This window comes from Salvelinus sp. IW2-2015, linkage group LG32 (genome assembly GCF_002910315.2).
Source record: "Salvelinus sp. IW2-2015 linkage group LG32, ASM291031v2, whole genome shotgun sequence".
NCBI lineage: Eukaryota > Metazoa > Chordata > Actinopteri > Salmoniformes > Salmonidae > Salvelinus > Salvelinus sp. IW2-2015.
Window position 1 is genome coordinate 10543672 of NC_036871.1, and position 71828 is coordinate 10615499.

Sequence of the window (71828 nt, forward strand, 5' to 3'; positions counted from 1 at the left end):
TCTATCAACCTAGGTAGAGCAGCCTTCAGTTAAGGCGAACCGTTCAATCTAGAATCCTTGGTGCCRATGCGGCAGTTTAGAACACTGATGAGGGATGAATTCCCTGAGGTTTTGCTTTGATTGTGGTGTTTTATTTGTGTTGTTGAGATGTGGTGTGTCTGTATCTGCTCTGTCCTGTAGTTCATTTTTTGCTGTTTTATATTGTAAGTTGTTTGTCTCAATTGGTTCCCCTGAATATACACTGAACAAAATTTTTAAAAACACATGTAAAGTGTTAGTCCCATGAGCTGAAATAAAAAAATCCCAGAAATGTTCCATTTGCACAAATAGCTTCTCTTAAATGTTGGGCACAAATTTGTTTACATCCCGGTTAGTGAGCATTTCTCCTTTGCCAAGATAATCCATCTACCTGACATGTGTGGCATATCAAGAAGCTGATTAAACAGCATGATCCTTACACAGGTGCACCTTGTGCTGGGGACAAGAAAAGACCAGGAGTATTTCTGTCTGTAATAATGCCCTTTTGTGGGGGACAAACTCATTGTGATTAGCTGGGCCTGGCTGCTAAGTGGGTGGGCCTATGCCCTCCAAGGCTCACCCATGGCTGCACCAGTGCCCAGTCATGTGAAATCAATAGATCTGGGCCTAATAAATGTATTTAAATTCACTGATTTCCTTATATGAACTGTARCTCAGTAAAATCTGAAATTGTTGCATTTATATTTTTGTTCAGTACACATCTATTTTTAAATCAGCCTATATGGCTTTCCTATCTTGTTTGATGTGAACCACTTTCTTTGTTACATCATTATGTTCATCATGATGTGTTGACACAAAGTGAGTCAATCTATCCTTTGTCATTCAGCTGTCTGATTGTCAATTTAAGTGCACTGACAAGTMTGAACCCCTTTCTGGCTACTGAATGATAGAAACAGTATAGTGACAGTGGCTTTCTGTTTAACATTCTTATGATAATCCATACATCCTAATGTGTTTGCACAGAAAAAGCTGTCTTTATCATACAGCTGTGCATGGCAATGTGCAAGGGTTTGCCAGAAACCTCTTTCTTTACTGTATTCTAAGGGTACTGATGGAAACCAGCTTCATTGTTACATCATGTGCTCCCCTCCCAGTCCTCCTCTAGACATAAAGAGTGGGGGAGAAACCAGAGAGCAGATCTCCCCCCTCTGCTCGGCCAGCCAATCAGATCAGCCAGCTGGCTGGAGTTGAAGGGCTCTGAAAGTATAAAACCGAAGTGCTCTGCACAGAGAAGTAGGATCTTGAGATCTAGTAACCAACTGGAAAGGGAAGGGTGCACACTTTGCGTGCCTCTGCAAACCACCGGARGATAAAACCAACCAAAGAAATTGAGTCAACAAAGGAAAGCAAGCGACAATGAAGACAACACTAATAACTGTGACTCTGTGCCTGGTCATTCTGATGGCCACCGGCAACCCCTTTGACAGGAGAGGAGGCTCGGCCACTGGCGGKAAGGAGAAAAGGGTGCAATATGCGGCGTGGGACGATGTGAACGTGATCGCCCACGGCCTGCTCCAGCTGGGTCAGGGGCTCAAGGAGCATGTGGACAAGACCAAGGGCCAGATGAGGGATATCACTGCCAAGCTGAAGGCCTTCAACGGTACCATGGCCGACCTGGGCAAGGAGGGTCAGAGGCTGCAGGCGGAGGGCGATGCACTGAATGCCCGGGCCCGGGGGCTGGAGGACAGGGAAGTCCAGGTGCTCAACGTGACGGCCGAGCTGAGGGAGAGGACAGAGGAGATGCAGCAGGAGAGGAAGAGGGTGGATGAGCGGATGAACAAGCTGGAGGAGAAGGTGGACGGCATGCTACAGGGAGAGGGGCTGCCCGACATGAATGCAGGCAACTACAGCGATGCCCGCATCATTCAGGTAAGGAGGGAATCCATGACTATTTGGTGATACTTTGTTTTTCTGTTTGAAAAAGCTATAATACAAATTGTGCATTTGATAGGAAAGAAACGCAAATGACCTGAGAGAAAGTTATTACTGACAAGACACAGACTAAGCTGATTTGCTGCACSTCTCCCACTTTTGTAAGCTTACTTCTCTGCAGTTGCCATTGTATCCAATCACTTCTGATTGCTTCAATTGTATGAAGGCATTACCAATTTTTTTTACAGTAAACAGCCTGGCCTATTCATTCACTGTGCTACCATGACAAAACAACACAGCAAATATATGAATTGATTAACATCAAGTCATGCTTAATACAGTAGGTTACTAGTACTATACATCAGTCCTGCATAATAATTTGACAAATTGCCTATTCGCTACCACTACCCATCTTCAGAAAAACAAGTGGAGGGGGCCGTGTGATGCACTTTGATGGACAAGAACAGTTGGTCTGGGGTTATTTCCATTGACCCAAAGATATTCAGATTACAGTAAAGAAAGATTTCCAGCAAACCCTTGAGTCACTGGGACTGTATAGAAGGCACGCCAGCGGGTGTTACTATTGTGCTGAAGAGCTTGGACTACGTGCAGAGAACGCAAAATCTTGCCAGACAAAGGAGCTGCACGCCTAATTTTTAAACCGTGATATTTGGAACATGGTCCAATTTAGGAAAATGTCACGCTTGATTTTATAAATGGTTTACAGCTGCAATAGCACCTGAACTCGAAAGAATTTCTTGTTCTGACCATTTTTGTGGGATGGAAAACCCCGCGTTATGTAACCAAATCACCCGGTTGGAAAATACAAATGCCAGCGTTGATTTTGGACATGTGCTCGGAAGGATATGAGTTCTGTTTTCTGGATATAGTCTAGTAGTTCAATGTCGGCTTTGTGGTGGGCTATATAAGTAACCTTATAAGTAACCTAGGCTACTTAAAATTAAGTCACAGGAGAAAGACTTACAGGGTACCTTTTCTTTTTTCTTTCAGTGGATGCTGGAAGCTCAGAATAAACGTATTGATGACCTGGTCAACAGAATCCGACTCCAGCAAGATAAACTTGACAAGCAGAACGTGCGCATCAGAACCCTGCAAAACCAGGTATGGAACACTAAATTTGAACATTATCATGATTTATGCTATTGTTTTGTATTAATTATTTAAAGCTTTGTTTTCTTGCTCACTCAGATTCAGCTGACAAAAGAGAGACCAGCATTCAGGCGTAAACCAGAGGAGGCCGTTCACAATGGTAGCATTGAGCAGCGCGACTCACCCATCGGTAAGTAAAACCAAGCTTCGTGTTGACTCAATTTACTTTTAAGACACCCAGACAAAGACTGACCTCCCGTTCCATGCCATCTGCTTAGGGACAGTAAGATGCTTAAACCGTCAACTTTAACTGGAGTTGTCCCTACATTACGTGAAGTATAGGCCTATTAACTTTAATCATCAGATTATTGTATGCGCGMATTTTACGCCAAAAACTCACGATAAATTATGCACAGGTGATTGCGATTCCATCAGACAAGTAATCAATCTGATGAATCCCAGTCGGAGCGTGTTTTTTCACAAGTTTCCAGTTGTCTTGAACGCACTGAAGACAGAATTCGGAGATGTCTGATTTCCCAGTTGTTTTGAACGCGACATTAGGGACTTTTTTCCCAGTAAATTCAACCAAATAATGTGATGTGATAACGTTGAAACAATGTGGGAAACTGATTGGATTTGCAAAAAGTCATCAACATAAGGACATTTTGTATTTTTGTCACCCAACTTTTAACCTAAATCCAATGGCATTGTGACATTATTTGGTTGAATTCATGTTAGTTGACAACTCAAATTAACTGACATCTGTGCCCATTGGGTGTTTTCATTGGGTTCACAAAAAATGGCATGTATTCACAGTATAAAGAAAAATATCACATCAGGAAGTGTACATTACATTAGGCTACACCCTGTCTTACTCAATACTGCAGTACAGTAATTGTGAAGGTGATCATGATCTCCTCTACCTACAGTACACCTACGTCAGGCATCTGTTCCCATCTGAATTGTACTACAGTGGCCTACTCATCATGTGGGCTTTCATCAGGGCGGTATAGAGTTGGATCATGGTTTCTGGCAATGGAACAAGGATTAGGGCTAAGAGGGGTGGTCCTCAGAGGGGTGGTCACACTAAAAATTCAGCATGAAGGGATATGAATGAATCAATATGACTATACAGGACATTAGATTAGTTATATATCCCTCTGAATGTGATCTACGCAAACCATGTTACTTTATGGGTGTTGGTCAGATATGTGATTGACCGACTCAAGAGTTGATTGAAAAAGAAAGTACCAATGTTATACCATTTAAACATAATGCCTGTTAAAACAAGTAATGTATCGCTCTCTCAATCACAAGCAACATCATTCGTGGTTATATAAAAATATTTCCCACTGTCTGATAGCCACTAAAGGAAGTAGTTGAAAAGTGATCCTGGAGATGCAGTCGCTCAGCAGAACACAATGAGTCCACTCACAGCAAGTTCGGACAGCAGGATTTTAGGAATGTTATAAAAGAAACAAGTCCTCTGGCTGGACTTCAATTGCGGGAGAGTTCAGCAGTCTCGGACAGTGTTATCTCAGGGTCACAATAGACCCCGATCACCGAGGGATTACAAATCTGACGGAGCTCGGGGAGGGGAAGTGGGGAATTTCCAAATCTAGTATGCTATGTTCTTCAGATTAGGTTCTCTGGGCCAGAGCCAGAAAAAAGTCCTAAAAGAAAATGGAGGTGGTCTAACTTCGTCTGGTGAACTTTGCACACACATCCTTTGTTGTTTTTATGACACTGACTGCCTTGCTCCATCCTTCCAGCTCTCCACTTTGTACTCCTTCCCATAAAACAAATAATCGCACATCCCTCAGGAATGTCCAACCGTTCCCCCAGATCTGTCAGAGAAGACAGCTGTCCACCTTCTCCCCTCCATCGCTCCTCCAGCTCCCCATCCTCGTAGACCCCCGCCTCTTCAGGCGTAGATGAATGGAAGTGTGCCAAAGTTGAGGAGAACCCCCTGACCGCAAGTCAAATCACAACTACCCATCGCTAATCAATAGAGCTCATGTCTCGCCTAGAAGGGTCATTCCAGAAGAGTGATGTGTTGCGGTCCCGTGGTCGGCGCTCATGTTTGTACTTGAAAACAAATATCAACCAAGTCAAACCAATATTGATTGATTGGTCCCAATTAAATCTTGAATCATAGTTTAGGCGATTGGTGCAGACAAAGAGCATCATAGCTGATAAACATATGCAGTATCTCTCAAGTCAGTATCATATAAACGTGAACTATTTTCTGGAAAACACTAAGGTTGTGCTGTGCACCAACTCATGCCTTATCAGGCACATTACATCCAATGGGCCCCCCAGGCCTTTTGTTGACTGTCTCTATCCCATATAGCGACAGCATGCTCCTAGCACTCTCTGAGCATTTCCTTTGCATGCAGTGGCAATGCATTTCTATGTCACTGACTGGCTGCTGTGCATGTGAGGGAGGTGTGACAAACAGGAGCGGAGGGGGAGACTGAGGACAGAAGGGGGTAGAGGAATGCGAGTTGCCAGGCAGCTGAGGTGGAAGTTTGCTTGGGAACTGGGAGAAAGGTCATGTTTACTACTAAGCAAGGAGCTTTCTTCCCCCCCCCCCCCCCTCCAGGCAGTTCGGACTAGGGCACAACACATTAACGCTTTCTGTGTTAGGGTATCCAACTATTGATAAACCCACTTCACGATAAGGCCCCTTCTTATTCGCAAGCATTCATAGACCCAGAGAGCTACAATGGAGAAGTCAATGATCGGGATCCCAGCAGTGGAGGCTGGTGGGAGGACCTGTAGGAGTAGGGGCTCATTGTAATGGTTGAAATGGAGTAAATGAAACCGTATGGAAACTACATGTTTGATTTTGTTTTGCCTACACGTGTAGGCCGTCATTGTAAATAAGAATGTGTTCCTAACTGACTTGCCTAGTTGCCTACCAAAATAAAAAATGTTTGACTCCGTTCCTTTAACTCCATTTCAGCCAATAACAATGCGCCCGTCCTCTTTAAGCTCCTCCACTGGATCCCAGATAGGGAAACCAGATGGGTCCTGATTCCTGAAACTCTGACCTAGTTATTAAGTGAAAGGTAGACATGTTCTCCAATAATGTCCCTACAAGTGTCAAGTCTCTCAGTAGAAAACAGTGCCCAGAGTTTTTATTTTCTAGTTGAATTAATCATAAAGAATGTATTTTTATGTTTATTTCTATTTGTTCCAGTGTAGAGGAAAGGCCAGAGCACTGTTAGGACACAGACATTGACTACGTGCACTGATACTGACTATTTGAGATACGGTGTGGACAAACTGTTTGTGAACCATGTTGTATTTTTGTCTTTGTTCTTTCAGAGATGGCCTCCGATTGCCATGAGCTGTTCCTGAAAGGTGAGACGGCCAGCGGCGTGTACACCATTCAGCCATTAAACTACCAATCCTTTGAAGTCTGCTGCGAAATGACAGCYGGTAAGTGGAGTTAGCCAGGGTTATACCCTTGTGTTCTATTTACAGGGCTTAACTAGCAATTGTTAACTAGTCCAACAACCAATCTTTATCTTCAGGCAAAAGGATAGCTCAGAAGCCACTATAGGGACAAGTCACCGTATAAGGTTTCCCTATAGCTTAGTTTTTAAACACATTGTATGACTACATGTATGACAATTGGCTGTAGTAAATTGCTCATGGTCAAGACTAATCCAACTACTCTTCCTCTTTCCTCTCTACAGAAGGTGGCTGGACTGTGATCCAGAGGCGCCAGAATGGCTCAGTTGACTTTGACCAGCTATGGCTGGCCTACCAGAGCGGSTTTGGCAGTCTGAGTGGTAAATAAATCCTCTTATCATCTCCCTCACTAAATTCCACTGGCGCTAGCTAGCGAGGTCACGCCGASGTTCGGACAGTACCACCTGTAGCCACAGCATAGAACAGTACAGCGCAGCGCTCTTGACCCGAAAACCTCCCAGTTCAGTTTGATTAACAAGTATTGATACTAACACTAATACAGGATTGTAGATGTCAAGATCGAGGGATCAGGTKGATCTTGATATGGCAGGTTTGGCACAAACAACCATCTAATCTGCAGCTTTAATGACACTGGTGGCTTTAGGTGCCCGAAGTGACCAAATCACATGTTCTATTCCTTTTTAAATTCCATTAAGTGATTACCGGCCTCGTTACGATCAGATCTTTTAAATTAACGAAGACACTGAGATAGCTGGACACATGTATGCAGACTTTGCACACGCTGCCACAGCCACTGATTAGGTCTGAACCCTTTTTTTWAAATCTCTCTCTCACTAGGTGAGTTCTGGCTTGGTCTTGAGAAGATGCACGCCGTGGCCAAAGACACGGACTACACCCTCAAGGTCAAGTTTTCCGACTGGATGGACGATTCTGAGACGGTCCAGTACCCCATCCGTCTGGGCGGGGAGGAGAGCCACTACGCGCTCCACATCCAGGAGACCTCCATCGGCAACCTAGAGAGCTCCCTGGCCACCGAAGCCTCCGGCCTGCCCTTCTCCACCCGCGACCAAGACAATGACCAGAAGAACGACACCAACTGCGCCAAACACCTCTCTGGTACGTCGCCTCTTTATCCAAGTTCAAAGTAACCTTTTGTCCGAATTTGATCTTGAGGTCTTAAGATGTATCTCTCAATAACTCAAATTGGGAATGTAGCACCAATGCCAATCTAACCAGATGTTTKCTCTCTTTCTCCAGGTGGCTGGTGGTTCAGCAACTGCGGACGCTCCAACCTGAACGGCCGCTACTTCATGAGCCCTCCTCCCAAGCAGAGGCATCAGAGGAAGCAGGGGGTCTTCTGGAAGACCTGGCGTGGCCGATACTATCCCCTGAAGACCACCGTCATGATGATCGCACCCATCGCCATCGAGAACAAGTCGTAGAGGAGAGACACAGCAGTCTTCYGACTTTTCTCTTCTTAAATTGAAACACCGTCAGAGGTGGTTGGCCGACGAGTTAGGTTAGCTACCTGCTCATCCCAGGCCTCACCCACTGAGACTTCCAACGGAGCCAAGGCCATCATAAAAGCCAAACGAACTCATAGTTGAATGGGCTCCATGTTTCCAAAGCTTTGTTTTTCGAAAGTCTTCAAGTCTCTCGGCCAGAGACACAACCGACCAATGCAGAAATGTCTGTTTTAAGAAGTGAAGAAGTACACGTGCATCAGCCTTAGTAGAAATTAATGGAACAGAATGAGGCGAGTTCCAACATGTGTTCTCTGTTCCAAGAAACTACGCATTTTCTACATGTGGAGACCCATCTGACAGATGTTTTTAAATGCAAGAGCTCTCCCAGATGTTGAGCAGTGACATCTAGCTAGAATACAGTATTGTCAGTATGAACACTGCCCTCCACTACAGTTGTACAAGTGGGGCAACTGTGGAGTTTGTTAATCCGATTGTATGGACCAAATGGTGACTGAAACAATTYGTTGTTTTCCACATGAACGTAATGGCATTAGCTATTCAAAGGCATTATGTAAATGAAATAATCAATGTAAACTAGAATTACAGTATGTAATGAGACAAAGTGTGTAAAGTATTTTTCAACAATGGTGGTTTCTTTGTCTACATTTCCCTGTTTCTCTATGGAGCAAACACAATTCCAGCCTTTTGTACAAAGTAACTTTATTTTATTTTATTTTTTCCTGCAGTTTTATTTTGAATCAAAGTAAGCTCCTGCTCCACTGTTGCGTTCTCGTGGAGATGTTTTATTCCTCAGTCATATTGACTGCATTTAAAATGACCAGAGTCATTTCTTTCTGTATGATGAATGAATATTGACTGTCTCTTCAGAACCTTTACTGCAACCTGTTGTAACATTCTCTAGTGTTCTTGTCGATGACTTTTAGTTTTTTCCCTTTTATTTAAAAGCTTTAAAGAATCTTTATATATTTCTGGTATTGTCTGTTTGTAATTTATATAGTCTATTTTATGTTTTTCAGTTGTAAAAAAAAAAAAAAAAAATGTTTAAAGAGAAAAGAAACTGATTTTTGGCTTCAACCAGCCAATAAAAATGATTTAAAGAATAATACTTTGTCTGATCTTTGATCAAACACACTGATGCAGCTGTAAATACAAAACCAGAAGTGAGCCAATGGTCAGAATGAAGTAACATGTCAGAGAACTCAAAAACATTCAAATGAACATCTGTAGCCAACACAGAAACAGTCAAATGAATATGGTAGCCAACTTGACAACTAGTCAAATGAACATTGTAGCCCAGGGGTTTTCAAACTTTTCTTGCTCAGGGACCTCAACATATGTTAGCAAAAAAAAAAAAGTAACGTCTTGGCTTATCATCAGGTGAATGATAATGGCAAGTAGAAGTAAAACATTTTGAAATGAATAGACACTTTTCTAGTAAAATTTTTTAAATGAAAACTATCTTGGCATGGGAGAGATTTTACTGTTGTAAAGCACATTTTCTGCAATTCTACACATTTCCACTGAGCTGAGAGAAAATGTTGCAGTTCTAAAGCCGATTTCCTGCAATTTATGCATTTTGCCATGGCTAACGCTGTGCGCCTGTGCTCAAACATATCAAAATCAATGGGCATATGCCCTAAATGCTCGATTCTCCCTTTTAATTTATTGTTCTCAAAGTATATATTTTTTTAAATATGTATAGTTCAATATCTTTTCTGCATGCTTTCTGTCTGGTTTTGGTCGTTTAAGTTGACACTGAAATAGTTTTTCCATCCTGAAAATTACCACAGACTGCCCACCTAAGACTTTTCTATAAAGAAAAAAACCCAGTAATCAGCTCCAATGATTGCAAGTTCCTCCATATTAAGGGATTTCGAGATGTTGGCAATGGCGCCCTTTAAATGGGCTCCCGAGTGGTGCAGTGGTAGAGGTGTCACTACAGACCCTGGTTTGATCCCAGGCTGTGTCACAACTGGCCGTGATCGGGAGTCCCATAGGGCGCCGCACAATTGGCCCATCGTCGTTAGGGGAGGGTTTGGCCGGGGTAGGCTGTCAATAAGAATGTGTTCTTATCTGACTTGCCTAGTTAAATAAAGGTTAAATAAATAAAAAATCTAGTCGGATGAACAGGAACAGCTAGCGTGCTAAACTGTTCCTTTAGACTTCCAATTGTGCCAATGCTAGTTAAACAACCTCTAACTTCCTTCCTAAATGGCATCCACAATGGTATTCTGCTGTAGCTAGCGAAATTCATAAAAATGATCATTTTTTCACATAAATTCCCCAAAATATTTCCCCCAAAGAAATAAGTAAGATCGCGGACCTGCTGCAGTACCTCCGCAGACTAGGGTAGCCAACTCGAAAACAGTCAAATGAACATAGTCTTAAACTTCCATCCAACACAGATGGTAGGTCAGCATGAGATACTTGATTGGAAAATGGATAAGCAGACTAGCTAACTAATCCATCCCATTCACACACAGAGGGTTAATCAGATCCTGGCATACTGCCTGGCTAGCAGGTGATAGAGGAATGTCCTGGCTGTGCTTAAGCTTGCCTTGCACTGCGCCCCACAGCCAAGAGACAGGCCCTAACTCTACTAGCTGCGTCCCCCATCTCTACTAGCAATGGTTCCCAATGTGAAGATTCCCCACAAACAAACTACAGAGATAAACGTGTCATAGTGCTGAACAGGGACGGGCTGCTGTGTCAAGGTATGTTTGCTTTTACAAAGTAAGGCTGAGTAAGGGTTCCTCCAATTAGCGGTATTGACTGAAATTGAGCTGATACAGAGCTGAGTTCAAACGTGCTTATCAAATCAATGTGGTATTTTTTTGCCTCAATTTCTATTATTTATTTGCATGTTACCGGGCTTGATAATATTGCATTTTATCACGACTGCAGTCCTGAAGCCATTCCATCATCGTAAAAGTAGTGAGAGCACACGCCCTGGCTCTTGGCTTGCAATTCACATTTTTCCACCACAGTGAGGAAACATAATATTTCCCCAATTTACCTTACATTGCAGCCACTCATAAAATCTGGATGGAATACCTGAGGGAAAGCAAACAACTTTCCCTAGGCAGGCTAGGGTTGAGACAGAGACACGTTTTAACAATATCAGTGCATAGTGTCTTAGAAGCACCATGCACGTGGACCTCTTGTATTCCCCAGAATTAACAGCTAAGTCATCTTAAAACAAGCTAGGTCCAGTGGCTTCCTTCCGTCAACTTCAATGTCTCACACCTCTGATAAATCTGGTCAGGTGTCAGGCTTACTGCTAATGTGCTTTCTAACACCTTCAGAGAGAGAGTGAGTGACAGGAAGGGACATCCAATGCCCAATGTCCCGCTGTTTGTGATTGACCTCTATCAAATTCTAGCTCAGTGGAGTTTTCCTTACTCAATCTTGTTCTGAGGGCAGTTCTGCCTCGAGGGCAGAACAAATGGCATTCTGCCTGGGTGCCGATGTGATTCTAGCCAATTGGTCATTTTCTTGCTGTGACAATCAGGCTATTATTCTGACTTTCAAGGGTCAAAATTCACTTTCCGGTAGGGATCATGCATACATGGAAAATAAACTATTGAGATGCATTTTTCATAGAGGATGGCAAATCAAATATGTTGTCGTTTTCATCAATAATAATAGCCAACGGGTAAACCGTTACTTTGATTATCCATTTGCAATAAATAAATAAATAAATTCGACTTCACTCATAAAGGGTGAGGTCCTATTTCTAGCTGCATTTGAACGTCTCACCCTCTGAAACGGGTTCTCAAAATGGCTACCAAAGCTTCGTGCGGTGGTCCACATGGACAGCAGTCTACTCAGTAACATCAAGGCATCTGCAGCGTCAATCACTTTCAAGCACTCTTGCTCCCAGCAAGCTCATCTATAAAACACAAGCGTAGATCCCTGGTGGCCATGGCAACTGTCCCCCTCCCAAAGGGAAGGTGGATGCATGAGTACTCAATGATTACAAAGGTGCTTACTGTTCCAAAGGGAGAAGAGATGTCTTTCCCGCTCTGCAACAAACTAGGAGGGTCAAAGAGGAAAATACCTGTTCACATGGAAAGATGAATAGCCCAGAGATGGAGTGTAGTTTCACTGTGTTTAAGATATCTATCACATTGTAGTTGACCATGACACTCAGCTTGTTATCATGTACAATATGAGACATTGAAGCATGTTTATATATCTATCTATCCATCCATCCATCTATCTTTGTTCATGTTCKTCTGTGATAAATGAAATAACAACAAAGAGCGGAGATTTCATTATACATTTATTCATCRTCATGTATAAATTTTATTCAGGTGGTAAAAAGCTGTTTAAGACTCGGCTGCTCACACTTGCATCGTTATTGCAGTAAAAAAAGAAAATAACAGCATGATCAGAAGTCAGAAGTACTTTGGCAAATATTGTATCTTCAGAAGGCAAGCCGACACCTTGAGCAATGAGGCGAGATTAGAGAAAGGGCGCAAAAATGACTTTATATCAATGAGTGACTTCGTTTGACACTCATTATAAAATAAGAATCCATACAAATATTTTATTTGAACAATACACACTTAAAATAGTTAATGAATGCAAGTAGAGGCAGGGTTTCTTCCTCTAGCCATTACACACCACCTCCAAGGCTTAAACTCACAGTAAGTATTATAGCTATATTCTGTCTGTCTGTCTGTCTGTATAGATTCCATTTCATGTTTGAGGAACCCCACTCCTACTACGGACTTGAGTGAATAAAATGTAGGAAAAAGAAAAACATTTGGCAAAACAATCATGGTTCCAGAGAAGAGGAAAACAAGGGAGAGTGATTGCGGCCCAGCCTCCAGATAATGTTGTCCTCCTTTCATTCCACGGTGAAACTTGATAACACTGCCTTGGATCACCTTAGGTAACCTAACCATACCCCCCACCCTAATGTAGGGGCGAGAGAAAGGAAGAATGGGAGAGAGAGAGAGAGAGCAAGCAACAGAGAAATAGAGAGGGAGAGAACAAGCAACAGAGAAATAGAGAGAGAGAGAGCAAGCAACAGAGAAATAGAGAGGGAGAGAGGCGGAGGTATAATTGAGTGAGATCTCCAGTTCACGGTAAATGTGGGGTGGATGGGTGTGGCTGCAGAGTGCGAGGTCTCTATGCCAAGGTTGAGGGGTTATCGGGGGGGGGACGTTCACCCCGGTTTCAGAGGTATTGTTGTAGAAAGTGCAGCAGCATGATCTCATAGTGTTCTCCTGACTCTGGGCAGCGAATACTGTGTCGCTCGTTGGGGTAGACCTGCAAAACAACAGAGGAAAATCAACCACCAATTCCTGCTTCAGTACATACTGCTTCAGCACATACTGTACAGCACATGTGACTCCAGCTACATACAATCTGCAATGTTCTGAAAACGCAATATTCCCTGAAACCCATTCATACCAAGAAGCTGTATAGTAATAAAGAGGCCCAACTTTCTGGTCTGCTGGCTTTCATTTTTAAGTGACAGTTTAGTCATAAATTAAGACGTTGGCTTCATGCTATATAGGCGCATACCAGTATATGCTTCTGGGCCCCACTTTGACAGCACATGGAAGAGACTGTAGCAGTATTTTCTCTAATTGTGCAACAATGTTAGGGAGGAAATAATATGGGTAGCGTAGAGATAGTTGATGCAGAGTGTACAGTAGTTACCCAACTGTTGCATTCCAACATCGAGGCCCTACACTGTTTTAAGCAAAGCTGTCTAATTAGACAGCTGCACTGTGTTATTGCACTGTCATTACGTCAACCCAAGTGATTAAGATTATATCCAGCAGAAGCTGCTATGTCTATGGCCCACAGTGACTATACGTTATCCATAACCTGCCTTTAACGCTGATTCTAGAAAAAACGCATCAATAAATTGTAGAAAAAGTTCAATACTAGCCTGTAGCTGATATGGCTTCCCAGCACGGATTATTTGTGACACCAGGAAGTTGGTGTGGAAAAAGTGCACATTCTCGTCGAGGAATCCGTGTAAAATCAGCAAGCGGTTTGGCCTGGGAGGACAAGGAGAGGGTTTCAAAGGGATGGAAATGGACATAAAAATAGGTTAAATTATCATGTTGCCCCCTTTAAAAAAAAAAGTATACTATACAATAGTAAGTATATCCTGGGTTTAAAAAATGTATACAGATGTATAAAGGGTGTGCAACTTTCACTGGGGACGAGGGGGACATGTCCCCCCACCACATTCTGAAATTGCATTTTTGTCCCCGGCAGTTTTATCATTGGAATGTGATTTWAAAAAACAATGAGGCAATGGTGTGCTTTAGGACCATGCGGACGCCTCCGAGCAGTCGGAGAGGCTGTTTGGAGTGTTTATCCGACTGGATAAAAAAATAAATGTGTCCCCCACTTCTAAAACCAAAGTTGCGCCCCTGTAGAAATGTCTATGGTGAAACTCAATAACATCCCATTTGTCCTTGAAATTTGAGCCAAGACATTTTTTGCTCAAAACCCATGCCCGTTTTTAACCAACAACGATTAACAAAATGGAAAGTAAAACAGAATTGTGCGATAAATGTTACAATGCCGACATCTGACCGAGGGCCTACCATTATACCCAGACTACAAAAGTGTTATCTACAGTATATATATAGATAGATAAGTAGGCTATTCTTATTTCTTGGATTCGTTCAATTGTAGAGTGCAGTAAACCGGGACTGACTCGCTGGGCAGCTTGTCCACGTGCAGAGCCACGGAGCCCTCCTCGTAGCCCTGCGGATTGTTCTCAGGAGTATCCATGTAGCGCTCCGTGTAGCCCGTGTCGTACGCCATCCACACGGTCACCGGGGCACCCGCTATGGCCACCTGAAAGGAACAACAACATTGCCATTTTTTCCTAATTTATTTTACTTGTTTATTTATTTTCAGTAGGGTCATCACAAAAAATCCCCTAATACAGGTGCCAAGCTTGTAGTGTCATACCCAAGAAGACTTGAGGCTGTAATCGCTGCCAAAGGTGCTTCAACAAAGTACAGAGTAAAGGGTCTGAATACTTATGTAAATGTMATATTTCAGTTTCTTTCCTTTTATACATTTGCAAACAAATTTTAAAACCCGTTTTTTTATGTGTCATTATATGGGGTATTGTGTAGATTGATGAAGGGGAAAATATTATTTCATCCATTTTAGAATGGGGCTGTAACGTAACAACATGTGGAAAAAGTCAAGGGTTTTCTTTGTCATTAAAGGGTAGTGTGTAGATTGATGAAGGGGATTGTTTTTTTAGTTTTTTTTTTAGAATAGCCTGTCCTGCTATTTCTCCCTCCACAGCCTCCATTGGGAAAGACACAATTAAGACATTGACACATTGAAACAACAAAATGTCACACTTCAGTTTGCGCTAATTTCCAGCATTAGCGGTTAACGCAACACGACAGGTCGAGCAGCGTTTGAGAAGACGGGATGCCTGTGGGAATTTGTTCAGGTGGCATGCAGTGAGTAGTCGCATGTCTAAACTTCTCTTCATTGCCGTTTCATGGTTCAATGAAGCCCGATTTCTGTCAAGCAGTAATGTACATATTGACAAGAGCCTGAATAGGCCCCCTTTTACCCCTGAAGTGGTGGTGAGAGAGATATACTCTTGTTGATCTTCGCCACCGTGATGTGTAGAGCAGTACCACTAAGGACAGGCACCGTGAGCTAAGACTACTGTGAGAACTGCAGTGTGGAATGACGTGTAACCCACAGCGACACCATGAGGACAAACGGGAAAACTACATCTATCCAGAATACCACACTTAAATCAAACCTATCCCATCTATGGTTCAATCTATCCATAATCAATCCAGCCCACTCGGATTTTAAGGAGAAGGAAATAGTAGAGGGAAGGTAATGCAACTCTGTGGAATGAACCTCGGCCCAGTTGAGATCTAGAGATTCTAGTATTCTGTTGTCTCAGGAGTGGTGCCTTTTACTGTGGCGCGTCTCACCTTGAAGATGTTGGGCCTCTGGATGAGGCCCATGAGGGAGAGGAAGCCGCCGTAGGACCAGCCGTGGATGGCCACGCGACTCAGGTCCACAAAGTTGAACCTCTCCGACACGTACTGCAGCCCCTCCACCTGGTCCTCGATCTCCACCTGGCCCTGGTAACACACACACAGAGATACAGAGAGAGAGATACAAAGAGAGAGATACAGAGAGAGAGAGAGAGACAGAGAGAGAAGGGCGTTAGTCACACCGATACATCCACATGCCCAGATGACTTGGGTAGAATGAACATGGTTCTAAAATTCCCAAAAAACAATTCATAGTCTGGATGAAAGATGTGTGAGAGATATGAAGTGCACATCCCAAATAGTCACACCGGCGCTGCCCAATGAATAAATAGTATGAAGTATTATTAATAAATAAAGTAAGCCAGCACAAGGTACATGCTGCACACATGTGCTTTAATGAACATGCACAGCCGGAACAGCCTTGGTTGGCAAGGTGCAAATTTGCCATTGCTGTGTCTAAAGTTGAACACGGGCGCCTTCACGCTTAACTACAAAAAGACGGAACCATTTGTATTAAAACCATTTATAAACAAAAAGCAAGATATGGGTTGGAAGGGAAATAGTTGCTTTCGAAAACCAATCCTACCATTTTGTTTTTCAGAGCCCCTTCAAACTCCAGGCCCCTCTGACAGGAGCCCCTCCCGTCGATGACCACCACAGCGTATCCCAGGGAGGCCAGGGTGTTGAGACGCAGGTATTTCATCCCCTTGAAGGAGTTATTCACCAATTGGACCTGTGGATACAAACAGATACCATTTTTACGCCACTGAGACAAACCTAGCAGAGCCGAGCCGCACTAAGGCCGGCCTGATTCCGCATCCATCGTAGATGCTGGAACCATGCTGGAAAAGATCACTCGAAAATAAAATATATCTTAGCAAGCGCAGTGAGGTTTGGGTCAGCCCTATCGAGAAGCCCTGTACACGTCTTGCTACTGTATGTGAAAAGCAAGGTGACAGAGCTTGGAATGGCTATTTCCTGGGTTAAACAGGAAAGCATTCACTATTATTGCTAGTTACAAGCAGGTCATAAAGGACCAGCTCCATTTTAGTCCCTGGCWCCTTCCCTAGTTCCTACCTCGTCGGTGCTCACACAGATCTGACTGGATTTCTATAAGGAATCAGACATACAAGAAAAATGGTATGTCTGAGAGAAGCCACAAACCTGCGGGCCGCCATAGACAAAGAGGACTGTGGGATGCTTCTTGCCAGGCTGGAGGTTGTGAGGCTTGTACACCATTCCATAGAGCTGGAAGCCCGACTTTCCTGGGAAGTCAAAGATCTCCGGAGATTTGTAGTCTCCTGGGCAACCTGAAATACACACAGCGAAATACGTACTGATGACATCAATAATAGACTGACATAAAATTGCCCACCTAGCTTAAAAACTACAATCTGGGATTAGTTTTGCCGCAAAACGACAGCCCTGCTACTTGTTTTAGTATATAACTGAGAGATGGGGAAATGTATCCACTCTTAAATTCATTAATATATATAAATAACTGAATTGAACATCAAACAGATCTCAGATTGTAGCTTTAATAAATCTGTGGACTTATGGCATCACCACTCCCCTGACACAACGACCAAGCTACTACCCCTTAGCTACCCTAGTGAAAGATTCCTGGTGATGCCACTGCCTTGAAATAATCACCGCTCGGCCTCAACTCTACTCTAAATATTTATATATTGATTGTTTTGTTCCTAAAATACAAAGATAGCTGACCTTCACATTTCCTCTTAATTATGCAACATGTACTACGCACAAAGTATTACTCCAAAATAGACCAATGGGATTATTTAATAAGATCTGGATTTAGCTTGGTTTACCTATGGTGCAAAGGTCACTATGAAACACCCATGACCTCATTGTAATGACGTAGTAAGATATGTTGCTTTAAAGCAATGAAATAGTGGACTATTASTGAGTCATACGGGTTGGGCCACTCAGAAGTGACTAAGTAAAAGGGCAGTCTAAATTCAAAGCATACTAAAAAAAAAAAATTGCGCCATCCCTAAGCAACTTCATTGAAGTAATCACAGATCTAACACAACTGGATAGGAGCAACTCAGAATCCCTTGGTAGAGTTTACCCCTATCCAGTTAGATCAGTGATTGCCTCAAGGAACGATAAGTCTTTAAAAGGGGTAGTCTGCGATTGCTACAWWMATTTTTGGAGTTTTAAAGGAATGACATATACCCATTGATTCTTGAAGAATATACAGTGCATTCTGATTCAGACCCCTTGACTTTTCCACATTTTGTTACATTACAGCCATATTTGTTCCTCATCAATCTACACAATACCTCATAATGACAAGGTGAAAACAGGTTCAGACATTTTYGCAAATGTATTGAAAATAAAAACGGAAATACTTTATTGMCATWASTAYTCAGACCCTTTGCTATGAGACATCAAAATTGAGCTCAGGTGCATCCTGTTTCCATTGATCATCTTTGAGATGTTTCTACAACTTGATTGGAGTCCACCTGTGGTAAATTCAATTGAATGGACATGATTTGGAATGGCACACACCTGTCTACATAAGGTCCCACAGTTGACAGTGCATGTCAGAGCAAAAACCAAGCCATGAGGTCAAAGGAATTGTCCGTAGAGCTCCGAGACAGGATTGTGTCAAGGCACAGAYCTGGGGAAGGGTACCAAAAATATTCWGCAGCATTGAAGGTCCACCAAAACACAGTGGTCTCCATCATTCTTAAATGGAAGAAGTTAGGAACCACCAAGATTCTTCCTAGAGCTGGCCACCTGTCTAAACTGAGCAATCTGACAGAGCTCCTCTGTGGAGATTGGATAACCTTCCAGAAGGGCAACCATCTCTCTAGCACTCCACCAATCAGGCCTTTATGATAGAGTGGCTAGACGGAAGCCACTCCTCAGTAAAAGGCACATGACAGCCCGCTTGGAGTTTGCCAAAAGGCACTTAAAGGACTCTGACCATGAGAAACAAGATTCTCTGGTCTGCTGAAACCAAGATTGAACTCTTTGGCCTGAATGCCAAGCGTCACGTCTGGAAGAAACCTGGCACCATCCCTATGGTGAAGCATGGTGGTGGCAGCATCATGCTGTGGGGATGTTTTTCAGTGGCAGGGACTGGGAGACCAGTCAGGATCGAGGGAAAGATGAACGGAGCAAAGTACAGAGAGATCCTTGCTGAAAACCTGCCCCAGAGCGCTYAGGACCTCAGACTGGGGCGAAGGTTCACCTACAACAGGACAACGACCCTAAGCACACAGCCAAGACAACGCAGGAGCGGCTTTGGGACAAATCTCACAGTCCTTGAGTGGCCCAGCCAGAGCCCAGACTTGAAMCCGATCGAACATCTCTGGAGAGACCTGAAAATAGCTGTGCAGCAATGCTCCCCATTCAACCTGACAGAGCTTGAGAAGATCTGCAGAGGAGAATGAGATCAACTCCCTAAATACAGGTGTGCCAAGCTTGTAGCGTTATACACAAGAAGACTCAAGGCTGTAATCGCTGCAAAAGGTGCTTCAACAAAGTACTGAGTAAAGGATCTGAATACTTATGTAAATGTGATATTTCCGTTTTTTTTTTTTATACATTTGCAAACAAATTTTAAAACCTGTTTTTTCTTTGTCATTATGGGGTAGTGTGTAGATTGATGAAGGGGGGGAAATGATTTAATCCATTTTAGAATAGGGCTGTAACATAACGTGGAAAAAGTAGAGGTCTGAATACTTTCCGAATGCACTGTAACATAAATGCATGATGAGGTATTGGAATGGGGCCTAACCCCTCTCTTCCTAACCTGGGGCTTCCATCATGCTGGCCCAGAACTCAGGATGTTCATTAAAAAGTATTGGAATGGGGCCTAACCCCTCTCTTCCTAACCTGGGGCTTACATCATGCTGGCCCAGAACTCAGGATGTTCATTAAAAATTATTGGAATGGGGCCTAACCCCTCTCTTCCTAACCTGGGGCTTCCATCATGCTGGCCCAGAACTTAGAAAGGAAGGATGTTGATTAAAAAGTATTGGAACGAGGCCTAAACCCCTCTCATCCGGTCACCCTTACCTGGGGCTTCCATCATGCTGGCCCAGAACTCMGGCACMATGTGGAGAGGGTCTCCCTCTGAGGCGGTCAGCTTGTAGACGTGGACGCAGGGGGGAGTGCTTACGTTACTGTAGTGGCTGACAAACATGTCAAAGTTCTGCCGAGAGAAGAGAGAAAGCGGGATGGGAAAGAGAGAGTAAAGAATAGCGACAGAGCACGCAGAGAGGGGGGATACAGTGAAAGACAGAAGGAGTGAGAGAAGGAGACAAAAGAGATGAGTAGCAGTGAATGAATCTTCACGTCGGAGACAGAACGTCACTGGGCCCTGATTTCAAGCCAGCTTTGCTGCTCATCTTATAAAGTTAGAGGCACACCTGAAACAAATCACACAACTGATCTGAGACCAGCAGCTTCAGAACCAACTCCCTGTGTATTTCAACATGGGTCCAGATGCCCACACGACAGGCCACAACCCCACTACACAGCATTGTCTACTCGGCCCAATCTGTTCACGGCCAGGGCAAATCCCTTACATTGTAGCAACATCCATCAATATCCTCTCTATGTCTCTCTATGACACACACAGACACAGAAAGACCAGATGGTTACACCGTATGACATGGGCAGTTCCACAACGCTCCCTGATGTAACCAGGCTTCTCATAGGGAAGAGATCAGCTGTCCCTCCCTAAGGTTCCTGTGTGGTATGACCTGATGATCCGTGGGTAGAGGTTGATTAAGTGCAGTGTGCCAGAGGTCAGGGTTGGTACAGTGTTTGTCGGTACTACCTACTGCAGCGGTGTTGTTTGGCAAGGTGGCTAGTGAATGCAATGCCAGGCGACAGAGGGCTCTAGTCCACCAAAACCTGCAGCCCGGTTTCAAGAATGCATTTTGCGGTAAGAGTTGTAATTACAGGGGTGCCAGAGGGGGGCTTGGCACACAAACGTTTCCAAATAGCACTGCATGCCAGGCAGCCCATAAGCGTTAAAAAAATCAAATGCTGAGCTAGCCTACTACTGTTAGGTAGTCCCAAAGAGTAAACGTATACTCCCTACCCTGCATTATAAGGGATAGGGCTAAGGGTAATGCTAACGTTAGCTAAATCATATTTGTCGCGTCCGTACCTTACTTATGGAGCAGCTGTGGGAGAGACCAGGCTTGGTGAGTCTGACCACGTCGCCAGGGGACTGATAGCTGACCACATAGAGGTGGTGCTCCAGGGGAGTGTCTCTAGTGCCCTGGAAGTACACCAGCTTAGAGGCCTCATTCACCCAGATCTAGAGGGACAGAGGGAGGGAGAGAGAGACAGATGAGAGAGAAAGAGAATAGAGATAAGAATAGAAAGAGGAGAAGAGACAGGAGAGAAGGATAGAGAGAGAGAGAACGAGGTCCAGAGATTTATTTTGACGGCAGAAAGTGCATTATAACCGTACAATAGCGTGGGCCACACCCACACACACACACCACCACCACACACACACACCACACACCCACACACAACACAACACCCCACACACACACACACAACCCCAACACACAGGCAACACACACACACACACACACACACACACACACACACACACACACACACAAATCCATTATAAACATATCCAACACATCAGATTATAAAAACACAGCGACAGGAAGGGCTTTAATCTGATGAACTGAAGTTACTACCTTGGAGCCATGCCTGGCCAACACCTCCCACTCTCCACTGGTCAGAGTCACCTCCTCCTTGATTGCACATTTAAAGTCTCCTGCAGAGGAGGAAGAGACCATCGAGATTTGAGATCTTTCACTAGCATTACTTGACTGACAGTGCGGCAATCTGACGCCCAGTTGGCGACCGCAGATATTTCGAGGTTACATCCTATTGCCTTCAAGATCTCGCCATTCACTTAAACCGCGACACATACAGATCAGGGATTAGCCCGAGGAAGGAAGGACAAAGCCCGAGTCCTGGATCTGTTTGTGCTGTGACATGACGATGACAGCAATGACATTGGCAAGACGGCACAAACGGATCTGAGACAAGGCAATTTGACGTTGTTAAAGGTTCTTCATTCTAATGACTCACCCTCTGTATGTGTGTAGTTTCCTGACCATTGGAAGCAGCCTGGTCGCAAAGTTGATGTGATTTTGTACAGATGGCTGAAGCCCGTTTTGGATTCATTCACCCATATGAAAGAGAAGTCGTCCTCTGACGTTTGAACGAACGGATAGAAAATATCATGAACCTGGAGGCAACAGAAAATCATGGTTGTTATTCGTTTGTCGTGGCCCAATTCTTCCATGCAAATATACACTGAGTGGACAAAACATTAAGAACACCCGCTCTTTCCATGACACAGACTGACCAGGTGAATCCAGGTGAAAGCTATGATCCCTTATTGATGTCACCTGTTAAATCCACTTCAATCAATGTAGATGAAGGGGAGGAGACAGGTTAAAGGAGGATTTTTAAGCCTCGAGACAATTGAGAAATGGATTGTGTTTGTGTGACATTCAGAGGGTGAATGGGYAGGACAAAAGATTTAAGTGCCTTTGAATGTGGTATGGTAGTAGGTACCAGGCGCACCGGTTTGAGTGTGTCAAGAACTGCAACGCTGCTGGGTTTTTCACGCTCAACAGTTTCCTGTGTTTATGAAAAATGGTCCACCACCTGAAGGACATCCAGCCAACTTGACACAACTGTGGAAAGTATTGGAGTCAACATGGGCCAGCATCCCTGTGGAATGCTTTCGACACCTTGTAGAGTCCATGCACCGATGAATTGAGACTGTTCTGAGGGCAAAAGGGGGTGTTCCTAATGATTTGTACACTCAGTGTATATGTCAATATACACTCTCAATATATAGTGACTGTTTTACATGTAATGTTTAAGTCATTTTAACAGACACTCTTATCCAGAGCGACTTACAGGAGCAATTAGAGTTAAGTGCTTTGCTCAAGGGCACACTGACAGATTTTTCACCAAGTCTGCTCGGGATTCGAACCATCRACCTTTCGGTTACTGGCCCAAGGCTTTTAACCACTAGGCTACCTGCCAACTGTCAATTCAATAATCAAACTCAATAGGCAAATGTTCCAAGAGTAGTTCCCAACAAGCATCAAACCTTTATTTTTGAAAGAGCACGGATAACCAAATCTAAAGTCTTATGATTCATTGTACACATAATACTAACCTCACAATCTGGTAGCTACAATTCTCTCATATAGTACAAACKGGTTAAATTGAGGGGCCCCTCCATTACCAAACCTTATTCATGTTCCATCTTAACAAAATGTTTATTTTCCCTGTTCATGCTCAAAACAATGACTGAGATGTGCCCAGACTCTTAAGAAGTGCCATCCCCAGAAACTCTATCTCACATTGATCCAGATGTCGGTGGTCTCCTCGTAGACAATGTAAGGGTGGACATCCTCGGGCACGGCCTCCAGGCTCTCCTGTCTCTGGGCCGGGTCGTCTGTGATGGGGATGAAGAGGGCCGGGGGAAGCAGGACCAGCTGGAGCCTCTTCTGACTGCGGTCCAGCAGCACGGCCCAACCACTGAAGAGGGAGACAGAGAGACACTTTACCTCACTGACTGGATCCTATACAGTACACCAGGCAAATGCAAATTTGAGCCATGCGTCCTCCGGGATCGAACCCGGGTCTGTAGTGACGCCTCTAGCACTTAGACCACTGCGCCATTCGGGAGCCCCCCCCCCCCCAAAAAAAGAAGTTTTCTGAGCAAAAAATAAATATGGAACTGGGAACTAAGGGGCCTAGTCCAAACCATGAAAATCAGTCCCAGATCATTATTCCTCCTCCACCAAACTTTACACTATTGGGGAAGCTAGAGTTCTCGTCCGTCGGACTGACAGATGGTGAAGCATCAGTCATCACTCCAGACAACGCGTTTCCACTGCTCCAGAGTCCAATGGCGGCAAGCTTTTCACCACTCCTGCCAACGCTTGGCATTATGCATGGTGATCTTAGGCTTGCGTGCGGCTGCTTGGCCATGGAAACCCATTTCATGAAGCTCCAGACGAACAGTTCTTGTACTGCCGTTGCTTCCAGAAGCAGTTTGAAACTCGGTAGTGAGTGTTGTAACCGAGGACTGATGATTTTTATGCTCTACGCGCTTCAGCACTTGGCGGTCTCATTCTGTGAGCTTGTGTGGCCTACCACTTACGGCTGAGCCGTTGTTGCTCCTAGACGTTTCAACTTCACAGTAACAGCACTTACAGTTGACCGGGGCAGCTCTAGCAGGGCAGAAATTTGACGAACTGTCTTGTTGGAAAGGTGGCACCCTATGACGGTGCCACGTTGAAAGTCACTGAGCTCTTCATTAAGGCCATTCTACTCCCAATGTTTGTCTATGGAGATTGCTTGGCTGTGTGCTCAATTTTATACACCTGTTAGCAACGGGTGTGGCTGAACTAGCCGAATCCACTAATTTGAAGGGGTGTCCACATACTTTTGTATATATAGTGTATGTGTCTACTGGAACAATGCGGTCATATCCTGCATAAGAGTAATGGTAGTAGACACCTCCATTAACACAGCTGATTGATGGAGAGAAAATAATGACATATTCACATGAAATGACCAAAGTATTCCAAAGTATTCCCACGCATAATAGAGAAAAAAACCATTAGGAACACCTTCCTAATATTGAGTTGCACCCCCTTTTGCCCTCAGAACAACCTCAATTCGTCAGGGCATGGACTCTACAAGGTGTCGAAAGTGCTCCACAGGTATGCTGGCGCCAATGCTTCCCACAGTTTTATCAAGTTGACTGGATGTCCTTTGGGTGGTGGACCATTCTTGATACACCCCAGGAAACTGTTGAGCGTGAAAAACCCAGCAGTGTTGCATTTCTTGACGCACTCAAACAATTTATCCGTTTGTGCTTCTTGCGGTCAAATTTGCAGTCTACAAATTATTTGTAATTATGTTCCGGCCCCCTGACCATCCCCTCAAGAAGATATCGTCCCGCGGCTGGATCTGGTTGATGATCCCTGGTGTACAGGCATGTGTTTGAGCTCAACACTAACACAACTGAATAAACTAATCAACTAACTTACACAACCATAGCAGCTTTCCTCCAGTTGGGAATCAGTTGTACATCCCCCATCTCTAACCAATATAAGCCAACAAAGAAACAGAGAGAGGTCAAGACTAATGCGTTCCCTGGGGAAACATTATGCCGTAACACTCACTATTTGCCGTCACTCGTCCATCCTGCCCGGGCGATGTACTCCGCCCCGGGGAATAGAGTGGTGAAGGGGAGAACCAGCTCCTTGTCTTGGATGCTCATGATCTGGAGACAGACAGGGACAGACAGGGACAGACGGACGGAGAGACGGACGGAGAGACGGACGGAGAGACGTAATTAGTCTGCTCATAAACACAATGCAGGGAGCAGAGAGAGAAATAAGAGAATGAAAGAGAGAGAAGTTGAAAGTAGGCAACTTACTTTGCCTTGGTTGTTAGTCTTTATCTCTGACAGTTTGAGGGTGGTTTGTGGATTTTTACTGCCTAGAAAAATAGAAACATTCAGATTATAGATAGAGAGAAAAGAAAACTCAGGAGCTCTACTCTTGAAATGATTTGATTAGGTCATTACTAATGTGTGTTACTACATACACATAATGTACAATCCTACATGAGTAGGCCTCAACCTGCGCCGGGGGGGGGGCTCACCTGTGCGGGGGTATCTGTAGGCATCGGCCTTCCGCTCCTCCAGGGCTGGAGAGGGAACATGAATGATCTCTACCTCCGTCTCATCCACCTCTTCATACAGCAGATGCAGGGTTTTCCCCCCATCTGAGTCTAACAGAAGGGAAAAGCAGGCTGGAAATGCATACAGATACAGCTGGTGTTTATATGACAGACATCTTCATGATGACAGTGTCTGGGGCAGGTTGAAGCCTGTACAATGTTCATCAAAGCATCACTGATTGACTGACTGACAAGACTACTTGATTACAGAAGAGCCCAATTTCTCTCGCATGAAAGTGAGTAGTGCTCTACTCGTATGGAAGGAGTGATAGATGGTGACCCTACTCACCCTCTACGGTAGATGGACTCCACCAGTAGCCAGTGAAGCGATCAAACTCCTCCTGGATCACAAACGTGGCCACGCCCGCAGACTTGGGGTCCTCCTTCACATTATCCAGACCTGACCCAGGGAGAGGGGATTCATTCATTTGATTAAATCTATGCAGTGTCAGCAGCATGGCATAGAGAACGTTTACAATTCCATACAACAAACGTCCAAAAGTTGCTGACCCCCCCTGACCTTTGTGACAGAAGGTGAGTCTCCTCTCCTCCCCAGACTTGATGTTAGCCAGCCACAGGTCGTTGTTGTTGATGAAAGCAATGAAGTTGGGCTCTCCTGGGGAGATCTTGGGGTCCATGCGGGTCCCTGAGCACTGTGTCTTAATCTCCACCGGCTTCATGGGGGCAGACTGCTTTTTAACCAGGAAACACACTGTCAGTGTACAGGGTCGTATTCATTAGGCACCAAACGGCACAAAACAGACTGAAACAGGAAGACCTAGACTTGTCCAACACAACGGCTTGTTTTCGTTTTCCATGGWAAACCTTTTTTTCGTTGTTCTACAATGTGCACTAATGAATACAACCCTGAAGACAACCATATATACAGCAACAGTCATTCATTGCAGTGGCGTTGGGTGCTGTGCAGTTCGTAACAATAATGATTATCTCATGCACTAACGCTTATCTCAACTACAGGATTTTTTAATTCCACTTAATGACGCAGATATCAAATCCCAGGATGGTCATAATTGAACCACAACAGGGAATAATCAAAGACTGCTTGCAATGATAGATTCGGTCTTCGGTCTGTGAACACCGAGGCAGGCCATGTATAGAAAACAACATAACGGTAGGCATGGTGTCAAATCGAGCCCATATAGCCAACCTATTCTCTAGAATGTATAAACTAACCACAACCTGAAAGAACTAAGGGAAGAAGTGAGTGTAAAGCTCTAGAAAACACTATCAAAAAAGTTATACTGGCGCACTTACAGTGCCTGGTAAAAGTAATCAGTAATTTCTACACATTACATTGTGTTACAAAGTGGGGTGAAAATGTAATTGTCTTTTTTTTTTGCCGACAATCTACACAAAACACTCTAATGTCAAAGTGGAAGATTTCTTTTGAAAGATATATTTAATAAAGGAATAACTCAAATATAGTTGTTGCTTAACCTTTGCTTAGGCAAGCCTAAATTAGTTCAGGGGTAACATTTGGCATAATAAATCACATAATAATAATAGGGGTTGACTACACCTTCCTCTGTCCCCCATACATAGAACTATCTATCTGTAAGGTCCCACAGTCAAGTACTCAATATCAAGCAAAGAACTACAAAAAACAACAAAGACCAGGGAGCTTTCCTTCATAAAGAAGGACAGTGGTTGGTAGATGGGTAACAATAACAAATCAGATATTTAATATCTCCTTAAGCATGGTCAAGATAATAATTATGCTGTGGATTATGTATTAAACCACCCAGACACATCAAAGATACAGTCATCCTTCTGGACTGAGCTGCAGGACCAGAATGAAACTACTCAGGGATGTTACCATGAAGCCACAGGTGACTTTAAAATAGCTACCAAGTTGCGAGAAAATAGCTGTGATGGGAGAAAACTGAGGATGGATCAACAYCATTGTAGTGACTCCAAAATAATTACCTAAATGAGAGAGTGAAAAGATGAATACAATTATGCAGAATAAAAATATTCCAAAAACATGCATCAACCCACTAAAGTAATACTGCAACAAAAACACAGCAAAGGAATACACTTTTTGGCCTAAATGCAAAGCCTTATGTTTGGGGAAAATCCAACACAACACATCACTGAGTAACTGTCTGCTTAATTTCAAGCATGGTGGTGGCTGCATCATGGTATGGGTATGCTTGACATTGGCAAATACTGGGGAGTTTTTCAGGATAAAATAAACGAGATGGAGCTAAGCGCAGGCAAAATCCTAGAGGAAAACCTGTTTTAGTCTGCTTTACACCATATACTGGGAGAGGAATTCACCTTTCAGCAGGACAATAACCTACAACACAAGGCCAAATCTACACTGGAGTTGCTTACCAAGAAAGACAGTGAATGTTCCTGCCGTTTTGACTTAAATCTGCTTGAAAATCTATGGCAAGACTTGAAAATGGATGTCGAGCCATGATCCCCAACATCTTGACAGAGCTTGAATAAGTTTTTAAATAATAAAAAATGGGCAAATATTGCACAATCCAGGTATAATCAATCCCAAATGTGTTCTCTTAAAGTTAGAATTTTACTTCCACTTTGACAGAGTATTTTGTGATAGATTGTTTACAAAAAAAAAGACAAATCAATTCAATCAATTTGAATCCTCAAGGGGGTTTGAATACTTATGCAAAGTACCTTCCATACCAAGCCGTTTTTCTGCCAACTTTACCAAGCCAGCAACTTTTTGCCACCTTTTCTTTATATCTGAAAGGTATTGCCGGCAACAAAGCCTGTACTTTTATTTCCATCAACCGACCTAGTCAGGATTGCTGTAATGTATTTAAAAAGTCCCCCCAACTTACCATCTTTCGCACGCATTAAATCATTAACATTATATTGTTGTCCAATATTAAACTTGTCCTTGTCAAGTTTGGGGCGATAGGTAGTCCAACGCTCTAGTGGTTAGAGCGTTGGACTAGTAACTGAAAGGTCGCAGGTTCGAATCCCCGAACTGACAACGTACACAAAAAAGAAAACTGTCATTCTGCCCCTGAACAAGGTAGTTAACCCACTAGGCCATCATTGAAAATAAGAATTTGTTCTTAACCTAGCCTAGTTAAATAAAAATTAAATCACAGCTTCACAGAAATAATTTTAATGCATTCTTCATTCGTTCTGTCCTTGAGCGGTAACACTTTGGCATTTAGCCTGGGGGAATGCACACTGCCATTTCATAKTTTTTATTGACTTTGACAGGTAAATATTTAAAGGCCCTTATAATTAGTTAATAAATGATAGAAATGTGTGCATATTAACCTAACTTAAACAACAAATCGCTATCTTTGTCTACAGACAAAATAAACATTGGGGCGTTTGAAATAAGAGAAAGCACACGATGATGTGATCACATGCAAAGTGGATCAAAAAAGCAACTTTCTGAAATCACCTTACAGAAGTCAGAATGTTTTAAACATTTGTTATATGACAGCGGTTCCACACGTTAGTGACACTCAAGTTGTGTGGGAAAAATATGATTTATTCTGTTATATTCCATTATATTAATTCTTACAATAAAATATGTGTGTTGATTGATCAGGGCATGGGAATGTAAGCTAAGTAAATAATACATTTGCACAGACCAGTAATATAATTAAACTCAAAATATACTATTCTATTTTTTTTTAATAAATTGTATTAGTTGTATGTTTCTTAGGACCTACATAACCAAATTAATAATGGATTTMTTTGTCTAGCCAGCTCATATATAGTTGAAGTCAGCAGTTTACATACACTTAGGTTAGAGTCATTAAAACTCCTTTTTCAACCACTCCACAAATTTCTTGTTAACAAACTATAGTTTTGACAAGTCGGTTAGGACATCTACTTTCCAACAATTGTTTACAGACAGATTATTTCACTGTATCACAATTCCAGTGGGTCAGAAGTTTACATACACKAAGTTGACTGTGYCTTTAAACAGCTTGGAAAATTCCAGAAAATTATGTCTTGGCTTTAAAAGCTTCTGATAGGCTAATTGACTTAATTTGAGTCAATTGGAGGTGTATCTGTGGATGTATTTCAAGGCCTTCCTTCAAACTAACGTGCCACTGTTGCTTGACATGGGAAAATCAAAAGAATCAGCCAAGACCTCAGAGAAAAAAAATGTAGACCTCCACAAGTCTGGTTCATCCTGGAGCAATTTCCAAATGCCTGAAGGTACCACGTTCATCATTGTACAAACAATAGCACGCAAGTATAAACACCATGGGACCACACAGCCATCATACGCTCAGAGGAGACGCGTTCTGTCTCCTAGAGATGAACGTACTTTGGTGCGAAAATGCAAATAAATCCCAGAAACAACCAGTAAAGGACCTTGTGAAGATGCTGGAGGAAACAGGTACAAAAATATCTATATCCACAGTAAAACGAGTCCTAAATCGACAAAACCAGAAAGGCTGCTCAGCAAGGAAGAAGCCACTGCCAAAACCACCATAAAAAAGCCAGACTACGGTTTGCAACTGCACATGGGGACAAAGATCATACTTTTTTGGAGAAATATCCTCTGGTCTGATGAAACAAAATTGGAACCGTTTGGCCATAATGACCATTGTTAGGTTTGGAGGAAAAAGGGGGAGGCTTGCAAGCCAAAGAACACCATCCCAACCGTGAAGCACGGGGGTGGCAGCATCATGTTGTGGGGGTGATTTGCTGCAGGAGGGACTGGTGTACTTCACAAAATAGATGGCATCATGAGGATGGAAAATTATGTGGATATATTGAAGCAACATCTCAAGACATCAGTCAGGAAGTTAAAGCTTGGTCGCAAATGGGTCTTCCAAATGGACAATGACCCCAAGCATACTTCCAAGTTGGCAAAATGGCTTAAGGACAACAAAGTCAAGGTATTGGAATGTCCATCCCAAAGCCCTGCCTCAACCTATTGAAAATTGTGGCAAGAACAATCCTATTGAAAATTTGTGGGCAGAATGAAAAAGCGTGTGCGAGCAAGGAGGCCTACAAACCTGACTCATTACACCAGCTCTGTCAGAGGAGAATGGGCCAAAATTCACCCAACTTATTGGGGGAAGCTGTGTGAAGGCTACCCAAAACGGGACCCAGTTAAACAATTTAAAGGCAATCTACCAAATACTAATTGAGTGTATGTAAACTTCTGAACACTGGGAATGTGATGAAAGAAACAAAAGCTGAAATAAAAAATTCTCTCTACTATTATTCTGACATTTAAACATGAAGGGGTGGATCCTTAACTGACCTAAGACAGGGAAATTCTACTCAGATTAAATGTCAGGAATTGTGAAAAACTGAGTTTAAATGTATTTGGCTAAGGTGTATGTACATTTCTGACTTCAACTGTAAGTACCAGAACATATCTGACAACCTTTTGAGTTGCCAACTTTTTATTCACCATACAGGAAAATGGCTATGATGGCTATGGCAAGCTGCTAACTTACTGTTGTGACTGTGAAGAAATGAAAGCAGTGGATGGTCTAAATTTAAACGGAGGAATTTAGAACCGCTGATGTAGAAAGGGCTTTATAAATACACTTGATTGATGATGAAGGGGGGGGGTAAAACTCACAATGAAGCCGTTGTTGCCACCGTCCTGACAATAGAAGAGGCTGTTGCTGGCCTGGAAGAGGAACAGGCCGGTCTGGGCGTGGTAGTCGTAGGAGGTAATCCCAAACGCTCCCAGACGCTTCCGCTCCCTAAGCAGCTCCTCCTCCCGGGAATAGGCCCCCTGGTGCGGGGTGGCCTGGAAGTGTTGGAAAGAGGGAAAAGTCATTTGTATGAGTGTTTGTGTATGTATGTATCCCACAACTGTTGCTAGTGAGTAAAGATGTTAGGGACAATATAGGATGGATCACAATAATTGTTTGCTAAAATAATAATTGCTTGCCAAAAATATCATGTTCGTAATGGCAATCCTGGTTAGAGGAAACAATCATGAACTGCCTACATTATTACAAATATTATTTGTTAATTATGGAAACTAAGATAAGCAGGATGTTTTATATATATACAGTATATCACAAAAGTGAGTACACCCCTCACATTTTTGTAAATATTTCAGTATATCTCTTCATGTGACATCACTGAAGAAATGACACTTTGCTACAATGTAAAGTAGTGAGTGTACAGCTTGTATAACAGTGTAAATTTGCTGTCCCTTCAAAATAACTCAACACACAGCCATTAAGGTCTAAACTGCTGGCAACAAAAGTGAGTACACCCCTAAGTGAAAATGTCCAAATTGGGCCCAAAGTGTCAATATTTTGTGTGGCCACCATCATTTTTCAGCACTGCCTTAACCCTCTTGGGCATGGAGTTCACCAGAGCTTCACAGGTTGCCACTGGAGTCCTCTTCCACTCYTCCATGACGACATCACGGAGCTGGTGGATGTTAGAGACCTTGCACTCCTCCACCTTCCGTTTGAGGATGCCCCACAGATGCTCAATAGGGTTTAGGTCTGGAGACATGCTTGGCCAGTCCTTCACCTTTACCCTCAGCTTCTTTAGCAAGGCAGTGGTCGCCTTGGAGGTGTGTTTGGGGTCGTTATCATGTTGGAATACTGCCCTGCGGCCCAGTCTCCGAAGGGAGGGGATCATGCTCTGCTTCAGTATGTCACAGTACATRTTGGCATTCATGGTTCCCTCAATGAACTGTAGCTCCCCRGTGCCGGCAGCACTCATGCAGCCCCAGACCATGACACTCCCACCACCATGCTTGACTGTAGGCAAGACACACTTGTCTTTGTACTCCTCACCTGGTTGCCGCCACACACGCTTGACACCATCTGAACCAAATAAGTTTATCTTGGTCTCATCAGACGACAGGACATGGTTCCAGTAATCCATGTCCTTAGTCTACTTGTCTTCAGCAAACTGTTTGCGGGCTTTCTTGTGCATCATCTTTAGAAGAGGCTTCCTTCTGGGACGATAGCCATGCAGACCAATTTGATGCAGTGTACGGCGTATGGTCTGAGCACTGACAGGCTGACCCCCCACCCCTTCAACCTCTGCAGCAATGTTGGCAGCACTCATACGTCTATTTCCCAAAGACAACCTCTGGATATGATGCTGAGCACGTGCACTCAACTTCTTTGGTCGACCATGGCGAGGCCTGTGAGTGGAACCTGTCCAGTTAAACCGCTGTATGGTCTTGGCCACCGTGCTGCAGCTCAGTTTCAGGGTCTTGGCAATCTTTTTATAGCCCAGGCCATCTTTATGTAGAGCAACAATTATTTTTTTCAGATCCTCAGAGAGTTCTTTGCCATAAGGAGCCATGTTGAACTTCCAGTGACCAGTCAGTATGAGGGAGTGTGAGAGCGATGACACCAAATTTAACACACCTGCTCCCCATTCACACCTGAGACCTTGTAACACTAACCAGTCACATGACACCGGGGAGGGAAAATGGCTAATTGGGCCCAATTTGGACATTTTCACTTAGGGGTGTACTCACTTTTGTTGCCAGCGGTTTAGACATTAATGGCTGTGTGTTGAGTTATTTTGAGGGGACAGCAAATGTACACTGTTATACAAGCTGTACACTCACTACTTTACATTGTAGCAAAGTGTCATTTCTTCAGTGATGTCACATGAAAAGATATACTCAAATATTTACAAAAATGTGAGGGGTGTACTCACTTTTGTGATATACTGTATATACACAGTGCATTCAGAAAGTATTCAGACCCCTTGACTTTTTCCACATTTTGTTACGTTCCGGTTTTATTCTAAAATGTATTAAATATGTTTCTCATCAATCTACACACAATACCAGATAATGACGAAGTGAAAACAGGTTTTTTGGACATTTTTGCAAATGTATAAAAAACTAATATTTGAAGAAAAAAAACGTATTTATATAAGTATTCAGAACCTTTGCTATGAGAATCAAAATTGAGCTCAGGTGCATCCTGTTTCCATTCCATTGATCATCCTTGAGATGTTTCTACAACTTGATTGGAGTCCACCTGTGGTAAATTMAATTGATTGGTCATGATTTGGAAAGGCACACACCTGTCTGTCTATATAAGGTTCCACAGTTGACAGTGCATGTCAGAGCATAAACCAAGMCATGAGGTCGAAGGAATTGTCCCTAGAGCTCCGAGACAGGATTGTGTCGAGGCACAGATGTGGGGAAGGGTACCAAAACATTTCTGATGAAACCAAGATTGAACACTTTAGCCTGAATGCCAAGTGTCATGTCTGGAGGAAACCTGGCACCATCCCTACGTTGAAGCATGGTGGTGGCAGCATCATGCTGTGGGGACGTTTTCAGTGGCAGGGACTGGGAGACTAGTCAGGATCGAGGGAAAGATGAACGGAGCAAAGTACAGAGAGATTCTTGATGAAAACCTGCTCCAAAGTGCTCAGGACCTCAGACTGGGGCGAAGGTTCAACGACCCTAAGCACACAGCCAAGACAACGCAGGAGCGGCTTCGGGACAAGTCTCTGAATGTCCTTGAGTGGCCCAGCCAGAGCCCGGACTTGAGCCCGATGGAACATCTCTGGAGAGACCTGAAAATAGCTGTGCAGTGACGCTCCCCATCCAACCTGACAGAGCTTGAGAGGATCTGCAGAGCAAAATGGGAGAAACTTCCCTAATACAGATGTGCCAAGCTTGTAGCGTCATACCCAAGAAGACTCAAGGCTGTAATCGTTGCCAAAGGTGCTTCAACAAAGTACTGAGTAAAAGATCTGAATACTTATGTAAATGTAATATTCCAGGTTTATTTTTTTAATAAATTTGCTCAAATTTCTAAAAGCCAGTTGTTGCTCTGTCTTTATGGCGTATTGTCTGTAGATTGATGAGGGAAAAATCAATTGAATACATTTTAGAATAAGGCTGTAATGTAACAGAATGTGGAAGAAGTCAATGGGTCTGAATACTTTCCGAATGCACTTTATATTTTTTAATAGCTATATATAATGCAAAAAGAGGTGAGGGCGATGGAAATGCTTTTGTCGGTTGATCTGCTTCCGTTCAAAGGGTGGCACTATGTGCTCTTTTCAAAGGATGGGTCCCGGTCGCTCGGGGGCCCTTGGATCCGGGGGGACGGGGGTGGTCTGCCAATCACGGGGATGACAACCCAACTTGGGAAGGGGAGGGGTTTTAGAGGGTGGAATAGTGGGGAACAATTGGAGGTTTACTTAGTCGCAATGCAAATATGGTACAGCTAGATGGACACTCAATCACTATGGTACTTTTTAAATGGTGAGTTAACAAACATATTAATATATTTCTCCCAGTGGCAAAGAAATTCAAAAGGGGTGATGATATCAATTAACAGTCATTTTGATCCGAATGTGCAAATTGTCCAAACAGATCCTCAAGGTAGATGGATGATTTTAAATATGTTATTGGACCATAAACAGATATGGCTCATTAACCTATACGGTCCAAATAATGATGATCCACTCTTCTTTGAAAATATATATAATAATTTATTAACCCTACAGGCAAAACAAGACTATATTATTATGGTGGGAGATTATAATACGGTTTTAAATACCTCTATGGACCGTAAAGGAAATCACACTACAAACTATCACAAATGTTGTGGATATATTGGAACTAGTGGATATATGGAGGCTTAAATATCCTGACCAAGTTAGATATATATATGGCGGATATCCTGACCAAGTTAGATATATATATGGCGGAGGCTCAATCAAGCTAGTCATCTTGATTACTTTATGTCATTCTCTCTGGTACCAAAAGGAAAAAAAATAAGTGTTGATAGGGGACAGAGTGCGTTCAGACCATCATATAATTGGCATATACATTACTCTTACAGAAGAGACTTGATTGGGCCAAGAAACATGGGCAATGGACATTAGACCGGTGTAAATCTTTTCTTTGGTCTGCTGAGTCCAAATTTGAGATTTTTGGTTCCAACCGCCGTGTCTTTGAGAGACGCAGAGTAGGTGAACGGATGATCTCTGCATGTGTGGTTCCCACCGTGAAGCATGGAGGAAAAGGTGTGAAGGTGTGCTTTGCTGGTGACACGGTCAGTGATTTATTTAAGGCACACTTAACCAGCATGGCTACCACAGCATTCTGCAGCGATACTGGTTTGCGCTTAGAGGGACTATCATTTGATTTCAACAGGACAATGACCCAACACACCTCCAGGCTGTGTAAGGGCTACTTTACCAAGAAAGAGAGTGATGGAGTGCTGCATCAGATCACCCGACCTCAACCCAATTGAGATGGTTTGAGATGAGTTGGACCGCAGAGTGTTGAAAAAGCAGTCAACAAGTGCTCAGCATATGTGGGAACTCCTTCAAGACTGTTAGAAAAACATTACAGGTGAAGCAGGTTGAGAGAATGTGCAAAGCTGTCATCAAGGCAAAGGGTGGCTACTTTGAAAAATATTAAATATATTTGGATTTGTTTAACACTTTTTTGGTTACTACATGATTCCATACGTGTTATTTCATAGTTTTGATGTCTTCACTATTATTCTACAATGTAGAAAATAGTAAAAATAAAGAAAAACCCTGGAATGAGGTGGTGTGTCCAAACTTTTGAATATATATATATATATATACATACTTCAGTCACCAGCTGGAGGAAGATGACACAACAGCACCCTTCTCAAGGGATAGGTACTCAGTGTAAAGCCAATTAKTACACAGCTGGGCCCACTAATTGCTTTGTGTCTTCCTCTATATAGGTGTGCCAGGAGAGGAGTTGGGGAGGATTGGGAATAGAGACGGGGASCTGGGAGGACGTCGGTTTTTCCTACCTCAGAGAAAGCTTATGTGACTGGGCACCTTGTCTCTCTGTTAACCAAGGCAGGCTTTAGGTAGAGAGAATCGTTCCTCCTGTAACTGTTATGTGTAGACGATAGTCTTAAGACAGGAGTAGCCGTTTGTTGTTTTTCTTTCTCTTTTTGGCCACGGCCTTTTGGTCAACGGCTTAGTTTATGTTTATTTGTTTTGTTACCCTGGTGTTTCAGCATTGGAAGTTCCCTGTACTGGAGTTATCTTGTCGGGCGAAAGAACACCCGTTTAGTAAACAATACAAAAAAAAAGGAACCACAACCACTGCCTCTCGTCTGTTCATTTTATGCCTCCCTCCTGTGTTAGGGTGCTTCGGACAAGCTGATCCATTCAAAACTGGTGGAGAATACAGGCACTTTGAGGCAAGACCACAACCGTTCCCCTTTCCGGGGCTGTGATTTATAATATTTAAAAAAATTCGCTCCCAGAAGCCCACTACACCCGCTGATGTAGAAATTCTTTGCTCATGCCTGTCAGCTAACGGCCTGCGCCATCGCCCAACAGGAGACCTTAGACTTTCTCCGGTCCGAAATAGCAGACCGCCTGTCTCCCAGGGACCATAGGATGCCTTCTACCCCCAAGCCATAAGACTGCTACTCGCTGTTTATTATCTATGCATAGTCACTTTACCCCTACCTACATGTACATAATACCTCAACTACCTCATACCCCCGCACACTGGCCCTGTATATAGCCTCGTTATTGTATTGTTGTTATTTTTTACTTTACTTTATTTGGTAAATATTTTTCTTAACTCTTTTTCTTAAACTGCATTGTTGGTTAAGGGCTTGTAAGTATTTCACGTTAAGGCCTACACCCGTTTTATTCGGCGCAGGTGACAAATACAATTTGATAAATGTAGCTGTGTGATACTAGCAGAGGCTCTAAAATGTAAACTGCGGCCCTCACTGCACCTAAACTATACCGAAATGACCACATAATAGATGTACCCTAAAACCAATATTAAATTGACAATAGTCTGATAGGTGACAATATGAATTGTCAAATTGTGAATGACGAGACTAACGAACAGTGCAGCGTTTGTAGGCTCATTGACACAGAAGCAGGGAATGAAGCAAATGCTTATTCTTACCAACAAGTGACTTTTTGAAATCCTCCTAATGAGACGCATGCAAGAGAGCACGGGCCACAGACTAGACGGCACSGGYTTGACTAGTTAGATTTGCGGATTTAATTGATCAACCGCGGCGCTATCCATGGTGCTGAATCTCCGCTTTTTGCTGCTATTGCGTATCTGTTTATTTAGCGCAGCATCGGATATGCCACAATAAGTAGGTAGGCTAAAACAAACGTAATTTTCAGTAGGCTGTAATAACCTCATCATTACCAGTTGGCAAACAGTGCTTCATAGGCCTACATTAAAACTAGGCTACATCAACGAAATAGCCTAGTGTGGTGACAGAGAACTTTGAGTTGATTCAATTGCAGCAAATACCACAAGAAACCTGTGTTCCTCTGTATATTTACCAATTTACAGTGGTATAATCATGTCAGATTTTTTGGGGGGTGGTATTATACGCTTTATAGCATTTCCGGTTTGAACGGAAATACCGGGATGCACGGGAGGGCTTTAAATTTTCTCGGGAAGGAAAAAGTGTTGATTTTGGGATAATATTCAGCCCTAGTTTGGATGTCATTAGGTTTCAGTGGAACAAATTAGATAAGTGATATTCACCTGGAAGTGATCCAGCATCTGTTTCCACGACAACACCAAGAGGGCCTCTTTCCGGATCTTCTTGGGGATTTCTGAGTAGAGCAGTGAGTTCTCTCTACTTCCGTAAGACATCCCTGGTAGAGAGATGCATTGGAATTGAAAACGAGTTAGGTGACCAAGGTACAACTTGCAACACGGTGCAGTTAATTGTAAAAACATAAGCGTAACTCAATGAACCACTGATTGAGCAATAGCGTGACGATCTTCAGTGGCGGGTGGTTTTGGCCTCACCGAGGTAGTACAGTCGATGGGAGTGGGGGCCTGACTCATCGTTTTTCTGCACAAACTGGAAGTCATGGGGCGCTTTGTTGGCGATCATTCCCGAGTACTTCCTGCTGCTGTGGATGATGTCACGCAGGCCATCCCACGAGTGCTTCTCCACGTAGAACTGAGACGGGATGTCCTCCATCTCCACCACCTCTGTGCTGTCTGTTAGCCCGTCCACCGCCGTCATATTCACTTCTAAAGAACTGAGAGGGGGGGGGGAGAAACAACCCACTGGTTATTTACATGCTCACGAACAAATGGCACTTGCATCTGGTATGGAAACGCACACAGACAGAGACTCACACAAATGTATCGGCCTACACAATGGGTTATCTAGCACAGCGTTTCCCAACCCTGGTCCTCCAGTACCCCCAACAGTTTCGTTGTAGCCCTTGACAAACACCTCATTCAACTCATTGAGGGCTTGATGATTAGTTGACAAGATGAATCTGGTGTGCTTGTCCAGGGTAGCAATAGAATGTGTACTGTTGGGGGGGGGGGGGGGGTACTGGAGGACCAGGGTTTGGAAAAAAATACTGATCTAGCACTCCTATTCGCACAGGTCATTTGAACACACAAGGACACCATACCTTTTCCAGTAACCTTCTGTTTTGTTCCCACGTTTCACTTTCTTCACTCTGTGCATTCACCGCCAACCAGCCTCAACCAGACTCTGCAACGTAAAGTTAAACAAATTAAAAGGAGGAAATCAGTCTTATAGACATTGAGCAACACCTACCTATATAGAATAGCTCTCCCTCATTCTAAATCCATGTGTCATAATCAATGTGACAATCCGGCATGCAGTAAAGGTTTGGTATCTCGGGAGTGGTAGAAGGTAGCAGTGGCATAAGGAATGTCCCACATTCCATTGCTCGTATAGTTGGATGTTACAGGAATAAATCAATCTTTAGCTAACATACTGTATAGTGAAAGTAAAAACAAAGTAAATCAGAAAGTTAACAAAAATAGCTTTACTTGGCTCATCGCCAAAAGGGGGTAAAATTATATATATATTTTTTTTWAAGTATGAATTTCAGCACCCCGCGGAAGGACTGCATTTATACAGGGACAAGCACACAGGTATGTTTTCCAGAATTTCAATTTTTTACAAGTATCGACTGATTGTGACTCAATGTTGTGCCAGAAACCAGTTATCAATACTCAACTCCTCCTCGATATAAGAGAACAAAGATGAGCGCTCCTCGGCTATACTGCCGTGAGAATGATAAGCGCAACATCGTTCACGAATTGCAGCACTCCAGCGATTCGTTCTCGAGTTAAGTTTGTTGAGCAGACGCTGTGTATGTTTTGGTTCTACAAAGCTGTGTCCATCATAGTATTCGATAATCAATTAATTGCATTCATTCTTGCACCATGCGATCATTTATCACTTCTTAACATTTATTTTTCTTCTCTATGATGCCTGCGGCATGATCTATTTTGCCTATGGGCATAGGCCTACATATGAAAATTGTTGGTCGGAGCACGTATCTTGGGTCACCGAGCGCTTATTAATCCTGATGTAGAATTCATTGCGTCCAGCAGCTCAAACAAACCGCTAAAATGAACGAGTCACTCAGGAAAAACTCACCATGACTCTTGAGTCAGTAAGAAGAGTGGTTCAAAAAGAACGAATTGTTCGCAAACTGCACATGACTCATTTTGAGACAAATGTTAGCAAGTGTGGCCCCAATGTGTGCATAGGGGCTATCAGAATTGACATGGGCCTTGACATTTGACTCTATTTCCCACTGGGTACAAACTGGTTGAATCAACGTTGTTTCCACGTCATTTTAATGAAATTACGTTGAACCAACGTGGAATAGATGTTGAATTGAAGGCTTTTCCTAGTGGGTTGTATTGATGGGATTTCAGAGTACTTGCTATTCATCTATCATTCCCTTTCAGATGATGTAAAAGAGAAAACATTCAAGTACTGGATGTGAAGGGAATCTGAACACCAATTGCTATAGAATGCTCGGTGTCAATTACACAAACCGAGGTCCAGAAGGAGCTGATGGGTGTGTAAACAATATGACAATTGCTCAAAATAGCCATCGGGTAAATTAGGGTATAGATGCAAATTGGTCCTAGATCCGCAAGGGAAAATCAAGGGGAAAGGAAAATATGGGCAGGCTCGTGGAGTTGGATTAGGAATGGGTAGACCTAAACTGCACCTTACAGAAGAGGTACAAAGAAGTATCACTTTTGCATTTGGAAAGCAGGAAGTGATAGCTGACAAGCTGTTGTCATCCACACATCGCCTGTCTTGGAGCCTCATATTTGGAGCATAGACCATGTACACTGAGTATGCCAAACATTAGGAACACCTGCAGGGCCTGGACTCTACAAGGTGTTGAAAGCATTCCACAGGGATGCTGGCCCATATTGACTCCAATGCTTCCCACAGTTGTGTCAAGTTGTCTTTATGTCCTTTGGGCAGTGGACCATTCTTGATACACAGGAAACTGTTGAGTGAAAAACCCAACAGCATTGCAGAACTTGACACAAACTGGTGCACCCGGCAACTACTACCATACCATGTCCAAAGGCACTTATATATTTTCTTGCCCATTCACCCTCTGAATGGCACACATACAAAATCCATGTCTCAAGACTTAAAAATCCTTCATGAACCTGTCTCTTCCCCTTCATCTACACTGTCTGTGATGGAAAGAGCAGGTGTTCTTTTGAATACTCATTTGTATATAAATGGAGTGATGACTACAAAAATCTGAGTCACTAATTTCCTCTCCCGTTCATAACCCTTTGTTAAAGGAGATTCAAGATTTGAACTCAAATGTCTACCATTCCAAATATCAGATAGGTTTGGTAGCTAAAATGGGGAAAGGAAAACAGGGAGGGGGAAATAATTTAATGACCAGCACGACATAGCCTAGTTAGAAGCTATCTTTGTTCTCATCAAGGGCCGAGGTCACACAAAAACTAACTGTTTACTGTTGCTAGCTATAGTACAAGTTGGCAACAATCTCGTGATTAGTTACATTGTATATCTAATAGAACGTACGTGTTACAGCAAAACCGCAAGATAGCTAGCTACATAATGCCGCAACGTTTCCTAGCTAGGCAGGAAACATTGTAACATGACAGCTCTCTCATGACAGTTCTCGGGTTTACCAGCTATGAGTTAGCTGGTTCCATTGCAAGCCTGTCACTCTAGCTACATCCTCCTGTCGGAAACGAGTTTAGAAGCGAATACTTACCAATCCGGCTACTACTTATTTCCCCAACTATCCTTGGCTTTATTAGCTAGCTATTAAAAAACAAATATTACTAGTGCTAAAGGTTGCGTCCATGGCCCAGAATGTGTAATAAAGTGAATAGCGTCTCGTCAGCAACACTAAAGAAGTACTTCCGGGTTACGGAAATTCGAAAATGTTACAAAATAAAAGTCTCCATGTAAAAGTAGAATAACCTGAATAAGTGTCAATAAATTGTATTTGTTCATGATATATGAAAAAGAATTGTCTCAACATTAACAATGATTCAGATTTGTTCATATTTAAGACATTTGCATWAAATTTGGGTTTTAAATGCCCCCAATGAGAATCACTGTATACATATTGGCTTATAGAGCAAACACTATTCTGGGGCAGCAGTAAAATTATTGTAAGGAATACTCAGTAGGGTCTGTGGAATGTATATATGGTGTCATGTCATAGGGCTCTGAATAATACGGAGTGTTGCTGGCCTTTTACTGTGGTCAAACAGATTAAAATGGGGTGCCTGGACACCATACGGTACAAATATAACACTGTACAGGAAAATAATTATTTGTGCAGATGTAAAAGTGGGGTGGGGAGTACTTAGTAGCGTCTGTAGAATCTGTATGTGGTGTTATTTCATGGGGGACTGAGGTCTTTATGCCCAGCAACACCTTCTACTCCACCCATTCTATTGGTCCCAATGCAATACACTATAAGCCTATAAATTACATATTGGCTTATAGAGAAATAAACTATTCTATGTGCAGAGGTAAAAGTGTGGTTGGGAGTACTCAGTACGGTCTGCAGAAAAGCACCTTCCAATGACCTGGTGGTATTCATGTTCCTGAAGTAATTGCCCATATACATACTAAACTATCAACACTCAAAAAACAAGCACAATAAGGTAACCTTTTCAGTCAAAACAAAAAAAGAATTTATGAACAATTTTAACATAATGAATATCAATCAGGCTATAGGTACACAGTCACTTCAGTCACCAATTTAATAAAATGTGTCCATTTAAAAGTATCTAGGATACATTCATTTGTTTCAGTGGAGTCCAGACAACTGCTTGTGGATTGCCCGTTGGGCCAGCTGTGTTCTGGTGGTATAAACCTACTTAACCAGTTTAATAGAATGGGAAGCCCATCCACAATTGATGGCTCATCAGCAGACAATTAAGCACACTAGGCAGCCTGTTTTTTGTTTTGATGTTGTTGTTTTTTTAACTATGCTAAGCAGCCTGTTAGAAGGTCTGTGAGAGGATCTGTGAGAGGATCTGTGAGAGGGTCTGTGAGAGGGCTTTGCGCATGCAGGAACAGTTGTGTATGCTTTTTTACAGAATAGTGTAGGTTAACAGGAAGAATAAACCAATATCACGACATGCCTTGCTCATATTGATATCAAACGGTATCGATATCATATCAAATTACCGATATTGGTGCCAACCACTATATAAAATAAATAACATATTTATATTTAAATATAGTTAAATTATTAAGCATATACAGTGCCTTCAGAAAATATTCATACTCCTTGACTTATTCCACATTTTGTAGTGTTACAGCCTGAATTGAAAATGGAAATGTTGTCTTCACACCCATCTAAACACAATAATCCATAATCACAAAGTGAAAACATGTTTTTAAGACATTTTTGCAGAATTTATTGGAAATGAAATACAGAAATATCTCATTAACATAAGTATTCACACCCCTGAGTCAATACATGTTAGAATCACCATTGGCATCGATTACAGCTGTGAGTCTGTCTGGGAAAGTCTCTAAGAGCTTTGCACACCTGTATTGAACAATATTTGCACATTATTCTTTTAAAAATTATTCAAGCTCTGTCAAGTCGGTTGTTGATAATTGCTAGACAGCCATTTTCAAGTCTTGCCATAGATTTTTAAGCCAATTTAAGTCAAAACTGTAACTAGGTCACTCAGGAACATTCAATGTCATCTTGGTAAGCAACTCCAGTGTATATTTGGCATTGTGTTTTAGGTTATTGTCATGCTGAAAGGTAAATTTGTCAACCGGTGTCTGTTGTAAAGCAGACAACCAGGTTTTCCTCTCAGATTTTTCCTGTGCTTAGCTCTATTCCATTTCTTTTTATCCTAAAAATCTCCCTAGTGCTTGCCGATGACAAGCATACCCAAAACATGATGCAGCCACCACCATACTTGAAAATATGAAGAGTGGTACTCAGTGATGTGTTTGATTTGCCCCAAACATAACGCTTTGTATTCAGGACATAAAGTTAATTTCTTTGCCAAATGTTTTGCAGTATTAACTTTAGTGCCTTTTGCAAACAGGATGCATGTTTTTGAATATTTGTATTCTCTACAGGCTCTCTGTCATTTAAGGTTAGTATTGTGGAGTAACTACAATGTTGTTGATCCATCCTCAGTTTTCGCCTATCACAGCCATTAAACTCTGTAACTGATTTAAAGTCACCATTGGCCTCATGGTGAAATCCGCAAGCAGTTTCCTTCCTCTCTGGCAACTGAGTTAGGAAGGACACCTGTATATTTGTAGTGACTGGGTGTATACACCATCCAAAAGTGTAATTAATAACTTCACCATGCTCAAAGGGATATTCAATGTCTGCTTTTTTTACCCATCTACCAATAGGTGCCCTTCAATGAAGCTACAAGCTTGGCACACCTGTATTTGTGGAGTTTCTCCCATTGTTCTCTGCAGATCCTCTCAAGCTCTGTCAGGTTGGATGGGGAGCATTGCTGCACAGCTATTTTCAGGTCTCTCCAGAGATGTTCGATCTGGTTCAAGTCCAGGCTCTGGCTGGGCCACTCAAGGACATTCAGAGACTTGTCCCGAAGCCACTCCTGCGTTATCTTGGCTGTGTGCTTAGGGCGTTGTCCTGTTAGAAGGTGAACCTTCACCCCAGTCTGAGGTCATCCCAAAACATCCCCACAGCATGATGCTGCCACCACCATGCTTCATAGTAGGGATGGTGCCAGGTTTGCTCCAGATGTGACGCTTGGCATTCAGGCCAAAGAGTTCAATCTTGGTTTCATCAGACCAGAGAATATTGTTTCTCATGGTCTGAGAGTCTTTAGGTGACTTTTAGCAAACTCAAAGCAGGCTGTCATGTGCCATTTACTGAGGAGTGGCTTCCGTCGGGCCACTCTACCATAAAGGCCTGATTGGTGGAATGCTGCAGAGATGGTTGTCCTTCTGGAAGGCTCTCCCAACTCCACAGAAGGACTCTAGAGCTCTGTCAGAGTGACCATCAGGTTCTTGGTCACCTCCCTAACCAAGGCCCTTCTCCCCCAATTGCTCGGTTTGGCTGGGCGACCAGCTCTAGGAAGAGTCTTGGTGGTTCCAAACATTTTCCATTTAAGAATGATAACAATGGGTTTTCCAATTGGCCATTGCAAAGTTTTGGCAACTCCCTACCAAAATTGGAAATAAAATGTTTCATTATGTTGCATAATAGAAAGTATTGCCAATAAAATAGAATGGTAATCCAAACATTTATTTTATTTWAAAAAAAGTGATTCTTAACTTTCTGATCCTCCCCAACATCCCTGCCACCCCCATACAATTTATGTTTCAGATTTGGTTGTTCAACAGCATTATTTTAATTTAACATATGTTTTGTCAAATCATTCTGATCTATGCATTTACAGTTAACTATCACCACAGACAACAGAGTCACTATCAGTTCAAGAGTAGGGCAGGCCAGGGCTCATGATTGGGATATCCATTGCAGTGTGTAATGCAGTGTAACCACACCATCCCAGCAGCGCAAAAACTCGGAAAGGAAGTTAGAAATATAACTTTGCCCTGTGCTTCTCCAAGCATGCACTTCGTATTGCCTCGGGCCCTGGGCCTATAGAGTGCCACAGTATGAGTCATAATAACCATACAACCTAGCAGTCAAACAGGGAAATGGTGTCAATCATTTCCCCACCATTTTTATCAAAGAGGATTTTTAGAAACACTTAACCTGGTTTGACGTTTTGAACAGTGCAAATCTCTCTAGGACACGGTGACTTTTATCAATACATTCGCACGCATTTACCCTTAAAATTTTTTGCTGCTAATGTGGCTATCATAAAGAACTACAAATACCACAGAGATCTGGACAGCCTGCCGAATTGAAGAAAAGGTAAGAATCTCTGGATTAACTATATAATGTTATATATAACTATATACATTTCAGGATTAATAAATTGGCTACATTTCTTTCAATTGACAATTCTGTGAACTGTCTTGTGCAATTTTTAAATGGACACAATAACTGTTAGCATAGGTGTCAGCTGGAGATGACGTGCAGAGATTTGTAGTCTGCTTTGATGCTAATTAGCATTTTATAATCTGAGAGTAAGTAGAGCCAAATATATTGTCCGAGAGAGATTTACATGGCTATCAAAACCGTCACGCTAGTGTAAACCTGCACGAAACACAGACCTTATTTTTTGTGTGTCGAAAATCAGGGTCTTGTCCTGACTGCAGTTCGGCATCATAACCGACCTCAATGGGCAAATGCTCACCTTCAATGGCCACTGGCATGCTAGAGAAGGGTGCTCTTCATGAATGAATCCCAGTTTCAACTGTACCGGGCAGATGGCAGACATGTGGGCAAGCGGTTTGCTGATGTCAACGTTGTGAACAGAGTGCCTCATGGTGGTGGTGGGGTTATGGTATGGGCAGGCATAAGCTACAGACAACAAACACAATTGCATTTTATCTACGTCAATTTGAATGCACAGAGATACAGTGAGGAGATTCTGAGGCCCATTGTCTTGCTTTTCCTTTTCCGCCATCACCTCATGTTTCAGCATGATAATACACAGCCTCATGTTGCAACGATCTGTACACAGTTCTGGAAGCTGAAAATGTCCCAGTTCTTCCATGGCCTACATACTTAGCAGACATGTCACCCATTGAACATGTTTGGGATGCTCTGGATTGACGTGTACGACAGCATGTTCCAGTACCTGCCAATATCCAGCAACTTCGCATAGTCATTGAATACGAGTGGGACAACATTCCACAGGCCACAACCAACAGCCTGATCAACTCTACGTGAAGGAGATGTGTCGTGCAGCATTAGGTAAATGGTGTTCACACCAGATACTGACTGGTTTTCTGATCCACACCCCTACCTTTTTTTAAGGTATCTGTGACTCCCAGTCATGTGAAATCCATAGATGTCCATAGTTTTTTAGGGCCTAATGAGTTTATTTCAATTGAATGATTTCCTTATATGAACTGTAACTCAGCAAAATCTTTGAAATTGTTGCATGTTKCGTTTCTATTTGTGTTCAGTGTAGATCGCTAACTCTAAATATAATACCCAATGCTAGTACTATATGTATTCATCCAACAGTACATTTAATGTACTAAAAAAACTTTGCAGTTGTAGGCAACTACCCATGAGACCTACAGGCTTATGCCCTCGAAATGGCTTGTGCGTATTTCGCTGACATGCTGCACCAAATCTGAAAGCCCTATCAAATATCTTGGTTGTAAAATAGTTGCAACTGAGCTGAATATTGAGAGTTAAGAAATATAAATTATACCTACAGAAAGCTGAGACTCTCCTCTCTTCGACGAGGACGAGTGGATGAAGCTTCCAAAGCTGTGTTTCTCCTGCAATTGCATTTTGAAATGTTATACGATCAGAACACCTTTTTCTCTCGAGTGCTTGGGGGAGAGAGGAGAGTGGCTCGCTCATCACAGCAGAAGACCCCAGCGATGCCACAGGGGCTGGGCAGAATCTTTCATTACACAAATCATGAGGATAGGCCTTTTGAGTGGCACTGCATCGCAGTGCTTGAGGTGTCACTGTAGGACCGGGTTCGATCCCAGGCTGTGTCACAACTGGCCTTGAGGGCTTTACTTGGTTCATTGCGCTCTAGTGACTCCTTGTGGCGGGCTGGGTGCCTGTATGTAGACTTCGGTCATCAGTTGAACGGTGTTTCCTCCGACACGACACATTGGTGCAGCTGGCTTCCGGGTTAAGCGGGCGGGAGTTAAGAAGYGCGGTTTGGCGTGTCATGTTTCGGAGGACGCATGACTTGACCTTCTCCCGAGCCCGTTGGGAAGTTGCAGAGATGAGACAAGATCACAATTGGGAAGAAAAAGGGGGCAAAAAAAATCATGAGGATAATAATGCACTTTACTGTTTAACCAAATCAGGATTTTAGCCGGCTCGCTCTTGTAAAGGGTTTAAACACTGTTTCCCATGCTTGTTCAATGAACCATAAACAATTAATGAACATGCACCTGTGGAACGGTCGTTAAGACACTAACAGCTTACAGACGATAGGCAATTAAGGTCACAGTCATGAAAATTTAGGACACTAAAGAGGCCTTTCTACTGACTCTGAAAAACACAAAAAGAAAGATGCCATCTGCGTGAACGTGCCTTAGGCATGCTGCAAGGAGGCATGAGGACTGCAGATGTGGCCAGGGAAATAAATTGCAATGTCCGTACTGTGAGATGCCTAAGACAGCGCTACGGGGAGACAGGACAGACAGCTGATCGTCCTCGCAGTGGCAGACCACGTGTAACAACGCCTGCACAGGATCGGTACATCCGAACATCACAACTGCGGGACAGGTACAGGATGGCAACAACAACTGCCCGAGTTACACCAGGAACGCACAATCCCTCCATCAGTGCTCAGACTGTCCGCAATAGGCTGAGAGAGGCTGGACTGAGGTCTTGTAGGCCTGTTGTAAGGCAGGTACTCACCAGACATCACTGGCAACAACGTCGCATATGGAAATAAACACACCGTCGCTGGACCAGACAGGACTGGCAAAAAGTGCTCTTCACTGAYGAGTCACGGTTTTGTCTCACCAGGGGTGATGGTCGGATTCGCGTTTATCGTCGAAGGAATGAGCGTTACACTGAGGCCTGTACTCTGGAGCAGGATCATTTTGGAGGTGTAGGGTTCGTCATGGTCTGGGGCAGTGTGTCACAGCATAATTGGACTGAGCTTGTTGTCATTGCAGGCAATCTCAACGCTGTGTGTTACAGGGAAGACATCCTCCTCCCTCATGTGGTACCCTTCCTGCAGGCTCATCCTGACATGAACCTCCAGCATGACAATGCTACCAGCCATACTGCTCGTTCTGTGCGTGATTTCCTGCATGTCAGTGTTCTGCCATGGCCAGCAAAGAGCCCGGATCTCAATCCCATTGAGCACGTCTGGGACCTGTTGGATCGGAGGGTGAGGGCAAGGGCCATTCCCCCCAGAAATGTCCGGGAACTTGCAGGTGCCTTGGTGGAAGAGTGGGGTAACATCTCACAGCAAGATCTGGCAAATCTGGTGCAGTCCATAAGGAGGAGATGCACTGCAGTACTTAATGCAGCTGGTGGCCACACCAGATGCTGACTGTTACTTTTGACCCCCCCTTTGGTCAGGGACACATTATTCCATTTCTGTTAGTCACATGTCTGTGGAACGTATTCCGTTTATGTCTCAGTTGTTGAATCTTATGTTCATACAAATATTTACATATGTTAAGTTTGCTGAAAATAAACACAGTTGACAGTGAGAGGACGTTTCTTTTTTTGCTGAGTTTCCAACAGAAAAATTGCACAAAAATCTTAACAAAAAAATCTTAACAGGTCCATGGAATGCCGGCCATGGCACCTTTGTTATTTACTTACATCTCTTTTCTTTTAATTAGTGTGAATTTCGACCAGCCCACCCATCTAAAACATGGTCCAGCCCATCTGTCATTGCCAGATGGCCAATCCGCCCCTATTATACACTATGAAAGCGGCAAACATTATTTCGTATCATACACATTGCGGTAAAACGCTGAATTATTTTGAAGAGAAAATTMGGAAAAACGKAAGTCTTAATGCTGCTGCCATGACGCTAATCACAATGCGGCTAGACGTAAACGTAKATCACTAAGACCACCCAGCAACCTTTAACCTGGGCTCCTCTTCGGCAGTGATCATGCTGCGTGAGCGAAGCCTAACCAGAAATCTTGATTTGGTTGGATATGAGACAAGAATTATTCCTCGTTATAAAAATAAATGGTATGCACTCAAATGTAACCAGTAGGTATTGGCATGAGTTTCCCAAGTAGTAAATTACTCAAGATTATTGCATTGGAAACAGCAGATGCAGATATTCAAAAAAATAAACTGTGTGAAGGCCCATATTGCCTTTACACAAGCTAGGGTTTTGTTGACTACACATGTGAATGTTTGGCAGTCATGTTCTTTGAACAAAATACAACAATAACCTCACAAACCACCGAATTTTACCCGTTTACAGTGGCAATCATTTTTATGCAAATTCAGCTCTGCCCATTAAACAAAAACTGGACCCAATTAATTTGACACATTGGCAGGAGCACAAAGGGTAATAAATAAATAATCTTTGTGCAGTTAAGCAAATGCATGAAATATGTGGACTTAACTCAAATAAGGCAATTTACAACCAAATTCCTTTAGGGTAATTCAAACCATGTCCAATGGGGTAAAAAAATGTCATGTCACAATTCAAGCAAACATTTTTTAATTGAAAGCCAACAGACAAGTGTGTGGGGACTCAAATTTTATTTATACAAAGACCACAGCCATTCTACTTCAGTGGGATGAAACGGGAAGAATGTGTCGCTCCGATACCGGGACGACCGTGCTTGACTGGCTTGTAGGTGATGGAGAACTCCCCCAGGTAGTGGCCACACATCTCAGGCTGGAGAGAGAAATGTACAACGTTAGTGTTGAGCAGGATAATCCTATTACTTGACATTTCAGCTAGAATACAACCTTGACTAAAAAGTAACTACATTCTCTAGTGTGTTGACACTATACAACACCCGAAGAATTAGTGTTACCGGTCAAAAATCAGGGGTTGTTGCAAAAGGTGAGACAAATTTAGATTCATTGCGTGCACTTGAGGGGCAAGAGTATGAGGAAACCAGCAAAAAGCAAACCATTTTTTACAATTACAATCTCAGGGGAGGCCCGGCCATGCTAGGTGTATTTMAAAAATAAAATCAAATGTTAAACCTTTATTTAAACTAGTCAAGTCAGTTAAGAACAAATTCTTATTTACAATGTCAGCCTACCAAAAGGCCTCCTGCGGGGATGGGATTAAAAATATAGGACAAAACACACATCACGACAAGAGACAACACAACATAAAGAGAGACCAAAGACAACATGGCAGCAAGACAAAACATTGGGCACAGACAACAGCACAAAGGGCAAGAAGGTAGAGACAAGACATCACACAAAGCAGCCACAACTGTCAGTAAGAGTGTCCATGATTGAGTATGCGAGTCCAGCGATCTCCCCCAAACCTCACCTTGATTTCAACCTGGTTGAAGGTCTTGCCGTTGTACACTCCGACCATGGAGCCGACCATCTCAGGCAGGATGACCATGTCCCTGAGGTGAGTCTTCACCACCTCAGGTTTCTCCATGGGGGGAGCCTCCTTCTTGGCCTTACGCAGGCGCTTCAGGAGGGACTGCTGCTTGCGGCGAAGGCCGCGGTTGAGCCTCCTCCTCTGGCGGGCGCAGTACAACTGCATCAGCTGTTCACTGGAAATGGGGGGGGGTGATCATAATTCCATCCGGGACATTTTCAGATGCACAGTAAAACATCAGCTCCAAACAGCAGACTGAAGACTTACAGGGGAGTTAAATTACAATGAATCCTGACTGCCAGAGTCAGTGTTTCTTCACTAATTGTACTACATGGTAACCCCAAACTGGTTGGCCTTAAGTGAACATATTTAGTTAAAGCCCAATTCATCACATAATGATTTGTATGAAATGCAAAATGTAGAAAACAAATGGAACACAGCCCATTCATAAATGTACCCAACTTTCGAAAGAGCGAGTGCCACTGCCACAGACTTTCACCCTTCTGCAAGATGGGGTTCATTTAGCATTGGTATGATGGATACACTCACGGTAAAAGCTGAGCTTTCACCGACATACCACAATGCAACCACCAATATGGACAAATATAGTGGTGGAGTACTGAAATAATTGGTTTACTCACTAGGACATGTCCAGAAGCTGGTCCAGGTCCACACCTCTGTAGGTGAACTTCCTGAAGGTACGCTTCTTCTTGATCTCAACTTCCGCCTAGGAAAGCAACGCAAATTACTTCAACGCAGTGGATATCGTGGGCCAACGACAACAGCTGTATGTTGAACAAGGCATTTGCTGTGAAATACTTCASAACATTCCTAGCGACTGTTTTTAGTCGGGATTTCGTGCCGAACTCATGTCTCTAAAAGAGAAAACGTGACTCGGTGAAAAGCATTGGCACTGCAGGCTACTGTGTCATTAGCATACATCCCAAGCTTTATGGTAGCGCCAATCTTGTTCCATCCTAACATTTAGCAATGTACCGATTGATAAATGGTGATGAACCGAAATATATGAATTATTAAACAGAAGGTTTTATAATTTGCTGAGATGGACATAGATTGTCATATTCGGGTACTTGTAAATTTGGTCACCTACCATCTTGCCTGATGTTCCGGGGAAAAGAACATTCAGAATTCTCGTTGGTCCCAATATCGCGCGACTCACAGAGACATCCGGTTATCTATTTCCGGCCATAAAAATAGTTGTATTTTTCACTGGACCGGTAGGTGGTGGTACTGCACTCAATACTGTAACTCGCTCTGGATTAGAGCGTCTGCTAAATGACAAATGTAAAATGCCATCCATTTTCATGAAAGTCCTCACAGAAAAATACATTGACATGCAATAGCACATAGGCAGGAGATAAAATAAATGTGCATTTTATTATTTACCAACAAACGCAGGTAGCCTAGCGGTTAGAGCGTTGGGATAGTATCTGAAAGGTCACTGGTTCAAATACCCGAGCCGACAAGGTGAAACATTTGTTGACGTGCCCTTGAGCAAGGCACTTAACCCTAATTTGCTCCGGCATATTTCACTGCACCATATAATGTCAATCACCAGCTGTAAATACACCAAACAGGTCCTCATTTGCAGTACCAGATCTGCTTGATCTTCTTCCGTTACTGCAATGTGCCTTACATCAGAGCTTCTGCTGTGGCAGGATAGCCTAGAAACAAGAACAAGACAGTAAATACCTCTATCAACTCTCCGTACCTGATACATACAATACACGAGCAAAAGTATGTGGACACCTGCTCGTTGAACTTCTCATTCCAAATCATGGGCATCAATATGGAGTTGGTCCCCCCTTTGCTGATATAACAGCCTCCACTCTTCTGGGAAGGCTAGATCTTCGAACATTGCTGTGGGGACTTGCTTCCATTCAGCCACAAGAGCATTAGTGAGGTCGGGCACTGACGTTTGGCGATTAGGCCTGGCTCGCAGTCGGCGTTCCAATTCATCCCAAAGATGTTCGATTGTGTTGAGGTCAGAGCTCTGTGCAGGCCACACCGATCTCGACAAACCATTTCTGTATGGACCTCGCTTTGTTCCCAGATTTGTCCGTCAGACTGCCAGATGGTGAATCGTCATTCATCACTCCAGAGAACGTGTTTCCACTGCTCCAGAGTCCAATGGCGGCAAGCTTTACACCACTCCAGCCGACACTTGGAATTGCGCATGGTGATCTTAGGCTTGTGTGCTCGGCCATGAAAACCCATTTCAAGCTCCCGACGAACAGTTATTGTGCAGATGTTGCTTCCAGAGGCAATTTGGAACTCGGTAGTGAGTGTTGCAACCGAGGACAGACGATTTTTACTCGCTGCGATTTTCAATTTGGTGGTCTCGTTCTGTGAGCTTGTGTGGCTTACCACTTTGGGGTTGAGTCGCTGTTGCTCCGAGACATTTCCACTTCACTATAACAGCACTTATAGTTGACCGGGGCAGCTCTAGCAGGGCAGAAATGTTTCGAACTGACTAGTTAGACGGTGCCACGTTGAAAGTCACAGAGTTCTTCAGTAAGGCCATTCTACTGCCAATGTTTCTCTATGGAGATTGCATGGCTGTGTGCTCGATATTATACACCTGTCATTAACAGGTGTGGCTGAAATAGCCGAATCCACTAATTTGAAGGGTGTCCACATACTTTAGCTTATATAGTGTATGTGTCTACTGGAACAATGCGGTCATATCCTGCATAAGAGTAACGGTAGTAGACACCTCCATTAGCACAGCTGATTGATGGAGAGAAAATAATGACATATTCACATGAAATTACTTTACATACCCAACTCGTCAATCGGCAAATTTCTTTCATGATACCTCATGTACAAATACACAACTCATCATCAATCAAAGTGCTGATTTGAAGTATAGCTTTCCCTTTCTTGGTTTTGTACTGGGTCAGCACCGAAGTTGTGGTAACTTTCACAGGATCGAATGTTACAGAAAATCTCAACCATGACAACTGAGCAACACATGACCTTCTGCATTGGTGCAGCATCATGTTTAAAGAGAACGTCACAACTCAAACCAAGAGAGGAACACTTATAGCTCTATGTGGTCAGAACATACTGAACTATGGGTTATATTTAGTGGAATGCAAGGACAAGGTTAGTGCTAACAAACCACAAGCTTCTGTGAGATACTAAACGTAATGTTTAACACGGAAGTGTGACCGTCAGACATGATGCATGTGAGAAGGRAAAAAAAACATATGAAGATGGGTTTAATCAAACATTGAAATCACATATCTAGGTTCTAGCATTTAGTCATATACCTGTTCGAAAAGGAAAGAGAGAGAATACAGGCCACTCAGAACAAGGACAACACAAGGAACTGATATTGTAGTCAAGACATCCACAAGGAATGAATCCAAATATAATCCCCGTTTCCTTTCAACCCTTTGGAGGAGGAAATCTTTTGTTACATAGAATTATCAGGGTGATACATGCACAGGTGCCATTTTGTTAGTGAGGGTCCCAGCTACTATAATGACGTCTGCTTGTCTTGGGCTGGCTCTGAACAACACCCTGAACCTGTCCATGTCGTAACGAAGTGCTGTGTGCATCATCTCCACCACACATCACGTCAGCCCAAAGGCCATAGGCCACAGCGAGCTCTGTGGGACAAACAGGCACACACGCAAAGCCCATGCATAATAACAGTAAATATTCCCGACTGTGCTTGTATCAGGTTTCCAATCAAGTTTAATACGATTTTGGGTGATTATCCTAGCGAGATGTAGAAGAGAGAGGGAAGTGACAAGATGTGGCCAGGTGCCATTCAAGTCAAATGTTTAAAAAGTTGATCAGCTATTTTAGAAAATTAAACATCCACAAGGGGGCACTCTCTCAATATGGTACTATATTACACAGTTATAACACTACCACAGTGACACAACGACTACTCTTGTGGGGTAAGTTTCAGTAGAGGAGTCCTTACCCTGCCGACACCAAGGCCTTGGGTGCCAAAGCAGTGCTCTTCTCCCTGACCAGAACTAAGGGGCCTTACAATAGGTAGTGAGTGTGTTTACCGAAAACGTACTTCACTTGAAACCGGTTTAGTTAATCCTACCTGCTTTGTTGTTAAACCTACAGGTGACCACTGCATGATGAACTGCGTCTGAGGAAATAGACACGCTACCCGTTTCTGCTCATCCTAACAACCTATTAACAAGAATATGGACTATGTTTAGTTGTGTTTTTAATTTTTTTTTATTAAGGGGTGGATCAGCTTAATATTGCGGAAAGAATGTTGCTTCCAATAGTTGTGTTTTTACAAATCTATTTACATATGTTTTATTGTATGAGATTATAACCCGTGCATTATCTTACCTTATGATAAAAGACCCAAACCTGGATAGACAAGGAACTACAGACATGCAAAAGACAAAAGTAATTGTCAGTTTTCTTATATTCAATAAAAAGACAGGTACCATGGCTAGATATTCATATTATGCGTAAGTCCAAAAGGACTGTACAGCTGGCAACAAGGTCACATGCACTGAACAAGCCAATGTCATTTAAAGTTGAGAATAACTTCAGTCATACATCTTGATATTTTCATTGGCCCACCACCTGGAAAGTATTCTAAATAATATTTCAACAGCCCTTTGTTTTCTGCCTACTTTCCCAAGTTACATAAGAGTTGGCTTAGATATTTTGATAGTGCTCCCAGTTCCTGCGGTGTCAACGCGTGTGCAGCTTCAACTGATTTGTAAATCATCTGCACCAACTGCTAGTCAAGCAGAGCAAGGGCTACCAGTGCAGCGCCTTTGTAAATCAGATATCTAGCAGCACTGGGTTTGTTCGAGGGCGCTATGTTTTAGCTCACACACTTCTCTATTCCCTTAGGAGACCCAAATGACTCAAAACCCCACTCCTACAGCACTGCATTTTTCACATACCATGAAATTAGTATGTCCGGCTAAGGTATGCAGACATTGTTTAGACAATATTGCTTATGCTAGATAATCCCCGAACTAAGCCACATGAACTAATGATCCTAGCACAAGTTATGCTAAACATGGAACTAATGAGACACTCTTGTAACATCAGTCTGGTTGGTATTCAATGTCCATCTTTATTTCACTTGCACACTTCCAAATGTTAACAGATGTTTCCATTTATATTGAAAAGGACCCGAAGCAGAGCACAAGGAATGTATATAATACCAAAGATAGTAAAAGCAMATTTTCCTTCAGTCTAGGTAAAAAACACATTTTTAAATCAAAAATATAAAAATAATCCCTTTGAATGGCAGAGTTCAAAATCTAAAATAAGTCTGGTCCTCTTTCCAGTCATCAGTGAATCCAGTAAAACATTAAACAATGAAGACAACTGACAAAATTAATCCAGTATCCAGCTTGGAATGTTGAAAGCCTGAATGTTTTTTTCAAGATACTCTAACCCAAAGAAAACAAACCTTGGCTCCAGTTGTTCTGATTTTGCAAACAAAATAAATATAAGATATGATCAGTACTCAGCATACATAAAAAGTGAACAGAATGGGAGATTAATGAGACAGTGGTTTGTGAACAAAACACATTATTTTCTCATTCTCAACAGATACTACAAAACATCTTGTCTTTTATATTACCAAGTAAGAGTACTGAATGGATACAAACAGTTATAACAAATTCACATTATTATTCACATCAGTTAAGGAAATGTAAATAGTTTACATTAACAATATGACTTTTAGGCATATAAATATAAGGATGGGTAAATTCCAACTATGGCACAATACATTTTTTTAACTGATAACTATTTTTTAAATCTACATTCCAATGAAAGTTTAAGAGCTTTCTTTTCCGTCTCAACACAGATGATTATTAATCTTTGAATCCTATTTTAGATGGATTCTAGGCAATATTTGTATATGAAAATCCTTGGCATAAATGCCACCCCTTTAAAATCTACCTACCTACATTAGTATAGTGGGAAACTGGCAAGGGGGCTTTAGCACTTTWCAAAATTCCCTGTGAGAAAAAAAGCTAATCACAGCTCAGACACAAGCACTGGCTTTAGCAGTTACACTTTAAAAACACATACGTAYAGCCATTTCAACAAGTATATAAAAACCTCATAATATATAGTACATGTGAGATATGTGTATATTGGTCCTAACCAGTAATTAATGAGGGTAAGAGGGAACTATTTTCCAATACCAAAAGGAGATCACCCAAAAGGTGGAAAATCCTATGTAACTAATAACGCCTTCATTGAGGTTTCTACTATCTTCAACAAGGACAACCCACTTTTAATAATCCGTCCCCTCTTCCTGGTACACCGGCACATCTTTGTATTCTTGGTAACCCTCGTCTTGGTAGTTGGCAACATAGTCGGCCCCGGCCCCGTTCACCTCCTCCTCATTCTTGGGGCAGTACTTGGCGTCGTAGATCTGACGACCCAGGCCAAAGTTCTGCCCACTCTGGTTGGCGCCTGCGTTGGAGCCCATCTGCAGCGACATGGTGCTGTTGTCACACTTGTCTGTGCCCAGCTTCTGGTCGTAGATGGCACGGCGGGTTCCTGGAGCTGTCATGCCAGCCTGAAGAGTAGAGGAAGGGAAAGATGAATTAGTTAGCAGTGAATTCAAATATTTGTACTCATCTGAATAAACAAGAATCCATTAGAAATAAACAAGAATCCATTAGAAATAGCCAAAGTCCACTGAAGCAGTTAGTTCCCCCATTGACAATATTGATACCTTGATTCAGTTTTAAGACATGGTGAGATGATTGAGTGAGAACTTGTATTTCCTTTTACCTGGCTGGCCCCCTTGTTGGTGCCCATTTGCAGACTGATGGTAGAGTTGTCCATGGGGGGCAGGATGTGAGCCTTGGGGTCGTAAAGGTGCCTCCTGGTGCCGTATGCGTTCATGCCCGCCTGGCTGGCACACTTATTCGTCCCCATCTGCAGAAAGAGACATATCGTTTATTAAAGGGAAAACGGCAAAGAATGAGTAAAGTACTACAACCCTCCACCAGATGGAGACTTTCAGACAGACAGCTAATCCCTTTGAGTAGATAGCATTAAAATCAACAATATTATTCTTGGCTCAAATATAAGTTAAACCAAAGGGCTTATAAATGTTAGGAACCATTGATGTAATCCGACATGCAACCCTTCTATAGGAAATATCCAAACTAAATAGAAGTTAGGCCGAGATGCAATTCAATTCTGAGTTTTATAAGAACAATAACATGGATGCCTGTCCGTCTATGGGTTAGCCTGTTATATTGCAACATCTTACTACTGCCATTTTGTTTGGCAAGATGGAAACGACAGAGCTGGCAACTGCAAAAAGAACAACATGCTCCTCAGTGGTATCACGGTCAACGCATTCCCTTATACATAGCCGCAGGAATGTATAAAATCAGAATAAATACAAATAATACAAATTTGAATAATGTTGAAAAATCCACTGGGTGCACCAGGCCTTTATTACTCCTGTAGGAGTGGACCATAACACCAGCACGGGGAGAAAAAATGAAACTCAGCACCCCCTCCCCGTTGACAAAAAAATAATCTAATTATGAGCACCCCCCCCMAAAAAAAAATAAGTTCTGTACACCCAGCCCTAAATATCTCAGACCTGCAGTCCGATGACACAATGTCCGGCCTTCATCTTCTCCTCGTCGAATAGCCTCTCCTGTTTGTCTGCGTACTTCACCCCAATGTCCACTCGGGACTGGCAGCCCTTGGTCTTGGCCTGCAGGGGAAAGTGTACAGAAATCACAAAACGGTTGGATGTGTCAAGATACTACTGGACACAATATTAGGGGCTTGTTATATTAGGGGCTTGCTGTATTCGGATCCCACTTCCTACACCATATGTTGATAAAGACGGGACACCATTATGTTAGCTTCAGGAACATCTTTATGAAGATAAAACCATGTTGTACAGAGCATTAGTGCAAGGTCAGCCATTTCATCTGTACAATACTAAACGATTCATGCAAGTGGAAATTACAGAAGCAAGGCTAAAATAAAATACAGACGTTGATATTCTCATGAGGGGTGCAAGCTAAAATATATATATAAAATAAAAGGTTTCATAAGTTTTTAATACTGAAAGTTTTACCGTGCCAGCAAGAGACAACAGGGTGCTCTGGACCTGGGTCATGTTCCCACTCTCAAAGAGGTCATTGGCCTCAAAGATATCGTGGGGCTTCAGGCCGTACGTTTGGATGGATTTGATGAAGTTGGTGATGTTCTCCAGCTAGAAACAGAAAAGTGCATAAGATGACAAGATGAGTAAAGAGCTTCTCAATCATTTTGGGATGTCATAGCCATAAAGTGGTTATCATAGCAAAGAATTAAGAAATGTAGTTAAACGGATAACTCTTGCACACCGAGTCCTCACTATATTCCACATTATAAACTGGGTGGTTCGAACACTGAATGCTGTTTGGCTGACAGGCGCGGTATATCAGACCGTATTCCACGGGTATGAGAAAATGTTTATTTTTACTGCTCTAATTACATTGGTAACCAGTTTATAATAGCAATAAAGCACCTCGGGGGTTTCTGGTATATGGCCAATATACCACGGCTAAGGGCTGTATCCAGGCACTCCGCGTTGCGTCCTGCATAAGAACAGCTCTTAGCCGTGGTATATTGGCCATATACCACACCCCCTCGGACCTTAGTCTAACCCATGTTCTACTTCAGTACAGTCTCTGGTCCAGAGAAAGTTGCACCTCTAGTAATAATCTACCTCTGCTTTTATGTTAGTAAAAAAAAAAAAGGCTTTGTCAGCAAAACAGCTCAGATGTATTCTCCAACTGTAAAACCACCTGGCAAAGTACAGTACAAGTCTGTTGATGTACTGGCAAGTCTTATGTAGAGAGAACAATCCAAGCTGCTCACCTGATGCCAATTCATGGTGGACGAGTTGATCTTTTTCACAGAGCCAGGTTGAAGTTTGTTGATCAGTCTAGAGGAGAAAGAGAGAGCTTGCCGACTTAGACTTCAGTACCTCATAGGCAACCGAAGGAATCAGAGGAGAAAATTGTCTGTGGAGCATAATCATTACTGTGTACAGTACAATAAAGCGGACAACTATGAGGACAGTCAGGACATACATGGATTGTATCATTTGGTTTATTATGCTGTAGCTAGCTGAATGTTTATGATTTGTGTTGCCTTTGGTTAAATGCACTGGCTGAACAATACAACGTGGCTCAATAAAGCCTTATCTTACATATTATGATTAGGGTGACATTACAAATAGGATGATGATGGATGCTGGCCCCATTTATAAGCTTACTCGCACAGGATGACACCATTTTTCAGGCCTTTCTGGAAGTCCTCCCCAATAACACATCCTGTCACATCCTCGATCCAGACCCTTAGCTCCTCCTCTCTCTGAGGGTCATACTTTCCGGCAATCTGGAAGGGGGGGGGGTAAAAAGTTAATTATAGGAAGCCTTTAAGTTTCACCTAAAGTCTTGGAAAAGGTTGGCACAACCAAAACATGTGTAGGTAACATGTTGGTTACACTTTATTTTACATGACTGTTTCCACAGGTATTTATGAGAAAACTATGTGCAATTCGTACTTCAAATAATTATACACAATTGGTGGCCAGCGGTGCTTGTTTGGTCTGGGTTAACCAAAACTAATTGAATAACACATTGAATCAATGGCGGGAAAGACCAGAGCTCATGGACATCATTCTTTAGTATGAGAAGAAACCAAAAGCTTGACATCTACTTGGCTACCAGTACAGTGTGTTCTGAGGGCCAATGGTAAACTGGAGGAATGGGACCCCTCACCCAGCAAAGAGACTAACGCATGTACAGTTTACAAAATATTAAGAACAACTGCTCTTTACATGACATAGATTGACCAGGTGAAAGCTATGATCTCTTATTGATGTCACTTGTTAAATTCAGTTCAAATCAGTGTAGATGAAGGGGAGGAGACAGGTTAGAGAGGGATTTTTTAAGCCTCGAGACATGGATTGTGTATGTGGGCCATTTAGACGGTGACTGGGCAAGACAAAAGATTTAAGTGCCTTTGAACGGGGTATGGTAGTAGGTGCAACAAATTGTGTCAAGAACTGCAACACTGCTGGGTTTTTCACGCTCAACAGTCTCCCGTGTGTATGAAAAATGGTCCACATCAAACAACTTGACACAAATGTGGGAAGCATTGGAGTCAACATGGGCCAGCATCCCTGTGGAACGCTTTCGACACCTTGTAGAGTCCAAGGTGGATTACGGTAGCAGAGTGGAGACCTGAGTATTATTTTGTTCAACATAACTTGGAACATGATGGGTGAAGTTAATTGTTTATGAAAGATAAAGGAGAATTTTTTTTATTGTATTAGTCTTCTCCATTGACAATTAAAGAGCCAGGTTGGGGGCTTTTGCAGAGAGTTTAAATTCCATTTATCCTATTACACTGACAAAGTGTAACACAATAAAACAAATTAAGGACAAGAACACAAAGGTTGCTCCAATAGTTTTTTTTAACAGTACATGTGGGATAGAAGTTATATTTGGCTTGAGGGGGGAGTAGGTTACCTCCTGGTTGTGATATTGATGTTCTGGATGGAGGACACAGGCACGGTCTCCTGTTAAGGTTAACCTTTGAATATGCATTTGTTATGAATGAGAACATATTTCTATTTGGACTGTTTTGKGGAGTCATTTGTCTAAGCACGCATCACGTCGGCGCACTGCAATTGACGTTCACCAAGGCCCCAACCTACAGCAGGATGCAGGAGTTGCTATAACGATAGGATGTGTGACCTCTGGGTGGGTGATATCAAACTCAGATGAATGAAAGAGTTACAACTCTATAGAGTACTGACCAGTTTCACTATGTAAGCTAATTGGATCGCATATTTCAACTTGCCACATTGCCAATATCAAGGGCAACGCCCATGCTTTTTTAAGCGCTTCCCAAAATTAAACCAACTTAAAAGATGTGTATTATCATGCTGTCATATTAATGAACAATATTTTCAGAAGTATATTCATAGCGCGGAGCTGGTAAAACTTTTGTAATTGTTGATAAAAGACATGCGCTTTATTTAGGCAATTCCAAAAAGTCATTGCCCGTTCCATGTCAATAGCGTTTCACATCATAGCCTAAAATACCTAGGCATACACATTTTTCTATAAATAAAGCAAGTATTCTATAATATACTTCACTATATCAGTATAATAGTATAAGGCAAGTGATTCATTCGCACTTATCTCGACTCCGTGAACACTTACCTTGCTTTTGACTTCTGCAGAAAACCCATAGGCAGGACCTCTGTTAAATGATGAGCCAGACATGATTATAAAGGAGTACTTTGTTTTTCGTATGGATACTTTTGTATCAGTTTCCTTTCTTTTCTCTTCCAGTTAACTCCAGCGTGAACTAAACACTTCCTTTATTTTCTTTCCTGCAACCAATGAAAAACGTTTACACGAATTTGTACCCTTCCTTCATCGAGTTTAGGCTCCACCTTTTCCTTTCTCTGGATTGTGATTGACATCAAAAAGTCCTTATATGGAAGGAAAGTCCCAAATTCCTAGATGGTGGGAGTATCCTATGGTCCCAGCATGCCAGACGCGCATTTTCTCCGTCGGGAAAAGTTTGAGGAACTACCAAAGTACAACGAGCTACTGAATGACGTAATGCCACTATTCTTGAGCCAAATTTCAGAGTGCAAAGGACCCCCTTTGCTCATTCAAGGGTTTTTACCCTTTTTGGAATACTGAGAATGTTAATAGCACTGAGAACATGGTTAAAAATATCCACTCGAACATCAAACAATTAACATAATATTTTAGTTCAGCCTACATAAGACAAATAATCATGACTCGAGTTAATACTTTGTTATAAACCAGTCTACAATAACATCAAATACAGATGAAAAAATAGTAACATCAATTCATTATCAAGTGTCCATTTGTATCACTTCAGTGACTGTTTGTGTGGTTGTCAATTCAATTAGGTTCAATAGTCTTTGTAMTATTGTCTTGATGTTCCATGACATTACACTTAGTCTCAAATGCAAATGGCATACTGAACACATTTTGCAACTTACCAAAAACTTTTCGGTACATGTACATACTGGGTAGCGTTTTGTTTGCCATCTGAGAGTACTTGGCACCTCTGGTTGCAACACAATCTCACACTCAATTCATGCAGATATGTACAAAAAGTATTTCAGTAGAGCCTCCCAAGTGGCACAGTCATACCCTGGATCTAGTTTTGTCCTGTGGAATAAATATTGTGGATCTAAATGTTTTTCCTCATAATCCTGGACAATCGGACCTGTCACACCCTGATCTGTTTCACCTGTCCTTGTTATTGTCTCCACCCCCTCCAGGTGTCGCTTGTTTTCCCCAGTGTATTTATCCCTGTGCTTCCTGTCTCTCTGTGCCAGTTTGTCTTGTAGGTTCCAAGTCAACAAGTGGTTTTTCACCTGTACGCYTTCCTTTGCTATTCTCCYTTTTCTAGTCCTCCTGGTTTTGACCCTTGCCTGTTCTGGACTCTGTACCCGCCTGCCTGACCATTCTGCCTGCCTTGACCTCGAGCCTGTCTGCCACTCTGTACCTCCTGGACTCTGAACTGGTTTTGACCTTTTGCCTGTCCACGACCATTCTCTTGCCTACTCCTTTTTGGATTACTAAACATCTTAAACTCCAACCATCTGCCTCCTGGATCTGGGTCTCGCCTTGTGTCATGATAGAACCACCATCTTATTATGTTTGCAATCGCAACAAAAACTGCTCATACCCCAACCAAGGATCATCAAAAGCAGTGCTATAAATTCTAGGACAACCAGAGACTCCTAGATGCCCTTCCAGACTCCCTCCRCCTACCTAAGGAGATCAGAGTACAAGAATCGGTTAACCACCTAACTGAGGATCTAAATTTAACCTTGAGTAATGCCCTAGATGCAGTTGCACCCCTAAAAACAAAACACATTTGTCACAAAAAAATTGCTTCCTGGTATATAGAAAATACCCGATCCCTGAAGCAAGCTTCCAGAAAATTGGAACAGAAATGGYGCTGCACCAAACTGGAAGTCTTCTGACTTGCTTGGAAAGACCATACCGTGCAATATCGAAGAGTCCTCACTGCTGCTCGATGATCCTATTTTTCCAACTTAATTGAGGAGAATAAGAACAACCCTACATTTATTTCAGATAACTAAAAAGCAGCATTCAACAAGAGGATAGCTTTCATGACAGGAGTGATAAATTCATGAACTTCATGGTCATTAGAAAACAAATTACGGACTCCTTTTTGAGTCTGCGTATTTCTCCTAAGCTATTGTCCTGAGTCTGCACAGAACTGCCAGGACCTAAGATCAATGAAGATACTGGATTAAAAACCTTGAGTATCTCTTGACACATTCATGAAAATAGTCATGGCCTCTAAACCGTTAAGCTGCATACTGGACCCTATTCCAACTAAACTACTGAAAGAGCTACTTCCTGTGCTTGGGCCTCCTATGTTGAACATAATAAATCAATCCCCATCCACTGGATGTGTACCAAACTCACTAAAAGTGGCAGTAATAAAGCCTATCTTGAAAAAGCCAAACTTTCACCCGGGAAAATAAAAAAAAATGAATTGGCCTATATTCAATCTCCCATTCCGCAAAAAGAAAAATGTTAAAAGCTGTTGTATACGAAATGTTTGTCTGGTTTTAGACCCCATCATAGCACTGAGACTGCCATCGTGAAGGTGGTAAATTACCTTTTAATGGCATCAGACCAAGGCTCTGCATCTGTGCTCGTAGACCATAGTGCTGCTTTTGACACCATCGATCACCATTCTTTTGGAGAGATTAGAAACCCTAATTGGTCTACACGGACAAGTTCTTGCCTGGTTTAGATCTTACCTGTCGGAATGATATCAGTTCGTCTCTGTGGATGGTATGTTCTCTGACAGATCAATTGTAAGTTTAGGCGTTCCTCAAGGTTCCGTTTTAGGACCACTATTGTTTTCATTATATATTCTACCTCTTGGTGATGTCATTCGGAAACACAATTTCACTGCTATGCTGAATATTTGAAGGACAGCTTTTTCCCATCTTCGTAACATTGCAAAAATCTGAAACTTTTCATCAAAAAATTATGCAGAAAAGCTAATCCATGCTTTTGTCACTTCTAGATTAGACTACTGCAATGCTCTACTCTCTGGCTACCCGGATAAAGCACTAAATAAACTTCAGTTAGTGATAAACACGGCTGCTAGAATCCTGACTAAAACCCCAAAATGTAATCATATTACTCCAGTGCTAGCCTCTCTACATTGGCTTCAAGGCTGAWTTCCAAGATGGCGTAGCAGTCAGGCGTCTTTGTCTTCGTCGTGTCTTGTGTGTTTTCTTTGCATGTATTTCGTATATATTTTTTAACCTCAACTCCAACATACTCATACGTAAGTCGCTCTGGATAAGAGCGTCTGCTAAATGACTTAAATGTAAATGTAATACTCTCCTGCAACCCGCCTCACCCAATGTGGTATAGATCTGCTATTTTCTTTACTTTAGAACTGGAACCCCCAACAGAAGCTAGCCAGCTAACTAGCTAGTAGTCAGCTAGCCACCGCTAGCGGTCATCAGCTAACCTTTAGCCCGGACAACTCCTGCCTTTCTGCACAGCGCGATTCAACCCAGAGCTTACCGGACTACTTTTCCCCACATCTCCGGATTCCTACTGCAAGCTCTGAACCTTTTCACCTAGATCATCGCAGCTAGCTAGCTGCTATCCGAGTGGCTACTCCTGGCTAACGTCTCTGTCCCGAAGCAAGCACCAATTAGCCTGGAGCTAGCCTATGCTAGGCCCATCTCCCGGCTAGCTGAAGAGGTCCACTCAGCCACTCATTGGGCTACAATACCTATTTTGCCAATTGGCCTGGACCCTTTTTACTGCTGATACAGAGCCCCGCCGATCCTTCACGACTGGTTTACCGACGTAATCCGCCCGATGGGGTTCTCAACAGGCTCCACCGTCACGACATCCCTTGAATGCCCATCTGCTAGCCGCGGCCCGCTAGCTGTCTTGAGCATATCGGACTGTTAGCTGAAGAGGTCCAACAGCCAATTTTCTTTGGCTACAATACCTATTTTGCCAATTGGCCTGGACACTTTTACTAAATGGAGCCCTGCCGATCCATCATGACTGGTCAGCCAATGTAACTGACCGAGGGGGCTACAACTGACTCTTCCGTCGCAACGTCCCCCTACGGCCCTTCTGCTAGCCCCGGCCCGCTAGCTGTCTGAATCGCCGTGTCTCCAACACGCCTAGCTACTCATTAGACCCTGTGATCACTCAGCTACGCATGCCTCTCCCTAATGTCAATATGCCTTGTCCATTGCTGTTTTGGTTAGTGATTGTCTTATTTCACTGTAGAGCCTCCAGCCCTGCTCAATATGCCTTAGCTAACCCTTTTGTTYCATCTCCCACACATGCGGTGACCTCACCTGGTTTAAATGGTGTCTCTAGAGACAATACCTCTCTCACCATCACTCAATGCCTAGGTTTACCTCCACTGTATTCACATCCTACCATACCCTTATCTGTACATTATGCCTTGAATCCATTCTTCTGTGCCCAGAAACCTGCTCCTTTTACTCTGTTCCGAACGCACTAGACGACAAGTTCKTATAGCCTTTAGTCGTACCCTTATCCTCCTACTCCTCTGTTCCTCTGGTGATGTAGAGGTTAATCCAGGCCCTGCAGTGCCTAGCTCCACTCCCATTCCCCAGGTGCTCTCATTTGTTGACTTCTGTAACCGTAAAAGCCTTGGTTTCATGCATGTTAACATTAGAAGCCTCCTCCGTAAGTTTGTTTTATACACTGCTTTAGCACACTCTGCCAACCCAGATGTCTTAGCCGTGTCTGAATCCTTGCTTAGGAAGGCCACCAAAACCCCTGAAATTTCCATCCCTAACTATAACATTTTCCGACAAGATAGAACTGCCAAAAGTGGCGGAGTTAGCCTGCAGAGTTCTGTCATACTATCCAGGTCTGTGCTCAAACAATTTCTACTTTTAAAAATAATGTCTCTCACCATTGCCGCTTGCTATAGACCACCTTCTGCCCCCAGCTGTGCCCTGGACACCATATGTAAATTGATTGCCCCCCATCTATCGTCAGAGCTCGTACTGTTAGGTGACCTAAACTGGGACATGCTTAACACCCCGGCCATCCTACAATCTAAGCTAGATGCCCTCAATCTCACACAAATGATCAATGAACCTACCAGTACAACCCCAAATCCGTAAACACGGGCACCCTCATAGATATCATCCTAACTAACCTGCCCTCCAAATACACCTCTGCTGTCTTCAACCAGGATCTCAGTGATCACTGCCTCATTTCCTGTGTCCGTAATGGGTTTGCGGTCAAACGACCACCCCTCATCACTGTCAAATGCTCCCTAAAACACTTCAGCGAGCAGGCCTTTCTAATCGACCTGGCCCRGGTATCCTGGAAGGATATTGACCTCATCCCACCAGTAGAAGATGCCTGGTTATTCTTTAAAAGTGCTTTCCTCATCATCTTAAATAAGCATGCCCCATTCAAAAAAATGTAGAACCAGGAACAGATATAGCCCTTGGTTCACTCCAGACCTGACTGCCCTTGACCAGCACAAAAACATCCTGTGGTGTACTGCATTAGCATCGAATAGCCCCCGCGCTATGCAACTTTTCAGGGAAGTTAGGAACCAATATACACAGGCAGTTAGGAAAGCAAAGGCTAGCTTTTTCAAACAGAAATTTGCATCCTGTAGCACAAACTCCCAAAAGTTCTGGAACACTTTAAAGTCCATGGAGAATAAGAGCACCTCCTCCCAGCTGCCCACTGCACTGAGGCTAGGAAACACTGTCACCACCGATAAATCCACGATAATCGAGAATTTCAATAAGCATTTTTCTATGGCTGGCCATGCTTTCCACCTGGCTACCCCTACCCCTGGTCAACAGCCCTGCACCCCCCTCAGCAACTTGCCCAAGCCTCCCCATTTCTCCTTCACCCAAATCCAGATAGCCGATGTTCTGAAAAAGCTGCAAAATCTGGATCCCTACAAATCAGCCGGGCTAGACAATCTGGACCCTCTCTTCCTAAAATGATCCTCCGCAATTGTTGCAACCCCTATTACTAGTCTGTTCACCCTCTCTTTCGTATCGTCTGAGATCCCCAAAGATTGGAAAGCTGCCGCGGTCATCCCCCTCTTCAAAGGGGGAGAGACTAGACCCAAACTGTTACAGACCTATATCTATCCTACCCTGCCTTTCTAAGGTCTTCGAAAGCCAAGTTAACAAACAGATCACTGACTATTTTGAATCCCACCGTACCTTCTCCGCTATGCAATCTGGTTTCCGAGCTGGTCACGGGTGCACCTCAGCCACGCTCAAGTTCCTAAACGATATCATAACCGTCATTGATAAGAGACAATACTGTGCAGCTGTATTCATCGACCTGGCCAAGGCTTTCGACTCAAACACCACATCGACTGGCTTTTTTCTCTGTATACATCAATGATATACATCTTGCTGCTGGTGATTTTCTGATCCACCTCTACGCAGACAACACCATTCTGTATACTTCTGGCCCTTCTTTGGACACTGTGTTAACTAACCTCCAGACGAGCTTCAATGCCATTACAACTCTCCTTCCGTGGCCTCCAACTGCACTTAAATGCAAGTAAAACTAAATGCATGCTCTTCAACCGATCGCTGCCCGCACCTGACCGCCCGTCTAGCATCACTACACTGGACGGTTCTGACCTAGAATATGTGAACAACTACAAATACCTAGGTGTCTGGTTAGATTGTAAACTCTCCTTCCAGACTCACATTAAGCATCTCCAATCCAAAATGAAATCTAGAATCAGCTTCCTATTTCACAACAAAGCATCCTTCACTCATGCTGCCAAACACACCCTCGTAAAACTGACTATCCTACCTACTGATCCTTGACTTCGGCGATGTCATTTACAAAATAGCCTCCAACACTCTACTCAGCAAATTGGATGCAGTCTGTCACAGTGCCATCCATTTAGCATGCTCTCCAGCAGGTATATCTCTCTGGTCACCCCCAAAGCCAATTCCTACTTTGGCCTCCTTTCCTTCCAGTTTTCTGCTGCTAATGACTGGAACGAATTGCAAAAATCACTGGAGACTCATATCTCCCTCACTAGCTTTAAGCACCAGCACTCAGAGCAGCTCACAGATCACTGCACCTGTACATAGCCCGTCTGTATATCGGCCATCCAACTACCTCATCCTCATACTGTTGTTTTTTTCCCTCCTTTGCACCCCAGTATCTCTACTTACACATTCATCGTCTGCACATCTTTCACTCCAGTGTTTAATTGCTAAATTGTAATTATTTCACCACTATGGCCTATTTATTGCCTTACCTCCCTTATCTTACCTCATTTGCACACACTGTATATAGACTTTTCTATTGTTATTGACTGTATGTTTGTTTATTCCATGTGTAACTGTGTTGTTCGTGTTGCACTGCTTTGCTTTATCTTGGCCAGGTTGCAGTTGTAAAGGAGAAATTGTTCTCAATGGGCCTACCTGGTTAAATAAAGGTAAAATAAATAAAATAAAAACATTTCAAGGTTTTACTGCTAACCAACAAAGCATTACATTGGCTTGTTCCTACCTATGAACGGCAAGGCACGGGAGCGACGAACCGCCCTTGCTGTCTCTGCCTGGCCGGCTCCCCTCTCTCCACTGGGATTCTCTGCCTCTGACCCTATTACAGGGGCTGAGTCACTGGCTTACTAGTGCTCTTCCATGCCATCCCTATGAGGGGTGCGTCACTTGAGTGGGTTGAGTCACAGACGTGATCTTCCTGTCCGGTTCTGCTCCCTCAGGCTTGTGCGGTGGAGGAGATCTTCATGGGCTATTCTCAGCCTTGTCTCAGGGTAATAAGTTGTTGGTCTGTTGATATCCCTCTAGTGGTGTGGGGGCTGTGCTTTGGCATAGTGGGTGGGGTTATATCCTTCCTGATTGTCCCTGTCCAGGAGTATCATCGGACGGGGCCACAGGGTCCCTCGACCCACCCCGTCTCCAGTATCTATGCTGCAATTATCTTTGTGCCAGGGGGCTAGGGTCAGTCTGTTATATCTGGTGTCCTGTGTAAATTACAGTATGCTCCCTCTAATTTTCTTCCTCTCCCTCTCTCATTCCCCTCCCAGAAGACCTGAGCCCTAGGATCATGCCGCAGGACTACCTGGCCTGATGACCCTTGCCTGTCCCCAGTCCAACTGGTCATTCTGCTGCTTAAGTTGCAACTGTTCTGTCTGCTGCTAGGGAACCCTGACCCTGATCTCTACCGCACCTGCTGTCTCGACCTCTGAATGCTCGGCTATGGAAAGCCAACTGACGTTTACTCCTGAGGTGCTGACCTGTTGCATCCTTTACAACTACTGATTATTATTTGACCCTGCTGGTCATCTATGAACATTTGAATATCTTGAACAATCTGGCCTTAAATGGCCATGTACTCTTATAATCTCCACCCGGCACAGCCAGAAGAGGACTGGCAACCCAGTTTCTTCCTGGGTTCCTGCCTTTCTAGGGAGTTTTTCCTAGACACCGTGCTTCTACATCTGCATTGCTTGCTATTTGGGTTGTAGGCTGAGTTTCTGTATAGCACTTTGTGACATCTGCTGATGTAAAAAGGACTTTATAAATATATTTGATTGACTAAAGATCCGGGTTCGATCCTGGGCTGTGTCACAGCCGGCTGTGACCGGGAGACCCGTGAGCCGGCGCACAATTGGCCCAGCGTCATCCAGGTTAGGGGAGGTTTTGGCCGGCCGGGATGTCCTTGTCCCATCGCTGTAGCGACTCCCGTGCAGGCCGGGTGCATGCACGCTGACACGTTGCCAGTTGGACAGTGTTTCCTCCGACACATTGGTGCGGCTGACTTCGGGGTTAAGAGAGCAGTGTGTCAAGAAGCAGTGCGGCTTGGCAGGGTCATGTTTCTGAGGACGCATGGCTCTCAACCTTCACCTCTCYATACAGGAGTTGCAGCGATGGGACAAGACCGTAACTACCAATTGGATATCGTGAAATTGAGGGGTAATTTTGAAAAATAATTTACAAAAAAAATAAAAGTATTTCAGTAGATTTCATGCATTTTTGTGTGGCTTAATTTGTGTGGAAAGTCACACATTTTTGCAACAGTAGGCCTACACAATTTTCTTCATAACGCATTTCATATTTTGTTGAGCCTACATTACGCAATTTTATTTATAATACATTTAATACAAGGCTTCACTTCACTTCACATTACCGGTTATAAAACGGAAATTGCTCTCCGTAAATAAATGGTGAGAAATGCTCAGTCTGAAGTCATTCGGCTATGAGTTTCACAGCCCTATAATAATTAAACAAGTTATATCACCTTTAAAATTGTTTATTTATAAGAGGTTGGGAATAGTGACATAGGAAAGTCTGACATTAATTAAATACCCTAACCCTAAGCTATGTTCAAAGTCAGCAGCAATTTCCAGTGAGAAATGCTCAGTCTGAAGCCATTCAGCTATGGGTTTTAAATAAAATAAAATTGTATTGGTCACATACACATGTTTAGCAGATGTTAGTGAAATTGTGTTGCTAGCTCCAACAGTGCAGTA

At 43.0% G+C, this 71828-nt stretch overlaps 4 protein-coding genes, 1 long non-coding RNA gene and 1 other non-coding gene across 8 annotated transcripts; 1 reads left to right on the plus strand and 5 right to left on the minus strand.

Annotated features, from left to right (window-relative positions):
- The first annotated feature begins 1277 nt into the window (after positions 1-1277).
- Positions 1278-8124, plus strand: LOC111956831 (angiopoietin-related protein 4-like). The gene is made up of 7 exons (XM_023977494.2): positions 1278-1908; positions 2923-3033; positions 3121-3211; positions 6355-6468; positions 6729-6824; positions 7303-7581; positions 7723-8124. Exons 1-7 carry the CDS (start codon positions 1396-1398, stop codon positions 7905-7907), a joined length of 1389 nt encoding a protein of 462 aa, XP_023833262.1. The 5' UTR covers positions 1278-1395; the 3' UTR covers positions 7908-8124.
- A 4096-nt stretch (positions 8125-12220) lies between these two features.
- Positions 12221-41947, minus strand: LOC111956787 (dipeptidyl peptidase 9). 3 transcript variants are annotated; one of them, XM_023977405.2, is made up of 21 exons: positions 41801-41945; positions 39164-39246; positions 38538-38776; positions 38268-38380; positions 31356-31529; positions 26301-26469; positions 26070-26180; positions 25703-25831; positions 25476-25537; positions 25219-25319; positions 23383-23560; positions 22088-22247; positions 21688-21767; positions 21135-21287; positions 20033-20168; positions 17144-17289; positions 16566-16712; positions 15914-16066; positions 14647-14789; positions 13864-13975; positions 12221-13232 (listed from the first exon to the last, which is right to left on the minus strand). In XM_023977405.2, the coding sequence occupies exons 2-21, from the start codon at positions 39217-39219 to the stop codon at positions 13140-13142; spliced, it is 2655 nt and encodes an 884-aa protein (XP_023833173.1). In that variant the 5' UTR covers positions 39220-39246; positions 41801-41945; the 3' UTR covers positions 12221-13139. The 3 variants fall into 3 exon arrangements, with proteins under 3 accessions (XP_023833173.1, XP_023833172.1, XP_070292629.1); XM_023977404.2 differs by having other exon boundaries at positions 26301-26472; XM_070436528.1 differs by lacking the exons at positions 12221-13232; positions 13864-13975; positions 14647-14789; ... (6 more) ...; positions 22088-22247; positions 23383-23560 and having other exon boundaries at positions 25218-25319; positions 41801-41947.
- An 8401-nt stretch (positions 41948-50348) lies between these two features.
- On the minus strand, positions 50349-52381 carry LOC111957125 (small ribosomal subunit protein uS19). Its single transcript, XM_023977861.2, has 4 exons — positions 52291-52381; positions 51821-51906; positions 51120-51354; positions 50349-50504 (listed from the first exon to the last, which is right to left on the minus strand). Exons 1-4 carry the CDS (start codon positions 52291-52293, stop codon positions 50391-50393), a joined length of 438 nt encoding a protein of 145 aa, XP_023833629.1. The 5' UTR covers positions 52294-52381; the 3' UTR covers positions 50349-50390.
- LOC111957324 (small nucleolar RNA SNORA35) lies at positions 51629-51766 on the minus strand. Its single transcript, XR_002876368.1, has one exon. It is a non-coding gene; the product is annotated as a small nucleolar RNA SNORA35 (small nucleolar RNA).
- Positions 52382-52791: 410 nt separating the features above from the next.
- Positions 52792-55571, minus strand: LOC139023511 (uncharacterized). The gene is made up of 3 exons (XR_011474634.1): positions 55533-55571; positions 55273-55320; positions 52792-52864 (listed from the first exon to the last, which is right to left on the minus strand). It is a non-coding gene; the product is annotated as an uncharacterized lncRNA (long non-coding RNA).
- Positions 55572-57015: 1444 nt separating this feature from the next.
- On the minus strand, positions 57016-62615 carry cnn2 (calponin 2). Its single transcript, XM_023977604.2, has 7 exons — positions 62432-62615; positions 60472-60593; positions 60072-60138; positions 59284-59421; positions 58795-58911; positions 57966-58112; positions 57016-57747 (listed from the first exon to the last, which is right to left on the minus strand). The coding sequence occupies exons 1-7, from the start codon at positions 62492-62494 to the stop codon at positions 57460-57462; spliced, it is 942 nt and encodes a 313-aa protein (XP_023833372.1). The 5' UTR covers positions 62495-62615; the 3' UTR covers positions 57016-57459.
- Between the last annotated feature and the right edge of the window lie 9213 nt (positions 62616-71828).

Bases quoted from the DNA above. Each gene is read 5' to 3' on its own strand.
- LOC111957125 (XM_023977861.2), bottom strand. The intron at 51,355-51,820 runs GTGAGTAAACCA...CCCCATTTCCAG, and splicing joins CAGCTTCTGGACATGTCCTA to TGAACAGCTGATGCAGTTGT. The intron at 50,505-51,119 runs GTGAGGTTTGGG...TTCTCTCTCCAG, and splicing joins TCAACCAGGTTGAAATCAAG to CCTGAGATGTGTGGCCACTA.
- cnn2 (XM_023977604.2), bottom strand. From the start codon at position 62,494: ATGTCTGGCTCATCATTTAACAGAGGTCCTGCCTATGGGTTTTCTGCA. The intron at 60,594-62,431 runs GTAAGTGTTCAC...CCCCCCTTCCAG, and splicing joins CTGCAGAAGTCAAAAGCAAG to ATTGCCGGAAAGTATGACCC. The intron at 58,113-58,794 runs GTCTGAGATATT...CTCTTTCTGCAG, and splicing joins ATTGTGTCATCGGACTGCAG to ATGGGGACGAATAAGTGTGC.